This window comes from Atractosteus spatula, chromosome 3, assembly GCF_055471065.1.
Source record: "Atractosteus spatula isolate fAtrSpa1 chromosome 3, fAtrSpa1.hap1, whole genome shotgun sequence".
NCBI classification, from domain to species: domain Eukaryota; kingdom Metazoa; phylum Chordata; class Actinopteri; order Semionotiformes; family Lepisosteidae; genus Atractosteus; species Atractosteus spatula.
The window spans coordinates 55,606,920-55,679,008 of record NC_142708.1 but is presented as its reverse complement, the minus strand read 5'-3'; the positions used below and the strand labels follow the sequence as shown (position 1 = coordinate 55,679,008).

The 72,089-nt window shown below is 36.0% G+C and overlaps 1 protein-coding gene across 1 annotated transcript; it reads left to right on the top strand.

The window, feature by feature from the left end:
• Positions 1–55,437: 55,437 nt before the first annotated feature.
• npffr2a (neuropeptide FF receptor 2a) lies at positions 55,438–67,722 on the top strand. Its single transcript, XM_088910841.1, has 3 exons — positions 55,438–55,769; positions 62,869–62,968; positions 66,870–67,722. The coding sequence occupies exons 1-3, from the start codon at positions 55,439–55,441 to the stop codon at positions 67,720–67,722; spliced, it is 1,284 nt and encodes a 427-aa protein (XP_088766967.1). The 5' UTR covers position 55,438.
• Positions 67,723–72,089: the final 4,367 nt, after the last annotated feature.

Below are 72,089 nucleotides of genomic sequence, written 5' to 3'. Positions count from 1 at the left end.
AAAGACGGTTTTCCAAACTCATACATCAGAAAGACCACCGAAACTAAAATTATTCTGCAGCTAGGATCACACCTTCTCCCTTCCCTTAACGACAGACTACTGTTCTTTTAAATTTTCTCCATTCATTGGAAGTTTCATTTCACACCTCTCTGCACCCATTCTGACTTCACACCTCTTGATTGGCCTCTCTTTCTGTCCCCTGCTCCCGCCTCTCACTCCTCCTCCCTCCCAACCTTTGTTCTCCCGCTACTTTACCTTTGCCTACTGCCCTGTCTCTCTCACACCTGAAGAAGGCTCCACGGCCGAAACGTTGTGTTCTCTTTCTTCTTTTTTTCAGCATGGAATAAACCTATTACTTGTTCCTTTAATATACAACTATACAGTATACTGTACAACTTCAGAATCACACCTGAAGAAGGCTCCATAGCCAAAACATTGTGTCACTTTTCTATTCAGCATGGAATAAACCTTTACCTGTTCCTTTGCATTTCTTTCTGGGTGCACTCTAATTACGTCAAACTCAGCGTGCAAAATCAGCCATTGCCTATTTTCATCTAATACCTCTTACCCTTTATTCTTATTTATTTTGACTCATGTTATTCTCTTCCACCTCCACTGCTTTAATACGACTAAGCCTGCGCTTGGAGAGAGTCCCTGTGCTCTGGAAGACATCATGCCTGGTCCCGGTACCAAAGAAAGGGCGCCCCTCTGTCCTCAACGACTACAGACCAGTTGCACTGACTTCTCACGTCATGAAGACACTGGAGAGGCTGGTCTTATCCCACCTGAGACCCCTGGTTAGCTCATCACTGGACACCCTACAGTTCGCCTACCAGCCCAGTATTGGTGTTGTAGTGTTTCATAGCTGTTCAGGGACGCCAAATATGTAATCATAGTGGCTCTCTGAAGGCACCAGTTCTGTAGGGTTTGGGCATTTACTGAGACAATTATTAATTGTAGCAGTAAATCACAAAATTGATTCTTTTGATGGCTTTAGAATCCAACCATGCGACATAACTCAAACAACGCACACACACAGGTACTAATACACGAGGATACATTTATTAATACATAGAATATGCATGTAAACCTAACAGATCTTATCGAGAAGGTTATCAGAATACAAAAGATATATATTCAATCAGTTACGAAGTGTTACATATATCAAGAGGACATACGTTCAGTATATCATTCATTAAGACCGTTTCGTAAATGAACTTGGTTATAACTTCTACATTAGATACTCAAAACAAGTACATAACTCTTAGGAATTAAATTGATATCAACTGGTTGGGATAACAATTGAATTCTCGAGCTGTAATGCATTGAAGTTGAATACTCATCCAATTTCTGGGGATTCAGATCTCCTGCGGGCACAAAGAAACAGTTGCAGGCTGTTGCTGTCCAATCCGCGCTGTCTGGCTCGGTGCCAGGCTGTGCTGTGCGGCTTGCGACGGTGCGCTGCAGATGCTCACTGACCGGCTAGTTAGTGTTGGCTTTAACTAGCAAAGTTTGTGCACAGGAGAAAAGATGACTGTGGGTCCCAGCAAGTCAGGAAGAGGACTGGTTCGTTCCTGATGAAGAGCTAGTTCTGAATGGTGATTCAGCTGTCCACAGTTCTGACCTGTTCACGAGGCCTGCTGCTGGTTACTCTCTGGCAACCTCCACTCTAGACTCTTAGAACAAAGGAAAGTTCTGGCACTCGGACACACTGGCCGTTCCGTGGTTGTCCGGGCTGAGTCTCGGGATGGTCAGGAGGCGCGCTGCGAGAATGTCCTGCCCTTGGGAGCCTTCTGCTCCTGGGCCGTCCTGCCCTGGAATTCTCCTTTGAATTCCCTTTAGAACAGTCCACAGAATCCTCTCCAGAATCTTACTGAATCTCCCGAATCTGAATCTTGTTGAATCTGAATCTCCAGGCCTGTGTTGCCTGTTTTTACCTGGAGGAACTTCAGCTTGTTGATTGGCTGAAAGTTCCATGGGCATCAGAGTCCCACGTGGGTTACTCAGCCCTACCAGTCCCTGATTGGTTGATCAAGGTGAGATATGAGTCACTTAGTCCTGACACTTAGTAATGCAGTCCAGATGTCCATCCGGCACTCCCTAGACTGATAGGCGCCAGTGGATGACCATTGATCATGATAGCCAGACTTAGCTAAGTGCATCCCCCTTTGGGAGCTGTCCTAGGAAACCTTAAATCATCTTGCATGAATAGTTTCTCTGTGGCTGCACCACAGAGATGAACAGAGAAATGGGGCCTCATTTGGGAAGCTCAGAAACACTTAATTCTGCCTTATTATTAAGCCTCGCCGCTACAGTGTGGAGGATGCGATCATCTACAGTACATGCTGCAAAGGGCCTACTCACACCTGGACAAGGCTGGCAACACTGTAAGGATCATGTTTTTCGACTTCTCCAGTGCCTTCAATACCATCCAGCCCTTACTTCTAAGGAGGAAGCTGGAGGAGATGCAAGTCGATGCCTCCATGACCTCGTGGATCACTGACTACCTGACTGGCAGACCACACACAAGTCTGTGAGACTTCAGAACTGTGTGTCTGAACAGGTAGTGAGTAACACAGGGGCTCCTCAGGGGACAGTTCTTTCTCCATTCCTCTTCACCCTCTATACTTCGGAATTTAAGTACAACTCAAAGTCATGCCACCTGCAGAATGTCTTGGATGACTCTGCAATTGTAGGATGTATCAAGGGTGGGCAGGAGGGGGAGTACAGAGGACTGGTCAGCAGCTTTGTGGAGTGGTGTGGGGAGAACCACTTGGAACTGAATGTAACAAAGACAAAGGAACTGGTGGTAGATTTCAGGAGGAAAAAGGTCAAACCTCCTCCTGTCTTCATCCATGGGAGTGGCGTGGAGATGGTGGACTCGTACAAGTACCTGGGAGTCCACATCGACGATAGACTGGAATGGTCTAAGAACATCGAGGCCATCTATAAGAAGGGACAGAGCCGACTTTACTTCTTGAGGAGGCTCAGGTCCTTCAATGTATGTAATAAGATGCTACATATGTTCTATCAGTCGGTGGTAGCGAGCTCCTTTTTCTACGCAGTGGTATGCTGAGGCCCTGGGATTAGAGCAGTGGATTCAAAAAGGCTGAACAAGCTCATCAGGAGAGCAAGCTCTGTCATTGGGTCTGACCTGGACCTCTTGGAGGTAGTGGCTGAGAGGAGAATGCTGTCCAAAATAGAGGCCATCATGGACAACATCTCCCATCCCCTCTATGACAGGCTTGTAGAAATGAAGAGCACGTTCAGCAATAGACTGATTCATCCACGGTGCGACAGGGAACGCTACAGGAGGTCATTCTTGCCTTCTGCCATAAGACTGTACAATGCATCCACCTTGCGTCTGGGCAGAGGCAACATTGACAGTGACCTGTTTCTGGACTAAACACATCTACACATCTACTGCTACATCTGCTCTCTTTCTTTTCACATTCACAACTGTTTTTTGTGCAATATATGCCAGGGACCCGTGCAATACATTTATATTTATATCTATTTATATCTATATTACATCTATATTTATATTCATATGTGTTATACGATTTTTCTGCATACTGTTCTGTTCTAGTTTGTTCTTTGTGTGTCCGGACTGTGAGTAACTCTTTTAGTGCATCCCTCACTGTAATGATTGTATTGTATGTATTGTACTATTATTATTATTGTATCATTCGTCACACTGTGGCTGTGTTGTCTGTGAAAAGCTGCTGTTGCACTGCAATTTCCCTCACGGGATCAATAAAGTATCTGTCTATCTTTGGATCTTACTGTTACACTTGACTCACCTCTATCCATTGATCCATCCATTTTGTAACTCTTTTATCCAATGTAGAATCAGGAGGAAGCCAGAGCCTATCCCAGCAAGCAGCAGGGGTAAGGCTGGATACACCCTGGACAGGATGCCAGTTTCATTACACACTCACACACAAACATGCATACACTCACACCAGGGACAATTATCCCAGAAGCCAGTTAACCTACCAGTACGTCTTTGGACTGTGGAAGGAAACTGGGGAGCCTGGAGGAAATTCATGCAATGCTAACCATAGTGCCACCATGCTGCCCTCTCCTGTTTCCTACTTTTTTATTTTTTCCTGTTCTTTTTTGTTCGTTGACCCAGTGTTACTTCAATCATTGTTCTTAAATTAATGCGAAAAAACTTGTATTTTATTTCTTGGTCATAGTTCATGTTGAATTTTGAGCACCTTATTTAAACAAACTAGGCAATTTTAACAGTTTCAAATGAGTTTCACTCTTTTTTGTCAGTGTTTCAGAGATTGTTGAAAGCGCATTTAATAATGGTACTGCATGATGGTGTGGAGCTGACACAATCAAAAAGTATACATAAACAGCAAACAATCAGTTTAATGTCAGCTATCATAAGATGGCAACATACTGTACATGGAGAAAATATGATCTGCAATCTCAAAAAAAATATTGTTTTAATATTTACTTTTCCTGATCCAGCGCACCTGTTCAAGGGTTTTACTTAAATTATGTTTTAAAAATGTCAATCATGTTGTTAGTCTAGGCATGAGAAACAAATTAATGTTATAGCCACTTTACATGAAATAATAAAGCTAGACTGATTCCAGTCCACACTGTGTATCCATGAACATTAAATCAGATGACCAATTAAATTAAACAATGTAATTTAATTTAAATTAAAGTGAACTGGTTTAGCTGACAAAGCTGCATGTCCTTGACAGCCATGGTGTTTCTGCTTATCTTTTCAGCTGAACTCTTGATCATTTGCAACAACTTGAGTTATGTGTCTAACCTGTGACTGTTTCCATTATAGAGATAATAGAAAACTTGCAGAATTTAAAGAACTGTCAGAAGTAACAATCACTGGTTTAGGATTATTTTCTTTTATATTAAATTGAAAGAAAAACTGCCATTACATGAAGCAAATTTTAATTACTGCATTATTATCACTCTCTTACAAGTTAATTTGATTTTCTATAGAATTAATTCAAGGGAAATGTGTGGTACTGACATTTTCTCCACCATCTAGACTATATCCCTCAAATGATAGTCGTGAAACTGCAAGCACTATGAATATACTGTAGCCTTTCAAACAATAAATTTAGTCTTTTATTGCATTTCAAAAGACAAGTAGGGTTGCTAATTTTTTTCAAGCTCCCATAGGATCAAACTCTGTTGGAAATGTACTGTTACTGTAAATCAGACTATGGAGAAAGAAATATGCACAAGAATACAGTAGTCTGTAGGTTTACAATATACAATATGGAATAAAATGTATATAGAATAAAAAATAGGTTGAATAAAAAACCTACAGCATTTCATCCGCTGACACACACAACACAAAGTACATGACTGACCCACTGTATATAATATTCACACTCATTTTAGCACAATAATACATAATGACATCAATTAACATTTTTGAGAAAAAAGCAGATTTTGAAGAGTGGCTACAGCTGTTCAATATTCTATGCACTTTACTATGTACAGTGTACAATATGCTGTACATGAGAAGGATTTTCGAATTAATCATCTTTGTAGTAAATAAGTATGAATACTTAATGAACTCATACTTTTTATTTGAAATAATACTACAACAAAATGCTGATTTTGAGTGGTGATTGACTAAAGCTGGTCAATATTACATGCATTCCTATGTACTCCATATGGCTGAGGGAGTTAATGGTATAAATAGTAGTAACATAATAAATAGTAAATTACATATGAATGCATAATGGAATATACTGTAACGTTTTATTTTAAAATAACAATGGTTAAAAAATAATTATGCAGAAAATTAAGTATGAATGCCCTTCTTTCCTTCTCTGTCTCTAATAAGGCATGTCAAGGACTCTGTTATATCTTGTATGTTAGAAACCATGCATGTATAAAATGAAAATTGCATTACTGCCAGGGGAGTGAACACAGTGAATGAATAAGAAAGCTATTGGCATTGCCTCTGGTTGTATGCTGAATTAAAGATAAAATCTTTATAAGGACGTAGAAAATCTTACATGATGAAAACTAATGTCAATTTAAAAATATTGACTAAAGACAGGTTACTTAAATCAGAAGCATGATGAGTTAAAGTACTAGGAAAGCTTGAACACACAATGCTTTCACATCTTTTAGAGTGTTATAAATAATTATTTTACACTGGATACTGATGTAGTGTTTCATAGCCGTTCAGGGAAGCCAAATATGTAACGTTGTGGCTCTCTGAAGGCACCAGTTCTGTAGGGTTTGGGCATTTACTGAGACAATTATCAATTGTAGCAGTAAATCACAAAGTTGATTCTTTTGATGGCTTTAGAATCCAACCATGCGACATAACTCAAACAACGCACACACACAGGTACTAATACACGAGGATACATTTATTAATACATAGAATATGCATATAAACCTAACAGATCTTATCGAGAGGGTTATCAGAATACAAAAGATATATATTCAATCAGTTACGAAGTGTTACACATATCAAGAGGACATACGTTCAGTATATCATTCATTAAGACCGTTTCATAAATGAACTTGGCTATAACTTCTACATTAGATACTCAAAACAAGTACATAACTCTTAGGAATTAAATTGATATCAACTGGTTGGGATAACAATTGAATTCTCGAGCTGTAATGCATTGAAGTTGAATACTCATCCAATCTCTGGGGATTCAGATCTCTTGCGGGCACAAAGAAACAGTTGCAGGCTGTTGCTGTCCAATCCGCGCTGTCTGGCTCGGTGCCAGGTTGTGCTGTGCGGCTTGCGACGGTGCGCTGCTGATGCTCACTGACCGGCTAGTTAGTGTTGGCTTTAACTAGCAAAGTTTGTGCACAGGAGAAAAGATGACTGTGGGTCCCAGCAAATCAGGAAGAGGACCGGTTCGTTCCTGATGAAGCGCTAGTTCTGAATAGTGATTCAGCTGTCCACAGTTCCGACCTGTTCACGAGGCCTGCTGCTGGTTACTCTCTGGCAACCTCCACTCTAGACTCTTAGAACAAAGGAAAGTTCTGGCACTCGGACACACTGGCCGTTCCGTGGTTGTCCGGGCTGAGTCTCGGGATGGTCAGGAGGCGCGCTGCGAGAATGTCCTGCCCTTGGGAGCCTTCTGCTCCTGGGCCGTCCTGCCCTGGAATTCTCCTTTGAATTCCCTTTAGAACAGTCCACAGAATCCTCTCCAGAATCTTACTGAATCTCCCAGGCTCTCATTGAATCTGAATCTCCAGGCCTGTGTTGCCTGTTTTTACCTGGAGGAACTTCAGCTTGTTGATTGGCTGAAAGTTCCATGGGCATCAGAGTCCCACGTGGGTTACTCAGCCCTACCAGTCCCTGATTGGTTGATCAAGGTGAGATATGAGTCACTTAGTCCTGACACTTAGTAATGCAGTCCAGATGTCCATCCGGCACTCCCTAGACTGATAGGCGCCAGTGGATGACCATTGATCATGATAGCCAGACTTAGCTAAGTGCATCCCCCTTTGGGAGCTGTCCTAGGAAACCTTAAATCACCCTGCACTAATGGTCTCTCTGTGGCTGCACCACAGAGATGAACAGAGAAATGGGGCCTCATTTGGGAAGCTCAGAAACACTTAATTCTGCCTTATTATTAAGCCTCGCCGCTACACTGACATTAAAACAATTACTACTTTTTCATATGTACCTGTATATTGATGTGGTTTGAATTGCTGGAACCATTACAAATTGGAACAGTATATTACTAAAGTTTTTTCATAACTTCTAGGAATCAGTCAGACAAAATAAACAGCAATATCAGAACAATTAGTCAAAGTATACACGATATATTTTTTATTAATGCAATGACGAAACTTGCATAATAAACCGACAAGAGTAATAATAATATGTGAGAACAGGTATATCAATTTGCCTTGGTACAAATGGCAGATAATTCATTGAAAGATGACAGATATTAATATCTTTCAGGGTTAAAATGCATCAGCTATAACACTCATTATGGTCAACCTAATAAGTTAAATTGGTCACATATCAATCACATTCATATTCTTAAATACATGTTAAGATTGAGTTACTGTTGTGAAGTGAACTTTATCAAACACGTTGAAATAATAGTTAAATTCTAGAAAGTTCTAATGTGAACACTGAATTTACACTTACAACATGCTAGCTACTGTAGGCAAAATCGACGTGCGGATGGGAAGTCCTGTACAGAGAGAGACTGCTGACTCATTTTATAGCTGTGTCTAATCCAAATATATTCTGTTGCACAGGAAAAAAATAAATGAAGACAGTTCTTTGCTAGCATTGCACTGATCTTTGTTTTCCTACCCTGGAAAGAATCCCAGTTAGATTTGATCTTAATTGGTTTTCCAATGGTTAGCACTCAAGGTCTAACTTGGATCCAGTCTGTGAGTGAGACAAAAATGGGCTGAAAATGTTCATTTATCCTAAAACACTTTAAGCTGCTACTGATATACATCAGTATTCAGGCTTGATGACAAAGGTCCAGTTGTATAAATATCAGTGACATGTTGAAATTATGATTGGTGTGTGAGACACAAAATATTTCTTGTTGCAGAAAATATATTGGGCAGAGTTTTTACAGTACTTACATAAGGACTCACTTTCTCTCATGTTATTGTACGTTTCTCGAAGCTGGCCAGTGTTATGTGGATACTGTAATTGTGTTTAGAAGTTTATGGTCAGTTTCAGTCAACACCGGTTGTCTACATAGGTTCATGCAAAGGTTTTCATATGTGAAAACTGTGTTTTATTCTTGTTAATTTCAAGCCATTATCGTGACTAAATTCAATTATTTTGACTAGACTAGACTAGCATCACATTCTTACAGGTCAGGTTAACATCAGTGTGGTTTAGAATTTCAGTTAATTAACAGGAATTACATTACTTTATTGTAATGTTTTATACTGTTATATTTCTTTATACTGTATAGCCTTTAAACTGTATTCAGAATAAATGCTGCTGAATGGTGGATATGCAATACTGCATGTTTTTTAATTGTATACATGCATGTACAGAAGGCAATGTTATGGGATTAACAGGACTACTGTTCAAAAGAACAAATAAAAGGGAAAAACAGTATTTTATTAATTTATGATAACTGAGGCACTCTGTGTGCAGCAAAGGAATGTTTTCCTATCATTTAGATGCCAGAGATTAACATGAGGTAAAAGCTGCAGTACTCAACATAAAAAAAATTATAGTTAAAGGTATAAATATTCTTGTCTCACAACTCTCCTGACATTGCATCCCAAGCTTGACAGCACAGATACAAATAACACTGCAGCTGGGATAAATATACCGATTTTACCAATTTAATATATTAAATTTGGGAATTTAATGGTGAGAGTGGACAACAATGGACAGTTATGTAATCAAATCCCTACAGAATGTAAGAATGATTATTAACATGGGGTAAGGGGATATTCATGACAAAAAATTATCTGTAAAATGACAGAAAAGCATGACCCCTGTTGCGTTTTCATTTGAGAAGGACAATAAGTGTTTTCTTGCAGAATGAATTATTTGTGATGACTTAGTTCTCCTTTAAGTTATATTTTGGTTAGAATGTCCAGGCCCCTTAGAATTGTGGCCAAAAGTCAGACACAGACAATGCATGATACTGAAGTTTAATGTAGACCATATACTGTACTTCTGTGAGTCTGCTCCCTTTTGTGCTTTATGTTGTGCCTTATGTCTAGCTTCCTTGACATGGCAGAGAATATCATAATTTTGATTAGAGTATAATTAACATTTTATTTAAAAGTTATGCTTTTTTCTTATCTTGAGAAAGCTTAATACCAAAAGAACATCCAAACAGTTTTCAATTAAAAGTCAGCTCCAGTTTACAGTGTAACTATTTGCACTGATTATTAGCATCCTAACTCTCACATAGTCTGAGAAGAATCTTTGAGAGTTAGCATTGAGCTGAGCAAGAAACCCTAGGGACTTCAAAACATCTAAGAAAAGTTTTCTGTACAGACTCCACAGAGTTGTGTTAAACTCAAGGATATCTCCACCAATCCAAATGGCACATAGTGTACAAGTCTTCCATCTATATTTAGTCAGTACATTGTTCCATATATCCAGCCCATATACAGTAATAGCTACAGTATGAAGCTTTTCACCCTTTTAATGTATTATCTTATCATCATTTACCATCTTGAAAAAGTACAGTGAAAGTGCAGAGAAAACTCCATGTTTTGTATTTTATCATTAGTATTAATGTAAATTGGATGTGTGCCTTTTTCTTTTCATAAAGTGGCTATCCAGTGAGGTAGATACTTGCCTGTCTGCTACCCAACAATGAACATAATGATTATGTATTTTTGAAGTTGACATTTGAAGTTACCAAAGTCATTTTATTGATTTGTGTGATAGTATTTAGACAAGATAGACTGTCAACACTCCTACATGTATGCACACTTTGGTTGTGAAAGAGAAAGACTGAAGTGCTGAGCTAACTAGAAAAACTGAGCAATATAACAATTTCAACTAAACATTGCAGCAGTATGTCAAGTGGGTAGCAACAAAACAAGTAAAGGTTTATTCCATGCTGAAAAGTGAAAAAACACAATGTTGCGGCTCCTGAAGAAGGCTCCACAGCCAAAACGTTGTGTTTCTTTTCTACTCTTTTTCCATTGCAGCAGTACGTCTTAACCAGAACAAAAATTTTGCCTACTGCTCTATTTCTGTTGATGACGTTCTTATAATTTTGTAAGATTATTAAGATAGCACTTTCATTTTCTAAGATAAAAGAAATACAGTATGGTACTTAGCATCCCAAAATGCCTGTTTCATCAACCAGCTCATAATTGGTACCATTATACCATCACGTACAGTAACACTGGGAAATACAGGGAAAAAAAGTCAGTGATGTTTTACCTCTTATTTAAGTGTTTCTACCAGTGTAACACATGATAGACATTCATTTTTTTTCTTCTTGAACATCATTGTAGTGAAATTTGGCTATGAAAAACACAATAATCCTAAACAGGTGCAATTCCTAAAAGCTGGTACACAAGATAACGCATTAAATTTCGTAACCATGGTTTGTCATACTTCCCTTATGCAGGGTAATGTGTTATTATTGAAAGTGGCTGTTGAAAAAACAATAATCAAAACATTCAACATGCAGCTGTACTATGTCCTTAGCACTTAATAAAATGATGATGAAATTCTTATACTGTACCAATAAAGAATCCTTGTTCCTTATTTCTCCAGGACACTCGTCTAAGGTGGTACAAAATCAATAATCACAACCATAACATCTTTATCCTTTTATTAAATAGAAAGTAGAAAATATTATTTGGGGCTAATAAGAAATCAAATTATAAATCAAAGCAAAGCAAAGAAGATTGGTTTGTCAAATAAAACTAATAATATGAATCAATAATACAAAAATAACATGTTTTTATAAATATTGAAAGTAAATATTTTTTTAAAATACTTTGAATCTATCATGTTCAATTTATAATATAAAATCAATTTTATAGACCTTATAAATAATATGTTTAGAAATATTGCAGATGTGTATGTAAAAATACACACATACTGTATATACTGTATGTACTGTAATACTTTTCACTTATAATACTAATAATTGGAAGATTTATTTTTTTAATCACCAATGCATTACATTTTCAAGGCCACTGAACCTACACATAACGTAGATCTACTGCTATTAAAAACAAAAAAATGTTACTACACCATAATTGTTTACATGTAATTTCATCCACATTTCAAATTTATGCTTTCTGTCTCAAGCAGTTCCTTTAGGGTCTTTGTATTATTTTTTTTATCATTCCCTTAATCCCTGTTTCTGTCTGTTTTACAGTACAGTATATGTTATTATATCCAACAGTGAATTCTAACACCTCCAGGATTTCTTGCATTCTAAATTTATTTGCATATATTTCAGATATCATGTATGGTTTTACGGCAAAATGTGTATATCTCTGAGAGTTATTTTGCCATAGCACAGAAAGTGTTATGATAATAACTTTAAGTATTCGTATCATTAAAATGAGGATGGGCCAATGACAAGAATAAAAATGATCATTTACACATTTATTCTGATTTTATACAATAAAAAAATTAGATATTATATGAGTATTGTGATGATATGTTGATACCACAGATCAAAACATAACAACAACAGCAATTTAACTAAGGAGCTAGTAGCTACAGGGGGTGATACAGTATCAAAATCTACTTAACTACAGAGAGGTTGATTAGGGACTCAAAGGTATTTAAAATGATGATATAAACCCTAGTGGCACATTACAGAAGAATGCTTATTCAATAAATCAATACAGTATTGTTTTGAGTGCTCATGTGAAGGACAGTAATGTGGCAATTACTTGACCATTACAGTATGTCACTAAATAATTATAGCAATGTTGTATAAAGTAAGAACTACAGTATGCATTTGTAGTCAGAATAATGAACACCCATGATTCCTAGTTGTTACAATACTCCTTTTCTTTAGTACTGTATGTACTGTAGCACCTCTTTCTGAGGACATATCAACTTTTTGAAGAATATCAGAGCAATATCTTTTTCCTTCTTGATCAATGGCTGTTTCCTTTAATCCATAATACATTACCAACAAATTAAATTTTAAAAAGGAAAAAAAATGAAATTTAAAAACTCAGGAATTGATCTGGACACATTTCATTTCTCTAAAGAAGACATACATTAAAAAAACTTTCTTTGATTTACTTCTCAGCATCACATTAAAAAGTGATAACTTTTGTCAAGTGTTGGAATGCAAGATGAAATTAAGGGACTGTGCAGTAGTTACAGGACACTGACTTTCTTGCCCAGGAGAAATGTATTGAAATTTTGAATAATGGGTAACTTAGGATCAACTTATTCTAAGTTACCCATTATTTATCTTCAGATCAATTGCTTTCCACTTAAGAAAATTACCAAAAAAGTTAATCAGGGAGAACACTGTAATTGTTTATATGGCTGTAAATTAAGTAAAAGTGGAATTGTTTTAAGACCTATGACTGTTGTTTTCTAATTTGTTTTGCTCATATGAGATAATGTGCTGCCTTAATAAACTAATAAATCTCTAAATATTATTTATAGGGTCTATACATCCATCAATTTTCTTTATCCAATAGAAGGTTGTGAGGGAGCTGGAGACTATCCTGGCAAACAAGAGATGCAAGGCAGAATACACCCAAACATGCACACATTCACAACAGGACCAATTTTTCCCAAAGCCAATTAACCTACCAGTATGTATTTGGACTATGAGAGGAAACCAGAGCACCATGTCACCCGTGTCACAACTTAATTAATATTATTATTTGAACATTACAGATTCAAACTATTAGGATATGTTTTATATCCAAAGCATATACAGTATTGTCATCAACAGGTGTTGTCATCAACTGAAATGTACACTTCATCTTGTAGAAGGATATAGCTTTGAAATGCTCTTCATGCAAGCAATAGTAAAGTAAACAAATTGTGGAATGGGTAAAGTGAAAACTCTTTGGTCTGACTTGATGGTTATTAGCTGCCTAGTCAACAAGAACCACATTTATCCTCCTTTGGTACTTGGAAAATATGACAGACCATCACCATTCATCATTGAACCAGCAACCCACAGAGACCGACTGTGAAGTGACCCAGAAAGTTAATGCCAGAATTTCTGGAAATTAAGATTATGGTAATAACCTGGCATATTCTTTCAAGTGAAGTGTAGTTATGCATGCTTAGGGAAACAGGTGTACCTACACTGTTGTAAGCAGAAAGCTGAACAGTTAGAGTGGTGGAGGGACACAAAATGGCACAAAGTGCGAGGCAAACAAATGTGAGAAATGGGGCAAAGCTGAAATTGTCTAATGATAAACTGCTGTTGAAGGTTCAGAGAGCATTCTGGGCTCTAGTCCGAAATTGTTCAGAGACTGGGAGGGCAAAAATTGTGGTTTTCATTTAGTGTCATCTTGGGGAAGGGTAGTACCACATTTCTGAATGGTATGTCAATCCATCCACGCTTCATTTCTCAGACATCTTGTGATCTATCACTTTAAAAAAGAAATGAAAGGGACATCATGTTATAATTATTGATGAAAAATCTGATTACTGACTTTCTACTGTACATCTGGTATATTTTAAATACTGTATTTCTGATCTTACATAGGGTTTTTATATTCCCAGCACCCAAGTTAAACTTTTTCTAACTTTCTTATCTATTTGCAGATCAGCAAAAAATACTTTTCCCACTTAGACTATTAGCAACAGTACTGTGCTTTAAAGTGACTCTGCAGTGAAAGATCTGCAGTTTTTATAAGGAAAGATTTAATGTAATAATTCTATATTGTGCTGGGGCTGGTCATACTGCAGTATTAATGTGCACTTGGACAGGGTAAGATCAATACTTTATTAAAAAAAAAGGGAAATCATTTTCAGCAAACTGTTAGTCATTAATAAAAAGAGTTTACTGTATATAATATTGTAACGCATACGGCCACCATTGCAGGTTGTTCGAGCCAGCTTACCAGCGCAGTGACGTCACCGCCCTTCCCTGTGAATAGCAGGGACCGCAGCCGCCAGGCTGAAGGGAGATTTCCCTTTGGCTCAAGAGGCTGGGTCCCTGTTGAGTGATGCCAGAGGCCCAGGTTGGAGTCCCCGACGGTGGGGGGCTGACCTGAGGCGGCAGCGGCAAGGGTGCAAACCAACGTGAACCCCGGAGCGTTACATTGGTGTCAGGAGTGTGTTGGGATGGCCCTTCGCCGAGGATGGCGAATTAAGCGGGGGAGAGCATAACGCATACGCCCACCATTGCAGGTTGTTCGAGCCGGCTTACTAGCGCGGTAACTTCACCGCCCTTCCCTGTGAATAGCAGGGACCGCAGCCGCCGGGCTGATGGGAGATTTCCCTTTAGCTGGGTCCCTGTTGAGTTGCTGGAGGCCCGGGTTGGAGTCCCCGACGGTGGGGGGCTGACCTGAGGTGGTAGCGGCGAGGGCGTATACCCACGTGAACCCCAGAGTGTTACAATATCCTTCAAGTCCATGACCCAAAAAAAGGTTGTTGCTATGTGTAACCATTATTAATTAGAATTAATTATAATAAGTACTTTACATTTAGTATATTAGTATATACAGTACTATAGAATATTGTATATTGCTGAAGAAAGAGACAGGTATTCAGCAAACTGATCTGATGCTAGTCTGCAGCCACTCCTTTGTAGGTTAAAAAAAATGAATGTCTGGTCTTCTGATAGAATGATGACATTAATCTCTTATGACACATGGAGTGTTTTTGTATGGGCTTGAAAATTACACAGGTTGTGTGTTGAAGTAATATTTGCTGGATACAAATGGGAATCTCAATAACAAAGGTAAGAGGCATTCTGCTGATGCAATAATTTGTAACATTTTATATATTAGATATTTATATATACAGTAGTGCAATGTACAACTTACAATACAATAAATACAGTATGCTGTGAGTTTATTGCACTTAGTTCTTATAAATTATTTTTAGAGGTACTACAGAATTGGTATTTTGGTATATTAGTAAAGGAAATATTAGTATTTTGTAAATGATTATGTAGATTTTAACTTGTAGAATTGAAACTTGAAACACATTATCTTTATACACAGTAAATTCTTTATCATTGTTTTCTAAAATTTGTAATGCTTACTTTATTCTTTTCATATTTTTCCAAATTTTGAATCTCCAGTGCTATTTACTTCAGCTTTACCTTTACAATTCTTGTACCATATTCCAATGGACACTTTCCTTCACTGCAAATAGTTTCATAGCCATCTGTTTTTTATATCTTGTTTTTATATACAGTATATATATTTCAACCATTTTTAAACTATCTAAATGTGGAAATGCCAGTAGTTTATCAGCTGTGCTTAAGGCTACATCCCTCATACTGCACAGGAAAACTAGCAGACCCTGAAAATGCCCACCTGTCAGGAACATTTATCATTTGACATACTGTGCGCACAACACTGTTTTAAAGCAGATGTATCATGCATTGGCCAAGGGTCATGGCTCTCACTGACAGTGCTGCAAGCTCATATTACACCCCAGGAAACAATGATTACAGCAAGCCAAGAAAAACCTACTAGTACTGTAACTAGCTCATTCAACATTGGCACCATTTGTGCAACACCATGTGAGGAATCAAAGTCACAGCCAACTAATTACACCAACTAATTACATGCCAAGGATCACACCCGCAACAATGGGTAGTGAGGCGACAGCTTGTGCTTGTGCTTTGAGCTGTATGGTTGAGTCCCTCAGAAGACTCTCTTTTCACCATTTTTCACACTGTGTTCTATGGGGGGAAAGACTGAGTTTGTACTCAGTGGAAGAATGATGAGGCTGTACAGGCTGTATATCTGAAAACAAACTTGAATCCTCATGGCACACCTGTCTCAGGATATCCTAGCTGACTTAAGACCACTCAAACCTGGTAGTACTCAGCCAAGTGTGTGCTACACCCTAGGGAACCTATTTTACATTCTGCTTATCAAGCCAGTGTTGTATGCACCAGTTTTTCTAAAACTAGTTTTGAAAGGATTAATGTTATGTTAGATTTAAGATATGTTTGAGAAATTAGGTCTTAAAATAAATTATTTTAATGTAACAGATTTTGAGTTTTTGTTGCTTTATTTGCAGCTAACACAACAAATGAAGTTTAATAACTTGTGAAATGGTTTCATTTCCAGCTGAAACCAATTAAGGAATGGCAAACTGTGTCACCCCTGTTGTACAGTCAGCATTGGAGAGATTGGAGTGGACAGAACGAGAAAGCAACCATTTTTGGATAGATCAAGCAACTGAATGTAGTTATAGTTGCTTCATATTAGCGAAAAACAAAATGTTTTTGTCCCTTATTTGTATTGTTTATGTTTTGTTTGGTTTATTCATTTGTTTGGTTTTGTTTGTTAACTGAAAAATGAAAATTGCATTCATCTTCTCATGAATGATTTGATTCAAAAAGTGTTAGAGTTCCATTTTATTGTACTAATGTAATAAATTACTACTGTATTGTTAATGCTAATTCTTATATAAATATAAGTTTTTTTACATTTTCCATGACCATTTAAACAATCTAATGGAAGTGTCTCTTTCCTTTCTGTCCCTAACCTATTTTAATTTTACATGCCCTACTGTAGTACTAAACATGTGATACCAAACTAAATATGCAATCAAATGTAGAAAAAATAATTTATGATGCAATGTGAAAATAAGTATCTAAATGCAGATCTATCCTCTTACGTCTGTTTTCCACAAAGTTACAGAACATTTTCATGTTCAAGACTTGGCATAGTTCTGCTAGATACTTGAGATAAAAATATATTTATGCCTTGTTGCCCTAGTGCTAGATGAAATTCAGAAATTAATTGGTTGCATGTGTCATGTTTGCTCATGTTTTCAGAACAAATTAATGAAAAAATGCTTTTTTTTTTGTTTTTTGATAACTCTTTACATTAAGCCCTGCTGCTAACTTCATGAATTTCTGTTAACATGGTTCTAAGCTTTCTATTTTATGGTGGACAGCCATTTACAAATGTCACTTCTGAAGTACAAATGTCACTTGCTGTTTATTATAAAGGAGGACTCATATCACATACCTGTATTATGATAAAAACTTGACAAAATACTTTACTTACTAAATACTAAATGTATAGGAATTCAATTAACAAAACCAGCAATTATTCAGATTTGACTTTCCCTTCATATTTAAGATCTTCATTTTCATTACCAGCAATGACATTAATTTCAAAAAGCATAATCTCATTATTCATCTTTACCTATTTATTAAACGTGTGTTTAAAAAATGCTGATTTCACTCCTACAAAAATTCCTAGTTTGTACATTACAAAACTGCAGTGCAGGTAATCACCTGTCTGTTTCTATGAGCACTTAAAATGAAAAATTATTTATCATGATAACTGTTTTAATTGGACTAGTAGGATCATAGAATTTTACCTTATAAGCTTTACATGCAGACAAGTAAATAAGTGGATCATTGAAAGACAAAGTGGAGTAGATGTTTAATGCATGAATGAGAAGAAAAGGAAAATACATCAAAATACGTGTATGTGATTCTATGTTACTATACGCTTCATAAGGCATGCATAAGAAATACCTGACATACTGTAATACTATTACTGTACCTTTAAGGAGGCAAATCTAAGTTACGCAAATTAAAATTACATTCATACATCAGGAGTATATACAGTAGAAAAGTAAAACTGAAGTAGATGAGTATTCTAAACATATACAGTATGTGCATTTCACATTCCTTGTCTTGCTCCCCATTTTCCATTATACTTTATTTTGATTCAATTTAGAGAAATGTCATGTTAAATTAAGGGAAATGTTTAGAGTGCAAGTTTTGGTGCAGAAACAATTAATCATAAAAATAAGTAAATGCATTCTCATCTGGCAGCCAGCTAGTGCGATGACATCGCATGTCTAAGTCTAATGTCTCTTTAACACTCCCCCTTGTTAAAAATCCTTGTTGGTGCTCCTGAATTTGATTTCTGTAGTATCTTCATCAAAAGTGGCATATTTTAAGAAATAATTCCCACAACTATCTGTAATGAAAACATAAAAAAAGAATCTTAAAGGAAGTCAAGAAGGCAACCTAGTATGGTTTGTGGACAGTTTTTGGAGATCACACAGCTCTTTAAACACAGAAAATTCAAAATTCCGAGTTCCACAGTGGCAAATAAATGCCTCTACCAACATTTGAGCAACATTGTGGGCTTTTCGATTTGGGATGGGAAGTCTCATTTCAATGGGTGAAGTACAGTAATTAGACATGACTGGTGTATGTAGTTCTCCTGGAAATAAGAAAAAAAGATAAATAATAAACTTTGTTAAAAATAAACTTGAATCTCAGATGTATTCCCTAATATTGAAACTATAATAATAAGAGAGAATTTGTGACACATACAGAATATTAAAGATTGTACTTAAAAAGCTGAAGTTCAAATTAGGATGGAATGAAATTACTTACAGTACATGCATTACAGAGGGTACTGTATATGAAATTGTTTTGAATCCATTGCCCATGTATACACTTTTGAATCCCTGAATAGGTAACTACTGTATCTTACATTTGAAGAGATAAGAGAGACACCTGGGAAGTGAAATAATATCATTTCTTGTTTTTGTATTTTTGCAAACTATGCAGTCCAGTGTCCTGAAGTTAGCTTTGCGCGCAAATATATAAAGATGCTGCCTGTCCTTGGTCAATAAGATAAAGGGCATGTATTTGGTAAGCTGGCTATACGTCCAGAACATGAAAAGAACTAACTGTTGTCTAGTCTGCAACTTAGATATGATTAATTGGCATGTCTTACTGTCTTATCATTTGTTTAGAATGTGTCATAGTAACTGGTTTGTTACTATAAAGGTATAAAGGACCATCTTCAGCTACTTATTTTTAAGTCTGGTGGTTGCAAGCCGGACTTCCATATGCATATGAAATAAAGAGACTTCTCCTTCACAGACACCTGAACTTTGTCATTTGTATGACACAACATATTGTAGAATGCTACAAACTACATATTACATACTGCAGACATGTTTACATACATTGCAGTCATCACTCTTTTTTGGCCATATAATTAATCTCTTCAGTTAACAGGCTGTGCTCTATAGACAACAGAAAACTCCTGCCTGTAATACCAATGATGTTGTGAACAGCAAAATATGGGATGTGAAGACGTTCCAATGTCAGTCAACCCTGACAATTGGTATCTTATCAGGATCAAGGATTCTACCTGCTTGGGGAAAGAGCAGAACACTGCATAATCATACCATACACAGCTGTGTCTCTAAAACCAAGGTTTTGCAAAGACATTCCCAACCAATAGCTGATTTAGAAAAACAGTTCACTAAATGTATTAAATCAATGAATATTCTAGAAGCAAGACATTTTAAAAAATAAGTGTTAATTCTGTTATCTAGATTGTCCCCATCCACAATCTTACATACAGAAACATATAGTAAGAATCCCAGTTTCTTAAAAGATACTCATTCCACTGAAATACATTTTTATACTCCAGCTGTGTTAATCCTATTGAAGCTTCTCTATTGAAAGATATCTGTTTAGGGGTGCAAAGTAATGAGCAAAGATTACAGTGAAAAAGAATGAGCAATACAGTACATTACAAAACCCAGGTTCATGTATTGGACTAGTATGACATAATTTACACTGTTCTACAGTGTTGGCTTTTGCTCAGCTTGTTACCAAAAATATATTGCACCACTCAAATGAACACCATGGACAGTCAGAAGAACTTGAGACAATCAAAGTCCACAAAGATATTGAAAAAGTCTGCACAAACTCAAGCTTAACAATGAAACCCAGAATCACCATAAGAACTTACGATGTGCAGGATTTAATTGTGCAAAACAATCATATCTCCCAAGTTAAAGCTTGACATTCTGGGAATATTTAAGGAACCGCTGGATAAAATTTGTGAGATCAATTAGCTTCTACAAACCAAATTGAGAAAGATGGACCAATTAATTTTTGATTAGTAACAAATATTTAGTTTTTGTACACCCCAATCAAACCAAGGAAAGAGAACATGATGCTCAGGATATTGAAAAACTGATAAAGGTAAAAATATAGTAAAAAAACTGTTCTACCTACTTCTTTTCATGGAAGTGCAATATGTGGCTCATAAGTTTCATTTTCTAATTATGTGGGATATGGCAGAGATTTACACTTTTATCAATACACGGCTAAAACAGTATAACAGGTGAGGTACTGAATTAAATGTCTGACATTCATAGGCACTGTTGCTGTGTAATGTCATGGGGTGTCTGACATTAGCATAAGCAGATAGTACTGTGGAAACAAAAAGTTCTGCTTCACAGGAAGCATGACAATGAAATGCCTGTGGATAGAATTAAAAAGCAACTTCAATGCATATTAAATAATATAATGTTTAGTTATCCACATCTGAGTAACATTGTGTGGCCTGGAGAAAGTTATTGTCTCAAGTATGCATCAATAATACATGAAAAGCAATTTATCTGAAGCTTTTATTCACAGCTGTGAACTAACAGTGTGGGGATATTTACAGTACAAGAAAAACATTTTTTATGGCAGGAGCATAAACAAACATGGTTAAATTTACTACTAAAAACATGCTACTAAACACAGAAACCACCCTTTACTATACGTGTCAACTCAGTAAAAGATTATAATAAAAAATATTCCTAGCGAGCAGTTGGCATCCTGTTCAGAACAAGACAAAAAGAAAAACAATAGCCCAAAGAAAGTGATGAAAAACCTATTGCTCCAACACACATTTCACAGTTGATATACTGTATGGTAATATGTTGATATATGATATATGATATATGATATATGATATATGATATATATCCATTTCCTGAATCAGACTGAAAGTGAAGGAAGGGGCCCATAAAAACACCCTTTTCCATTCAGGGCCCTCTGAGCAAGAATAAAGCTCCCAATTTTCACAAGTGTCCCCACACCATAGTTTGCATTATGACTTTACTCTATTTTCCAATATTCACAACAATACAGAAAACGTAGTATTAGTACAAAAAGAATTACATTTATGATAGGAAAGCAATGATTTTAGATTAATTTGACATCGCAGTGTGAGTGCATTGCACTGGGCTCATAATACTGTATACTCTATTTAAAGCAAGGAAAAAATAATGTTAGTAAGCTAAAACTGTATTGTTAGCAGTAGTATCAAACAAGTCAAACACGCTTGGTCTCAGCTTTAGCAAATGTTGATATAATATCATTATATTATAATATCTAAAAAAACTTAAATGGGAAGAGAATGTCTATGTGATCACTGGAGGAAGAAAGATATAAACGAACTGGGGACTACTAGAAAGTATAAGAAACCACACACCAAACCCAACAAAAAACATACACAAACCAGATGAACACATTCCACAAGTTACCTCCTCTATTGCATTTCTGTTGCTCTGTGACATTGTTCTAACTTTGCTTGAAATTCCTTACAAAAAAAGAACAAGAATGTGTATAACATAATGTGTTTTATTTTCATTATGAAAATGAATTGGCTGGATCTAAGGATATTACAACCCCATTAAAACACTCAAGCACTAGACTGGGCAGATTCTTGTGTACCTGTGCGCTAAGCTAAAATGCCATTTTGGAGGAAGCTCATCTTAGACCAAAACCAAAGACTGTATTTACTGTTCATCTCCATTTATTTCTTGGTTTTGACACAGGTCTATGATTTTTATCAATGTTTCCCATTGTAAAATGAATTTATGTTTTAAACTATGAATAGTACAAAATTCAGTTTATCAACAGAACAGAAATGTGGTGTATAGACTTCTTTAAACTGAAGTCTGCTAGTAGGAAGTTTATATTATTTCATTATTATACATCATATACAATCAAAGACCTGTGCTTGTGACTTATTGTCCAGAAAATTATCTTACAATAACTAGGGTTCCCTATAAAATCTAATCAGGTTCACTAAACAGCTAACTCAATTCAAAATTGTAAGCTAATATGTTCAGCTGTTGATGAGGTGATAAAGAGAGGAGATAATATATACTGTAGCACGAAAACAAGATGTTAGGTGCAAAAGCTATAATTTGGTGAAAATCTTGAGGCATACAATGAGTTAAGGCATCAGCAGACAGAGAAAGGCCTATTGAATGAGAAATACACTACAGTAATACCTTGGGAAATCTTCTGCAAAAGCACAGAAGTCAATTTTTAGATGTATCAAGTTTAATAACTTTGTTTTTTCTCTCATTTTACTTTGAAATTCTATCAACCAGCTCAGCTAAGATCACAGCCAATTCGTATGATCGTTGAGATATCACACTCACCTGAAGAAACTGACATTGGGAGTGGTGGCAAAGGAAATTGTCTGGTTTCTGCAGTTCATATCTGCTTTTTCCATGGTTGTTCTTTCAGTTAACATCTGTTGTGGCTAAAATATAGTCTATTTAATATTTACAAAATGAAAACATATATCTTAACTATCACATCTGACATTTCAGGTCCTTCTTATCAATACATGAAATGAAAATCAATCCCTTCTAAAAGATCTTCTCCTTTAATAGTTGGCATTTTTTATCTAAAGAAATCTATGAAAAAGTAATGACAAACTCCTTTGAAAGTCTTCACTTTCTTACTAGTAACTTCTTAAATCAGAGGGTGTGGTGTGAAAAATACATGGAACTTTGCTGACATGATTTTTCACCGATGCTTAACTTTACTACTTTTGTTCAGAATGCAACAAAATATGTTTCAGCATTTTAAACCAGTTAATAAAAATTAGTTTAGGTGAGAATAAATGACACTTGTCATTTAGAAATACCGTATTTAATTCACATTCAGCAGAATAATGAATAAATGATTAAAAAAAAACCTGTAACTATGCTTCATCACATTAAGGCTTCACCTGAACCATTAAAATCAAATTGACTCATTGTTGGGTGTTTCTTGTGTGACACTGGGAAGGGATTTCCCCCCTATTCTCCACTAGATGGCCCTCTAAACTGTTCTCTTTCTAACTACCACATGAGAATGTGTATCTGCACAATGTGGGTTCTTAATCTGGAACCCTATATTACATTTTCATGCGATTTCCCTGGTTTCGCCAGAGAACCACGGCACTGGCTTGAAAGCTACGGAAAACCCCTTTTCCTCTAAAGTTCCCTTAGAGAGATTTCTATACTTGCTTAGCCTCACTGTTCATTCTATTTCACGGGCTGGAAGAACTAATTCTGAGTGACTACACAACAGCTCTCTACCTCATCCAGAGGTATGAAACCTCTTGCCAGTGAAAGGGCAGCCCAGAAAACCCACACTGTTACACTTGTCATTAATAGAGTTATTAAATAGAAGTTTGGGAAGAGGTCAAATTATAATTCTGTACTTCTACTCTTTTATGTAAAAATATTCCACCTGCTATACACCAGCTTGAGCGCAACTTTTCTAACACCACTCCATCCACTCCACTGTCTCTGTCCTAAAAGAAGGGTTTCTCAACTCGCATAGCAGAAAAACAACAGAAACGAAACTCATCCTGAAACTAGGTTCATACCATCCCCCTTTTCTTAATGACCGACTTATTTTCATGTAATCTTCTCTATTCTCATGCAGGTTTCGACTTCACTCCTTTCTTCACCCTTCTGCACTTTGCACTTCCTGAGTGGCCTCTCTGCCTCCTCCCCTCTCCCAGCTTTTGTTCTTCTGTGGTATTTAATCTTTGCTGACTGCCCTGTCTTTCTCAAACCTGAAGAAGGCTTCATAGCCAAAACGTTGTGATTTCTCTTCTCTTTTCAGCATGTAATAAACCTATGACCTGTGTCTTCTATTATATCCTCTTTTGCACATTTTCAAGATATATTAATATTCAAACTCCTTTCTTGGAACATCAATTCACCAGCAGCAGAGATGCTGTTGCATTAACTCTCATTTCTTGTTACAGGTCCTGTTTTGTGCTCTCCAGATTTTATTTTACAAAGGAAAAGCACTGTGCATATTTCCTATCACAGGTTAATGCTCACTCTAGCTGGTCTATTGTTAAATTTTCATCATATCCTCTTACCCATGCTGGTGTTTCTAAGCATCTTCCGGTCCCATTTGCCTTCTGTAAATACAAGAGTGCTAATCTACTAAAAGGAGACAATTACATGGTAACTGAGTCATGTTTCATGATTGGTTTCTAAAACGTTTTTAGGCACAGCAGGTGATGGTTGAAATAATAATCCCTTGCCAAGACCAAAATTCAATTGTGATAACAAGTATATCCATACAGAACTGTCAAGACAGTACAGTTCAGTAATTCCATGAAATCTCATTTTCTAAGTGCCACACATTTGTACATTTCAGTAATCTGTTCTTAGTGATTCAGTACTGTAAGGCAAAAATTATGCCATTTTTAGTTCAATCAAATGACGTAAGAAATGCTGCAAACAAGAGGAAGCCATTTGGCCCATGGTCTCATTCATTTGGTTACTAAATGCACAGCAGGTGAAATGGTCTATAAGGAACTCAGAAGCCAGTTGTTTCTTGACAAAAGCCTGGTACAAGCAGATGGCATGGTACAGTAGCTAGTTCCAAACCCACACATCCCTTTATTAAAAGAAATGCATATTTTCCATTTTAAATGTTTTTTCCACATAGACTCTACTTCTGTCCTCGGGTTTATGTTTTATTGTTAATTTTAAAGACATGTATTGGGATGATTTTATTATTGCCTTTTGAAGAATATGTGGATCTCAGTTCATATGCACATCTTTTTTTTTAAATTCCTTTTGCTTGCAATTTGAGAAAACTTATTAGAATGTTTATCAATAGCCTTTATTTAAAGATTAAGATCAAGATTTTCAACAACCCAAAAATATATTTAAATGTATAATATTATTAAAACTGATGACAAACGTCAAAAGTATGATTGGAAAATTTCAATCATGAAACACAACAATATAAAGATTTCATGGGATATCTTAAGTGCTGTAAAATACATGTACACAATATATTACATTAGCATTAAAAGTACATAAAATCCACACCTGTATCAACAGTATAAACTGAAATTTATGTATTACAGTACATAAGATTTCCATATGTATATTTAAATATAATAACACCCATATGGAAAATGAGCAATAAAACAGCATATTGTATTGACACTACTATATAATACAATGTGAATTATACAGTACATACAAAAAATACACTTTATTAGAACACTGAAGAGCCCTTACTAGAAAATGTAGAAGTATTAATGAAATTAAAGTTTAGGATTTAAAATTGCAATTCTACTGTGCAATGTAGTGAGATTCTATTACTGTATGTTTTCTACTAAAACATTGATGCCTGCAATACAAAAAGACCAGCAGATTCACAACTCTGATTTTTGAGCCTGCAAGAAATGATTATTCACTAGAACAGACTGCCCATTTCCAAGAACCATCTACTGTAACTCTAAATAATGGTTTATTGAAGGGTCAGGTCATTGAATCCAAAGACATTATGTTTTATACCTCTACTGAAATTCCCAAATACCTGCAAATTAGTTTTTGCAACAATTCATCCCATTCTATATTGCCAGTTTCTTTTGCATGCATTATACTAAAGGCTCACTTCATATTAAGCTGGAAAACAACTGTTGTTTCAGTGTGGGCTATTAACAATTTCACATGGACTTTAACAAATTTACTTTCTCCTGAACTAGATAAATGCAAACAGACAGTATTATTCCTAACAGCAACACGATGATCATAACAGTTCTAGCACTGCTACCACTACAAATTATAATATAAAGATAGTATAAATTAATTTGTTATTCAAAAGAATTAATGTATTGCGCTTTCATACATATGTAGCATAAGACAAGTTAAACACTATAAAAATATTTCAGAATAACATGATTATTTCACTGCAATTTTCAGGACTTTACCAATTATCAAGGCCATTATCAAGGCCTTTAGCCTTTAGTATCAAACCATTAATTTCTATGAAGAGGGAACTCTTTACACACACTCATATGCAGTAATTTCTAAATGCATTGTTCCTAATAGTACTATTGAACAGAATTTTGGATCATGCCAAATTCCAATTTCACACCTTTTCTTCCTTGTGCATAAAAACACGATACTGCATGCATCTTTCTAGAAGTCTGAGTCTCATCTCTTTTTAGCCTCCATGCTCTACTGAATAAAAGTGGCTCTATGTTCAACATATTGCCGGCATTTTTCTTTCTTTCTTTTAATGTCACCAAACCTTCCAGAAATCTCCAAGCAACTACAGTTGCTGTCCCTGTGGCAGCTTTGTCCCCTTTCCCCCTCCCTCTTTCTCTTCCTAATCTTCCCCACTCTGTTCTCTTTCATTCCCCCGTTCTCTCTCCATTTCTGGTCGAGCATCAGACCCACTGCACCTACAGCTCCAGCAAATACAGTATCTCGTTTTATCTCTTCCCTTCTTTACCTTCCTTCTTCCACTGTCCAATGTGTACTGCAGTTGCTGACTCCAGCCCATGGGTGCGAGCGCATGGTCTCAGTCTGCACCAGATCTGGGCTTCCTCATTCATCCCCACAATGCTTCTAGCATGGGCCGAGGCATCTCCAGCAATAGAATCTGCCTCCATTTAATCTACCCTTTTTGGTTGGCGTTCTTATGGTTGGTGTCGGCCCTCCACTCTTCCCCTTCCCAAAGCCCCCAGTCACTTATGTAGCTGACATTATTTATTTTTTCAGGGATTGTAGCTAAATTCACTAGCTTGCTTCCATTTTTGGTGTAAAACTACGTTTTCTAGGCCACCATATAGTCTTCCTCTGCCCTCCACAAAAATTCCAGTCTTAATTTAGCCAGTACTACCTACATACTAACTGATAATTCTCTTCCTGCTTCTGTGTCAAACCACTATTTTTGGTTTTGAACTTCATGGTGGGTAGTGGAAGACTAGAAGAGTGGTTTGACATGAAAGCAGGAAGAGAATTATCAGTTAGTACTGTACAGTATTTCTGTAATTACTGTTTGTTTTTCCATTAAAATGCATTTAATGAAATCGTTTTGCAGCTTTCCATGTTTAATGTCTCTGTGTAGGTTTTATTCTGACACAGTAGATTAAGAAATAACCCACTTCCATTAATCTACATCCTTTACATCCACATTTTAGACAACTCTTTGGTCTTAAAGCTAGTTAGTCTTAATGTAATTTGATTCTCCTTAGCCCAGTTTGCAATCCATTACAACTACAGTCAGAAAATTAGTGAGCTACTGTATATAACCAATGAACTGTTGAAAAAACAGGTAGATTTGTATTATATATGCCTAAAAAATATATTCTTTTTATCTTCTAAGGTATAAAGGAGTAGTTTTGTCTTCTAGTTTATAGCAGTAATTCAAGAACCGCAATTGAACATTTTAAAGAGGGTTTGGCATCTTGATTCTCTTGTAATGCCTTGTAAGAACCTTTATGAATTCTTAGTTACTTTAGTTCTAGGGATAAAAAAAAACTTTCTTCACATGGAGCTGCTTCCATGTTTCTGACTGACTGTTTTCAAAAGAGGATTAATGGGAATAGTATTTAAAAAGAGAGAAGAGTGAATTCAATTATACCGTACTTCAGTCAACACTTCCTCTTGTCATGCCTACCTGTATGTGAGCTGTAAGTTTGAAGCATTAGTAAATCACTTTACAATACTGAATAGTTTAAAGCTATTTTATTACACACTGACAGTGAATATGTACTATAGACTGTATATAGCTTTTGTAGGAAGGTTTCCTGAAAGCTGTAAGACTGAAGGCATCAGCTCTCCTGAAACCAATGCAATAAAAAAGAAGGTGCAACATTTCTGTACTTCTCCAATCCCTTTCCGATACTGTTTTTGGCTGAAAACATGTCTGTGTATTCAGGCAGTAATTCTATTAAACAAATAACCAAATTGTAAGCAATATTCTAATTAAGGTCTTGCTAGTGCAGTGTACAACTATAACATATCTTGAATTAAAGTACAGGTATATTCTTTTAGCCATGTGTGATGGGGAATGCAGAATAGTTATACCAGTATACAGTAGATAATGTCAAAGCCATTTAACATTCTGTACCATGTAGCCAATATAGACCAGGGCACACAGATGTCTGAGTTCCACTATGTCTAGAGAGTTATGCAGCTTGCATAGCCTTAGGTCAAGATGGAGCGTTATTGAGGGTCAGTTGATGTGAACGAGCGATTTAAAATGGATGGTTAGGGTTTCATTTGGAGAAGGATGTACTCTTAGGCAGAGAGGTGCTGTTTCAAGATGACCTGTTAGTATATGAAGAATAGTGCCAGTCACACCACTCTAATCATCTGGAGATGAAGAAGCAAGATACTATGAGTGAATTCCACCTTCCCACACATCCAAAGCAACAGCGATTCAGCTACTGTATCTCTTTTTTGGTCTAAAACAACAAATGTTCAGCATTGGAGAGACCAAAAGTAAATTAAATACAAATGGCTTTGTATTTTTATATTTTATTAAGTATTTACTTCCTTTTAATGCTTAGAAGGCAAACTCTGGAATGCACTATCTGGTTTAGAGAAACAGTTCTGTTTATTCTGTTCTGTATAGTTTATTTTGTTGATATCCACATGGCATCCATAAGCTACTTTTCTTTAACTTGCAGTAAGGTTTGCCAGTTTTTCAAGAGACAAAATTATTGTTCTTCAGATTCACATTCTTTACACACATTTTTAAATAACTATATTTGTTTTTGTAATTGAGAGTTTGTATTTTTTTAAAAATATTTGCACATGTATGAATTTGTACTTTTTAGTGCAGAAAATGAGTACTGATACCAAAAATATGTATTGGTGTTTTCCTTATTAGTGCATATACTGTATTAATGTGTGTAACAGATAACAGTATACAGATGCAGCCATTCAAAATGCGCGGGCGATACCGCATTATTTTGCGGTACGCCGTACGCAGTCTACCGCAAGCTACCGGTAAATACCGCGAGTTACCGTAAATTCTCCTATAATATGACAAGCAAAATAATAGTATCCGGAATTTCCGCAAGGTGGAGCTAATAAAGCTCAACCTCTCATGTTTGAGCTGTGGCCATCAAAGTCTTTAACGAAGATATTACTAATAGTATAAATAATGAATGACCTTGGACAAGCTGTAAGTGTAAACTCAAAGTATTGCCCTGGTCAACATTCTTTTTTTCATTGACCGTCTTTGTAAAAGTAACACCACAGCATTTCGCAATCACGCATTTGTTTCCAATCATGCAAAGTACAGTGATTCACCATGCCTTTCACATGCTCATAAAAGAGATTGATTTAGGAACATAAACATATTACCGTATGCAAACTGTACTGTATACAGTATGTATATGTATATTTAATGTCTTAACTGTGCCCGTTTAAGTATTGAATATTCATATCTAATTTTACCACTGAAGGGAAATCTTAGTAGCTGAGCATAAAAAGAATAGGAGCATACTGCAACGCGTGTGAAGGCCATAAACGATATTAATTTTGGAACATAAACATACAGTATATGGCTGGTCTCGGTACTTTAAAGAAAACATACACGAAACATGGTTTCATTATGACCAGAATCGGTCTTGAGATATTTTTAACTTGATTTACAGTATTTGAGAGGTATGTCTTAACACCGATACTACAGTGCTTAAGTACTGCTCACGTATATGTTTCTAGGTTTATATTATGCATTTCATACGGTCAAATTACTTTTGAGCAACTAATAAGAAGCGCGAAACGGTATGCGTTTTAGTTTCGTTTTGTGCTGGGACCAGTGGATTGATTAGAGATATCAAGTACATACAAGTCATTCTTTAAATGTTGTAGTTCGTCTTGAAAAAATGTTACGAGTACATCATCTATCAACAATTACACAGGTTCTGTTTCCATATTGCGGATTTTGGTTACGTAATATTATTTTCTAGATTTCACGTTGTGAATATATGATTTGGGCAAACAGAGCCGCAAAGAAGTACATTATGGGTTGTTGTTTTTTTTTTTGCAGTTTTATCTAGAACAAGCGATGCTTAAACCTTTGTCTGATTCTTGTGAAACTATCCACACGACAGTTACAGTACCTAGGAGTTGACTTCAGTGATGTCACTGATGGGATGTTTCTAAAAATCCATCCTCTGTAAAACGTCTTCTCTAGTTGTCCTGCATATGTATTCGCTAATGAAGCTGTGTGTTCTGAGCCTGGATCTCTACATTTCTGTATGAACCAGCTTAGAGGGCTAAAGACAGCTTGTGTTTAAATTGAGTGTAAGGCAATTTATGCTTCTAAAGTCATGGTCAGCATTTATTATTGTACTGTGCTGTAAACTTGTTCTGTGCCAAGTCACATTATTTTATAGCGTTTTTATAGCATTATCAAATCCGGTGGCGCTGTGTGTTAGTTTCCTGACTCCCATGTCACATGGTCTGTGATTGAAACCTGTAAAACCGGTTTAATTCGTCACAGCCAGCACTCCGGTTGTAAAGCAGAAGCAGGCGAGATTTCCAGCGAAAAACACCTCCCCCTTCTTCAGGTGTGAGGGACTTCTGCTCAGAATGAAACGCTAAAATGTAATGTAGGCTCTGAATGGGTTCAATTATGATTTGGGCTTGATTAAGGTCGCTGCCTTTCATCTAAAACCCTACTTGAATCCTTCTAAACTAAAAATCAGTGTTAGTGAGTTCTAAATAAAGAGGTATCCAGGTAACAGTGAAACGGGCGGACAGTCTGGGGAGATCGCCCGTTTTCCATGTAAATAGTTCCCTGGTTCCGCACCCCTTGGTGTTTCTCTCGCTCTCTCTCGGGTCACCTGATCATTAGCTCGAAAGATTTGAGTGCTTTGTGTATATTCTAATGGTAGTGGGGGCAGGGTGTGTGGGAACAGGTTTGGTTGAAATTGCATTGGAGATCTATGTTCTTCACACCTGAAACATTTTCTCTGAAAGCATTTTCTTCGCAGTTTAACCGATCTTGTTACAGCATGTTACAGTTTACTATTATTAACCATATTAATTTTAAGTGCTTAATGTAAAATCTTGTAAAAATATATTTTCATTGTTCAAATATACATTAAGTCTGACTATCATATAATAAGTTAAATACAAAACTAAAGAAAAAATAGGGTTAAATATAATTCAAAATATTTTGCTAACAATGTTAACTGTTTATGAATAATACAATGTATTAACTAAGGAGTAGGATGGCACAGTTGTTAGTATGTTTTTTGTTTTGTTTCTTTTTCATAAATACAACAGTAGTACCTGATGTCTCAGTGGCTTTCAAAATTAAATTATGCATGCAAACCTGTGAACTAGAAAGATAACTAAGATATCCATCCATTTATAATGGTGGCAAAGTTGTTAGCATTGCTATCTTGCAGCACTGGGGTCCTAGGTTCAATTCCTGTCATCCTGTGTGTGTGGGGTTTACATGTTCTCTCTGGGTTACATGGTTTTTCTCCATATGTGTGATATGACTCCCTCTCGCACTCCAAAACATACTGGTAAGTTAATTGGTTTATGGGAAAACTGGCCCTGGTGTGTGTGTTTGTGTCTGTCTGTCCTGTGATGGACTGGCGCTATGTCCAGGGTGTATTCTGCCTTGTGTCCGTCGCTTACTGGGATAGGCTCCAAATCCTCTGTACTGGATAAAGAGATTAGAAATGGAAGTAAAGGCACTGTGTGGATGGAACTATACACAGTGTTAGAAACCCACTATGAAATGGCAGCATCTCACTGAGAATAAAATATTTTATAGTGCTGGCTTAAGGAAACAGCCTTTCCACCTCTCTTGCACATCAGTATCCATACCTAGTTATTTAAACAAATTGCCTCTAATTATAAACATCTTAATATGCTGGCTCTGTGGATCCGCATCAGCTATGTTTGCCCATTCCTTCAATTCATGTGCATCCAACACACAGTTCAATGCCAGCAACTACACATAATCTAAAATACAATCCTTATTTCAGTATCTATAGTCTGTTAACTTCATCATCTTCATCAAAAGTATGCCTAACCCCATTAGGAAGTGTTCTTGTTATAAGTGTATTCCTCAGCTTTCCCCAAATTATCTTCTTCTTGCCAACATCTCTAGTCTTTTATCCTGCAATAACTCAGCCAACACTTAAATCTCCAAAAGCTGCTTGTGTTAATTTCTTTAAATCACAAATATCATGTGTAAATACTGGCCATGTAATACTCTGCATTGTGGAATAATAGTTTATTTTAAAGGGAACTAGAGAAACTAAGAACTAGAGAAATCAAGAAAGGCTTTTTTTCTAGAATTAATAAATGCACATCCTGTTCACTGGGGAAATTAAATCCACACTGAGCAATCTTCAATATGTTCAGAATATGACAGCAAGAATCCTATCAGGGATGCATTACACCTGTTTTCAAGTCCTTGCACTGGTAACCTATCAGATTTCGAGTCAACTTCAAAATCCTTATCCTCCTTATATACTGTCCTACAACTGTTATTATTGATCTCCGAATTATTGTACTTGACATGACTTCATTCAGCCTTTCCTGAACGTCTATGACAGGCAGAGAGAGTGCTGTTTCTGGTGCGATCTTTTGCAGCTGACATTTCATTGTTTTAAACGAACAAGAAATTAGATTGCTCATAAATCACTTATTCTATATAAACACAGCGTAATTGCCCTCCGAAAATCCTCTTTTTCTTGTTCGTTTTAGAGACCTTGATCGAAACTGATTTTAGATGTCAGAAAGGATTTATTTTCTCTGTATTTCCTACATTGCTTTGTCGAGATTTTAACTTTATATCTAACTTTATATCTAGGCTCAGATTTCAACTATAAATCGTACAGTAATTAATAGCAGTAAATACTGATGTTTATACATAAAAAAGTCATGCCTTGGAGTATAGACCCCCAAAGGAATGCCATAGACTCAAACTGCAAAATAAACACATACAGAAAGAAAGTATTTGTATTGTAATTGCAAATCCTGGTACTGTATGAGTGATTGGTATGACTTTCCTCATTACAAATCTCTTATTAGAATTTAAATTTCTCTGTAACTCCAGGTCAGAACAGAGAAAATGTAACTGCCTTAAGGAGTTTACGATTATGAAAAATAGAAGGATAAGCATGATACGTATGTCTTCTGTCATTTTCTAAGTCATGTTACTGAGCACCAAATCTTATTGAGAATATGAATCCATTTAAGGTTTATACCATTAAAGTAACGGTTTATTCCATGCTGAAAATGTTTGTACCAGACTTTTTTGAGGCCTGTTTAATTGTGTCTGAAGTCTGATGTTGTAAATTTTATTGTTAAAAAGATCCATGAAAATGTCACTACTAAAGTTAGCTGGTACTGTTGGTATTGTAAGTGGCAAGTAGAGCTCATATTTTAGATTTTGTGTAGTTGCTAGCGTTGAACTGTGTGTTGGATGCACATGAATTGAAGGAATGGGCAAACATAGCTGATGCGGATCCACAGAGCCAGCATATTAAGATGTTTATAATTAGAGGCAATTTGTTTAAATAACTAGGTATGGATACTGATGTGCAAGAGAGGTGGAAAGGCTGTTTCCTTAAGCCAGCAGTATAAAATGTTTTATTCTCAGTGAGATGCTGCCATTTCATAGTGGGTTTCTAACACCGTGTATAGTTCCATCCACACAGTGCCTTTACTTCCATCCATTTCTAATCTCTTTATCCAGTACAGAGGATTTGGAGCCTATCCCAGTAAGCGACGGACACAAGGCAGAATACACCCTGGACATAGCGCCAGTCCATCACAGGACAGACAGACACAAACACACACACACCAGGGCCAGTTTAAATCTAACCTCAGAACCTTTCTTTTCAGAAGACTTAGTGTCTGTATCTGCTTCATTTTCTAATTTTGGTAGCACCTCTAACCGCTTGTCTTTCTTATATGCATTTACTTTGTAATCTGTGGTCCTTTTATCTGTTTTTACATCTACTGTATTGCTTTGAGATGCCACCTTTAATGGTGATATATCAAATAAAGTTTTTTATTATTGTTATAGGGAAACATGATCAGATTTTCCCTGGTTCAGAAAAAAAGATCTAAAGTATACTAGTTTGTCACTCTTCTCATTCCCTTTGCTAAATGACTTTTCATACTAATCTGATCAATCTAACTGCCAGTTTTCTGTGCTTTCTCTATCCTGCTAGATTTGCAATTATTCTGAAAATTTTCATCTTGAAATAACTCATTTCTAAATACCTTTTTCACTGTTAACATCTTGCAGCAACTCTGCGACAAAATAAACACTCTGACAGTTCATCCTGCTACCAACATTAAATAAAACAAATCTTAAGATTTCTATATTTATGTCTTTATTTAGTGGTTTCATTAGTGACAAAGGCTAAACTTTCTTGGAAAAATGTCTTTTATGTGTTGTGGAAAAAACTGACTTGCTTTAACAAAATATGTTTACAAATCCTTTCACCTGGCATTTTCGTAGTTAGAAATTATGGAACGCTCTGTTAAAAGCAAGGGAGTTTTTATGTCCGTTGCAGTTCTTTTGCAACATGAATATAATTATATCGTTATTAATTTCTTGAGATACGCGATTCCATACTATATTCCCTTTTAATCAAATTCTAAAAGTATGCTTGTTGACTCCGGTATCGCGTTAGTTAAAGACTTCGATGCTTAAAATGTTTAGGGAGAAATGGAATACTGGTGTGTATGTTTTCTTTAAAGTACCGAGACCAGCCATATACTGTATGTTTAAGTTCCAAAATTAATATCGTTTATGGACTTCACACGCGTTGCAGTATGCTCCTATTCTTTTTATGCTCAGGCACTAAGTAAAAGGAGATGCTTCATATTGCTTGACTAATTTTAAAAACTAAGTTATAAATGCAGACGCTCCCTCGGTGCGCTGCTCTGGTGCGCCGGCTCTTACACAGTGCCTGTCTGCCGTAAGCGTTACAATATACATACCCAACACTGCTTGTACCCATCTGTCATGCAAATAAAACACCTTGAATTGAATTGAATTGAGGGGAGAGGGGGGGAATACTAAAGCCAATACTGGCTCAATACCCTCGATGGGCTTTGACGTGCTAATGCGTTGGTTTAACAGTCCGGGTGTGGCAGGCTTCCAATGTCAACTCGACTCGATTGGAAGACAATGAACGTATTTTGTGATATTTAGAAATATAAATTTGTTTGGTGCGAGTGAGGTTTTATTTAATCTCTGACCAAGGGAAACGTTTCATTTTTTCAAAGAAATGTTTGTTAAAAAATAAAGTCATAGTTCTATGGGATTCAATCACAGACCATGTGACATGGGAGTCAGGAAACTAACACACAGCACCACCGGATTTAATAACGCAATAAAAACGCTATAAAATAATGTGACTAGGCACAGAAAAAGTTTACAGCACAGTACAATAATAAATGCTGACCATGACTTTAGAAGCATAAATTACCTTACACTCAATTTAAACACAAGCTGTCTTTTTGTATGAACCTCTAAGCTGGTTCATACAGAAAATGTAGAAATGCATTAGCCTGATTATGATTAAAAAACACATAATTAAACACGCGTTTGCGATTTAAATCAGAACACGATTTAAATCAATATAAATGTTTATATTGTAACGCATACTGTCCAGCCTCCATTTCTCTATAAAAATTTACTCTGTTGCACACACACACACACTAGAAGCAGGAACCGCTGTCAGAAGGGAAGATATGTTCAAAATATTGCAAATATCGATCATGTTGCGATATTTTGAAATATAAAAGTCAATTGATTGTCCATAATATCGCTATTCTATTTTTTCGAAGAAATGTTTGTTAAAAGAAAAGTCCAGCACCAGCTGGATTCAAACACACAACCTGCCAGTTGGTAGTCACGCACCTAGACCAGTAGGCTACAAGACAGCTCGCATGAACAGGCAGGCGAAACAGCCCTACACAGCCCTGTCGCAGTACACGGATATAATCATACCGTTATTAAATTCTTTAGATACGCGATTCCATATTATATTCCCTTTTAATCAAATTCTAAAAGTATGCTTGTTGACTCCGGTATCACGTTAGTTAAAGACTTCGAAGCTTAAAATGTTTAGGGAGAAATGGAATACTGGTGTGTATTTTTTTCTTTAAAGTACCAAGACCAGCTATATACTGTATGTTTATGTTCCAAAATTAATATCGTTTATGACCTTCAGATGCGTTATGCTCCTCTTCTTTTTATGCTCAGCTACTAAAATTTCCCTTTAGTGGTAAAATTCCATCTAAATATTCAAAACTAAGCGGATTGAAATGTGCACAGTAAAGACATTGAATGATTAAATCTTTTCACTACCAACCAATGCACCACGAGTGCCCCTGTCGGTCATTTTGGCCAGCCAATCACTTACCGCGGTGCCCTACGGTGCCCTGCGGGTTGGTTACTGCACCGCGGGTTTTTACCGCTCATTTTGAATGGCTGCATCTGTATAATTTACATTATGTTATTTTCCCTGCATTTCCTAATTCAGCAACATGACAAAATCTCTAAATTTCTGATACTAGTCCCTACAATAAAAAATATATAACTGGGAGTAAAGATAGTAGATGCAAAATATGATTCGTGCTGTTACACTGTAATATCTTTGAAACTTTGACTGTGAAAGAAGATGATATACAGCAAAATGTGATAAATGAAAGTAATGTCAATATCTATCTTGCACAGGGACAATATTTTTTTCCAGTTTCTGGGAGAGGTGTGGTACTTTCCTAATTTTCCATATTCCAGAGGAACAGAGCCAATGATAACCTCTAGGAGAGTTATCACCTGCTTTCAACAGGTACAGTATGAATCTGAAACCTTGGGGTGAACTGTATCTAAACTGAACATGTGGCTAGACCCCTTATGGTCCTCCACAGTGACTGTCTACTCTATGCCCCTTATTTTAAGCATCCTATTGAGGTATCCTATCTTCAGTGAAGAGTTGTTGAATTTTCATATTAGAAGTCAGAAAGACACAGAACATTTCTGAGTACTACTCAGTACTGTAAATATGACATAGTCAAAAAAAACAATGAACTTCTCAGAATGAGTCACAATAGCACAATGCCTTACTGAATTCCATAATTTAGAACGCACATGATCACTTCAGTTTAAATTGTTATAATTATCTTAGCCAGACATTCCACTTAAGCACTTAATTGGTTTGAATGTTCCACATTCAATAAGTGAGTAAAGCTTTAAAATCATAAATAATGTAAAAATGTACATGTGGGATTTAGCTTTCTTTCTCAAACCTTCATTCTTTTCTTTTTAGTTTTTTTCACAATATTTCGCAGGAATACAATCTTTCCCCCATTCTGAAAATGAAGACCAGACCACAGCAGAAGTAAATCATATTTAGTGCACTCACTACCTTTTGCCGGCTGTCCAAATGTTGATGAATGTGGTTTTATAAACTATTCACCTGTGGATTTACAATAAATATATGTTTCATATCTAAAAACATGGTCATATATAAATATGATCTTTAATACACATTTATGCTTCTCTATTAGTGTGCTGTTCATACTGTATCCCCTCTCAATTTCTTCTGCTAGGGTGGCATTCCAGTTCTTCCTCAGAATGGCCTTTTAGGATAAAAAAATCTGCAACCCTTGTGTTTTAAATAGTGCCCGATTTTTCTGTTACAACAAAGCATACTGTATTATAACTCCTTATAGCAACTGCCCATGGTTATATCCCTTATAGGACATACTGTTTATGTGTGTTTGAAGGTTTGGGTGTAGAAAAGAACATCCTTTTGATTTTAAATTATTTAACATTTTAGGTTTCTCATGGATGAAGAGTGACAAGAGTTTGCAAAGGTTAACGATAGTCCAGACTATGATTTAAGTACCAGAACCCTGAAATATTCTGACTAAAAAATGGGTCTGAGGTTTTGATTATTGTGATTCCAAAAAATTACTTATTGCCTGTTTCTCTTTTCATCATGTGTAACTTTTAGATTTGATTTTTATGACTGTTTAGTGCTTTATTTCAACTGGCATTTATATTTGATTTAACCAGAAGAGTCAGTTCAGAAAAATAAACCTTTACAATGGTAATTTGGAGAATACCCATTTATACAGCTGGACATGTACAGGAGCGAAATGAGTGAGGTACTGTATGTTGCTCAAGGGTAGAGCAGTAGCATCCCACACAGGATTTAAACTTCTAACCTTTCATTTTGGAGTTCATTAATGAACAGTGCCAGGGGATTTTACTGAGCTACTGTAGCAGTTCGGGCTTCAGTTAAACATCTTATCTGAAGGAAGGCACTTCCAACAGCACAGTGTTCATGGTCACAATACAGGAGCAATGGCTTCGAAATGTAGGTCTAGTGGGAAGAGCGCTACCTTCTTGTCCCCCAACTCCACTTACAGCAGTAAACTGATTTTCCTTAGAGGTCTTGCATCCCACTATCATCCAGGCAGGCACTGCACTTCTTAGCTTTTAAGATCAGATAATGTCAAGCTAAAAGTTGGTAGCACTGCTTACATTTTGTGAAGGTACTTTTTGTAAAGCTCAATACATTTATTTCAAGTTATCCATCATTTATTAAAAATCTTCTTATTCTTACTAAGGCTTGCGACAACCTGGAGTCTAGCCTGAAAGTGAGGCAAGTCTAAACCCTGGTAGTCACTAATTACAACACATCAATTAGCATAGCCACCATGCATTTGAAAGGAAAGAGAAAAGCAAGCGGAACAAAGTGCAAAACACAGGGAGAACGGAAATAACACAATGAAGGCGCCTGAATCAATGACATGACCTGTGAGTGAGAGATTAGCACTAACCGCCTTCCTACAGTACGTATTCACGCCATGGGGAGTCAGTGTTAAAAATATTATAACTGACGTTTTCGGCATGCTCGTATTTGAATTATGCAGTTACTGATTTACAAATAGATGGCAACCATTGACAAGGTTAATATAATCGTATATATGCATGCATTTATTTGCTAAATCCCAATTAAGTTTTGATGTAGATTAAAATATTTTATAAATTGATAGCTCGAGTGCATAACGAGGAATTAAGAGAGGTAGACAGTCATTTTCCTAACAAAAACAGACGGGTTTAAATGCTATTAGTTGTAAACAACAACTCATAAAACCAATAACTTAGAGAATAATAATCTTAAACTTTATGACTGCGGTATAAAAAAATTAAAATAATGAACGATAGAATAAGAATCCACAACAGGACAGTTTACCGTCACAGCTGCACAATCGATGAACTGACTTAAATCTAATGAAAGCAGGAAAATCAGAATCTTTACTTATAAATTAAAAGAATATATAATGGAAATAGTACAAGATAGTACAAGATAAAAACTATGGAATATGTGAAAGCAAAGTGACTTGTTAAATTGTAAATATTCATGAGATTTGGGGAAAAAAAGTTTGAAGGTACAATCTAAATACTAGAATGCAAGTTCAACTGAGAACAACTTAAAGCAAGATGCTCCTTGCATGATTTAGTCATTAATCACATTTATTAAAACGAAGTTTAACTTTCATTTTACTATTGCCTTTTTTTGGCTTACAGTGCCCTCTTCCGTCGAAGAGAAATATGAAAAACGGCTAAATCTGTACTCCAAGCAAATACTAGTAAAGTAGGCATAAATCAGTAGGGGAAAATACGTACTGTATTACAGTATAATGGCAATCAAAAATCAAAAGAAGAGAAAAAAATTAAAAAAATGTTTTAGAAAAAAATAACTCGCATTCTTGCCGTTTATAACACTTTTATTATTTGTACTGTATGTAACTACTGTAGCTGCAAATCTGATGTAGACAACAATCAATATTATGTGATAAATTATATTCAATAAATAGCATTTTAGCAATACTTAAAAATATAAATATTTAAGAGTTACTATGTGATACATGTGAATAACTGTAACTTTATCAGCATATCTCACCACATGCCAGTGCTTACAATTCTTGATTTATTTGCAGAATTAATCAACCAATTTTAGTCTGTGGTCCAGCCCCTAGCAGTGACGCTACACTGTGCATCACGCCTTAGAGTGTCTTTTTCTTTCTCCTGGCAGCAGTTAGCACTTTTCATTTTCGCCGAAGAGAGTGTCGGACCTTGACCCCTTTCCTTTGTCACGACCGTCAGGCTGAAAATCCATCATTCTTACAACAATCCTGCTACAGATTTATCATACAGCTTTTAAATACAACTTTTCGTATTTTTAAATGTTGTTTGACTCCCCAGAGCCTTAAAGAGTAAAGTACGGTGTTCGTTCGAGGTAAGAAAAAAATAATTTTACTATTTAAATAAAATGGAGATAAAGGCTGTGTCTGATATGATTGTGGTGATCACAATGAACAGCGTTCTGTACTTCATTACGCGTTTAACGGCAGATGTCATAAGTTTTCTCCTTGATAAAACTGAAATGTAGAAACTTCAGAATTATCATTATTATTTTATTTTTATTTTATTTTTATTATTATCACTGTTATTTAGTGTTGTTATCATCAATAAGTATATTTCTACAATACGGTTAATCTTTATCAGATCACTCTACTGACACTGACACTTTGAACTCAGTTCTCATTCATGCAATTTTCTATGCGCTGTTGTGCATTTCACGTACAGTATAAGAATCATGCAAGTGATATACTGTATAGGCGTTTATTAAGGAAACACCTCTAGCCCTTTACCATTTTACCATTGAATATCTAATTTATTTTATTTTACATTTCATTATTTTAGATGTTATTATAGGTATACTTGCGTGTTCTAATACTCTGTTTTGGATCTAAAAATCTAAAGTTTGACCCTCAAAGCATTAAAACAAACAAAAAAAAAACGTTTTTCAGAGGATTAGCATATTCTTTGAAAAACATTTTGTTTATAAAGCAGTACTCTGATTAATCGGATAATTATAATCGCTGATAATTAATACTCTGATTAAGCAAATAGTGTTTGTGTGTTTCATATATAGACCAGCGCATTTTCAGTTGATGTTTCAGTTTTCTGCAAGATAAAGTCGATCGGATCGCCGTACTCTTTGGGTTCCTATGATGCTGTGATTATTTTACAGCATAAAACATGGTTACACATTTTATCTTGAATGCTGTTTATCAAAAGTCTGAATAAGCAGTAACTGTATCATAGGTGTTTCATCCTGTTGATCTGACTGAAAGTTGGCAAAGTGTTTTGCTGCACTAATCTGTATAAAATACTCGAAGTGAGCAAGTGGACACCTCATCAAGTAATTGAAAAAGTATGTACTGTATACTGTTTTAATGATCTTTTAAGGATTTTGGTTTATATTAAACTAAGGTTGCTGCTGGAAGCGGTGTTAGTGGGGCCAGCAGGGGGCGCTCACCCTGCGGTCAGTGTGGGTCTTAATGTCCCAGTATAGTGACAGGGACACTATACTATACACTATCCTCACTCTCTGTGGTCATTAAAAATCCCAGGGCATTTTTCGAAGAGAGTAGGGGTGTAACCCCGGCATCCTGGCCAAAATTCCCATTGGCCCTTACCAATCATGGCCTCCTCTATGAATTGGCTTCATTACTCTCCTCCCCACGAATAGCTGATGTGTGGTGAGCGTTCTGGCGCACTATGGCTGCCATCGCAGGTGGATGCTGCACATTGGTGGTGGTGGAGGGGAGTCCCCATTACCTGTAAAGCGCTTTGAGTGGAGTGTCCAGAAAAGCGCTATATAAGTGTAAGCAATTATTATTATGTAAACCCAGTCTTTGAATTTGGAGACTGCAGTGATTGACATTAGTTTGCTTTGACAAAATAAGGATGATTACTTTCAATAAATAAATATAAAGTTAGAATTTGTACTGTATGCTACAACAGGTCTGTCATGTTTATCTAAACACTAACCATTCTTTCTGTATGTACTGTATCATCTGTATTTCAAAGTCTTGCATTGTATAATTGTGACTTGATTATAGGGCTGGGCGATATGGCCAAAAACATTATCACGATAAAAGTTTTCATATCAGTCGATATCGATAATTATCACAATAAATGTCAAATCATTATTTCTTTCAAGTTTAAAGGCAGATTTTTTCTCCTGAGTGAAAGTTGAAGAAACCAGAGAGTTAACTGGTCAATTAAACAACTCTTTATTTTAAGAACACAACAAACACTTGCCAAACAGCAGAAACATTAAACAAATCTGAGGTAGAGAATATTCAAGTCTTTTTTATGTCAAAATATGCATGAGTAAAATTTACAAAATAAATATCTTAATAGAAAAAATAAATACTGCAGTGTGATAAAACACACATAGAAGATGGCTCAGACAGACTGCAAAGTTTAAAGTGCTCTGTTTTATGTCTGATCGTAAAAAGCAAAAATATCTCCAAATTACCGAAGTTGAATGACCTTTTCTGTCGACGATGTCATCGTCCTTCGAGCTGGTCGTTGGCAGCACTACATTTGCTTCAGTGTCGCTCAGTTCTCCACTCAGCCACCACCGTGCGGGTAAACAACACCACGTTAGCTGCCCGGTCTGCAACACTCACGCGCACTCGCGCAGATGGGCACATGCGCAAAGCATAAACATATATTTCGAACATTTATCGAACTTTTGTTAAAATTATATCAAGGAAAATTATATCGCGATAATTATCGTTATCAAATTATCGCCCAGCACTACTTGATTATATATGTTTCTATTTGTGAAATGCATTACCCACTGTGGACTGGCATCCTGTTCAGGAAATATTCTGCCCTGTGACTGTTGCTTGCTGAGATAAGACAATATCTACAAATGTATGTAAAATAGATGGATGGCTTATCCACTCTTCAATGGCACATCTGGAAATATAATTACAATGTTTTCCACAGTTATTTTTTGTCTTATTTTAAATACAGGATATTATCAGATGCCATATGCCAGATTACTCAGAAGGAGCATTTGAATTCTAGACTGGATTATGGTGCTCTCAATATCCAGATATTTTACCACTGTAATAAACAGTGCCTCAGTGATTGAGTCAGACTACTACAACGTGCCTTTTACACACTTCCAATTTCCTGCTGAGCTGCTCATTTCTGAAACTCTCATTTCTGAAATGTCCCCGTTGTGATCATTGTGAATCCAATCCAGTGACAAAGTTCTTCATTTTGATTAACATTGTAAGATCTTTCATGTTTTACAGTTTATGGTAGCAGAGCTTACAAAAAATTTTAAAATGTGTTGAATAAATTATGATTTACAATTTGAATGGCATAAAACCCTTTGTGGTCTATAGAAAAAGTTTAAATCTGAATCAGGGGTTCAGTCTTGGCAAGCCTGTGAAGAGATGTCAAAAACTTCAGACTCAAGGTGAACACAGAATTTGTTTCTCAAAGAGGCAGATGTGAATTGTGAAAAAATTGAATCTCGAGCATATTCGAGGTACCCACCCAACAACGTTTAACTTGTCAAGAATAGAAAAAAAAACCTGCTTCTTGAAATTTTACCACATATTTTTTTTAGATTATTGATCTCTTAGTTCGTTATTTAATCTCTTGAAGCTGAATTATTATTCTTTGAATGTATCTTCTCATCCTTGAAGAATGTACAGTGGAAACTGTTATGTACTAAAGAAATATCTTCATACCTTTTATAAAACAATCATTTGACAATCTAATAACATAAAAATATTCAATGTTGGTACATTCAAGAAAGAGTCACAGTGTTGTCAGTATTTCTAAGTTCTGCTGCATGTAAATATTTATATTTACAACTGTTATTTGTACTTGTACCAGATCAGATACTTAAGTGAAAAGCTGTTCTTGGTCTTGGAGCTGAATATAGCTCATGACAGAAAGGGACATTATTACTAATATTACTACTAGAAGATATAAAGAAAACACAAATTTAACAACACATATTCATATAGACAGTGATATATTGTTTTAATTTAAGCAGGTAATTAATGAATTTACTCAAAGCAGCAAACACTGTTCTATTTCAAGTTCCAGATTTTGGATTTTTTTTTCAGACTCAATGGTCTCACTAGAAAGTCTTCATGAGCCTGGCTGGACCATGAACCTGTCACTACTGAGCCTTTAGTGAGAGACTGGATGCTGAAAGGAACACTCTCTTTTGCTTATTTCTTATATTGTGATTACCTCTTTATATATTTTTAAGTATATTTACACACAATTTGAGATGATAATCGGTTGCACTATGTCCAGTTGGGGGAGTGAGGATGACCTGATAAGTCTACTTAATGAACTGGATGGAGGGAGGTGGGATTGTCAGAGTGAATGTAAACCCTGGCAGTATGTATAAAGGAATCACTGGATTGTCAGTCTTTTAAAGATGAAAGTAGTTTCCTGCCAGGATGCTTACAGCACTATGTCTGTTTTCCTGGCAGCAATTGAAAAACACCATCATTTTACAGACACATTGTTCAATACATTTTTTGACTGATTTTTAATAGGCATTGACTATCTCTGTAAGAAAATAATTTAAGCCAGGCAATATATATATATACACATATTTATTATCAAAATTGGCAGAGGAATACCCTTTATTTTGCTACATCCTGTTGTTTGTAATTAATTTTTCTCTTGGTGAATTTTCTGCTTTGGTTAATTTCTTAACCTACTGAAGACATACAGTACCGTAGTTCCGTCCAACTTTGTGAAGATAACATTGAGTTTCACACTGAATATTATTACTGCTGCTTGTTGGAAAAGACAAAGACATAAATGTCATAAGTACAATTTTCAGTGATTATAAACTTCTATGTCTTCTTTAAACCTTAAAGTAAACACTTATTTAAATCCTCTAAGTCAAGAAGATTTCACTGAGCAGTTAAACATCTTTAAACAGTTAAACATTTTAAACATCTGCTTTCAACTCCAAATAGATGTGTATCATGCAAGTAGGATTTTTATTCCCAGTATCAGTAATAAATAGTGGAAAATGACTGACTAAAGAGAGATAAATTCATTTTAAAGTTAAATGGTGCTTCGAAGCATTGATTTTATCCATTATTCACTGTCAGTATCTCAAATATATAATATTCATTAATACAATTACTAATTTGGTTTTCCAGTATAACAGCCTAGAGAAATCTGCATCTTCTTATTACATAAAACTTGTCCAGGGCTGTTGTGCTTTGACAAGCTCCATAAAATGGAATTTCTTATACCATTGAAAATACTTTCATATGACTTTCATAGTTGCCTATGCATGTCATACTGTACATGTATTACATATAGATTTAAAGTGAATACAACTCTTTTAAAAATGTAACAGTTCCCTTCACCTGAAATGATTTGGCCTAGGTCAGTGATTGTGCTTGACACAGGTTACAGACTATGATGTACTGTATGTGTTGTAAATGCAGGCAAGTTAAACTTATTGACTATAGTGTTACGTCCCAGTGTGTAGTCCATGTGTGTTTTTGTTATGTTCCACACTTCTGACTTTGATTGTTCTCCCTCCCCCATTGGTCCATCATTACACCATTGTTTACCTATTACATCATCTTCAATTAACTCTCGACCAATTAGAACTCATCTTATTCGGTTTATAACATGGAGGTTTTCAGAAGGAAGGAGCCTATCGTTTGACTTTGGTCCTGCTTGGTTTTGCTTTGCTTCATTTCGGTTTTGGTTTTTGCTTCGGCTTTGTTGGTTTGTTGTTTTGCTTTGTGTGTGTGTATTTTCGTATAGCTTCGGCTTTTGTTGGTTTCTTCATCTCTTTGTACTTTCATTTGTTTGTGTTTATCCTTGTTTTGCCATTACCTTGCCCAAACTTGTTATATGTTCAACCTTTGTGTTCTTTTGTACCCTGTTCCTGTCGACTACTCTCATTTTCCCTTATTTGTATTCCTAGTTCACTTGTGTTTTTGTGTGAACTTTTGTGTATAGGGGTAGTTTGTTGGGTACGTTCTGCACACATAGTTGATTTTTGTATTAGTCACACTAGTTTAGTATGGGTGAGTGCCATTTGTCTTGTATGGTTTTGGGTTGTTAGTGGAGGTTAGCTGGGGTGTTTGAAGACGCCGAAGACCGTGTGTTTCGGGTTTTCTTTTGTAGTTAGGTCAGCTTTCCCTCACTTTCTTAGCCAGCTCCATTTTGTTATTTTCTTTTCTTTGGCACCACTCTAGTTCCCTTACCCCGTGTGTTATTGTGTCCTACTTTCATACCAGTCACTTATTCACCTTAAAATAATCACTTTTGCACCAACCCTTGTTGACATGCTTCCTAGTCCCTCACCAGAACCCACCTGCATCTAAAAAAATTATCCTAAATGTTACACCCCTTTACCCCTAGACACTTGGGGTCATAACAATAGTGTTAAAACTAAACTGTACTCTTGGAATAATTTTAATCGTGTTTACACATTGAGTCAGATTTTCCCTAAAATTCCCATCTCATTAATTTGCTATGGGATGGGAAATTTGCCTACAGTTTGCAATCTAGGAAAATGTAGGTCATTATTTCTATTTAATGTTTTATCACTTCTTCGATATAGTAAAGAGAAACGATGTTTAAGTAAAGGATAATAAAAGATAAAATCAATCAAATAGACCTACATTACAGATCATGCAGAGGGCAATTGGAAATCTGGGACTTCTGATCACAGATCCAACTGCAGAAGGCTGACAGATTAACTCAGAAGAGGAGCTTCTTTTGCATTGCAGTTTTAGATTTGTGAATAGATATGCTCAGTTACAGTCATGGAGGAAAAAATTGATTAAAAAGACTTAATTATTATTCCCAGTTTTCTTAGATATGACAGCAATGCCACGCAGGGTTTTTCCATTCAGAAATGGAGTACTGTTTAATAATTTCTTTCTGTTTTTTAAGATAAAAGTATGTAGCTCATGTGGTAGTGTTTTGCTACATGTTTTTACTATTTATTTTTATAAGAACATAAAACGACTATTTTAAATAACTGACTCCATTTATGTATAATATTACATTTGCACATAAGGTAAGGTGTAATGTATGTTAATTTTAATATAAACTGTTTTATGACTCTGATTTATTTAATATTATTGTTAGTGACATACTGTATACAAACTTTCTTTTATCATTCTACTCACCGGGCCAAAATGGCTACCACATGCTACCTTAGAGGGCAATCATTTTAGTGGACTGTTTATTTTCTCTTCAATATTTTTCATTTCTGTTTACAAGTTAAAAGTCAATTTAAAAATCAGCAGTATACCACTTTTATTATCCATTGAGTTGTAATCATATTTTCCTGTTTACATTCTAATATGTTGTTTACTCTTGAAACTCAAAACGTATTGTCATGAAGAGTATTATAACACTCCAAGTGCTGTTGATTTTTCTCAATATTACAGGTTTAGCTCGCATTCCAGTTTATGGATGTTTTATACATCCCAGCAAAGGTTGAAGCTGCAGCTGTTCTTCCCCTTCTTTCAGGTGTGACTTTGTTTACTTCAATAATTGAGAGATTTGAAGTGGAATTGAAGCCAACAGGAATGTGGTTATAAGTTAAGAAGTGATTAGCCTGCGAGTTCTGAATACTCATTCTATTTTCTCTCATTTCCGCTTTTTGCTTCAGGCACTTTTTCTGCCATATGTCTCAGGAAATACCTATGCCTCATGAAAAATACTGCTGGTGTTTTCTACAGATTGCAGAATGACCTTGCTTTTTACAAACCAACAAGTAATTTCTGGAACTGTTCATAATTCCAATTTTCTTTTCCAAATAATTTGGAAAAATAGTTAAACATGGTTGGTATTTCTTATTTCCCCATTTAGTCTAAGTGGTTGTTTTCATATGCTTGTGTATGGTGATTGTAATAATTCACCCTGTAGAGCACGACCAATAGATTCATTCCAGTCATTTAGCTATTAAGATTTGCATCTTGTGCAAGAATTATGTGTAAATGACATTTTAATGTTTTAATATATATTTGTTCTAAATATCTATGTTTTTGAAAATTGCAGCATACAAATGTTCTTGTAACTGCTCTGCAAACTTTTCATGTGCGGGTCTCCTGTCATTCAAATTTATGTGACATCCCTAAACCTGAGACCCTTTCTGAAAACTGAAATTGCTCTTTTTTCTTTGCTTGAAAATACTTTCTCCAGTGATTAACAACATACAGTTTTAACCCGTGGAATCCCTCACTTTGTATGAGAACAATGAACCACTGAACCAGCAGTACACAAAATAACAAGAACATGTGTAAAGGCACAATATCAGCTCAAAATAGTTAATTAAATTTTCAGTGGGAGATGGAAGTAACTGTATACATGGACATTTCCATTGGACAGTGACAGATAACTGATGGCTTAAAAAAAACAAGTAGTTGTATTAGCTAAAAAGAGCAGACCTGCCACTTAGTTATAGTTTTGATGTGCAACTAATTATACTGTAGCTTACATATACAGCTAGCAGGTGTACTTTAAAGAGTAATTATAATACAAAAACAACAACAACACTTCCAAAAGATTGACAGTGGAATCTGGCATTCTGGTAAGAGAACCATAAAATCTGGATTTTCTTAAAAAATAAACATAAAGCTATTTTCTGCCTTTCATAACCTATATGAGTCAATCTCTCATATTAACTGTTCTACCACTAGTGTTGTTTTATTGTGGGATGTCTGAATTTTCTTCACAGGTGCCATTTCTGGCAATTCTAAAACATACTCATATTGTGCTAAGCAAAACCAGGTCTTCTGCAATACTGAGCACTTTCTTATACGTTACATAGGAAAGCAATTAGGGAACATGCCTTCAGGGCACCTTTGAACAGTGTTGTAAATACAAAACTTACATGATGCTTTAATGTTGAATAGAAAATTACCAAATTCTGGTTATTAATGTGTAGTATAAGCTACAAAAAGTGAATCTGAAGTTATTCAGTTCACTGTTTATGCAGGCTAGTCCTACTTACGTTTGGTGATGATTTGTCAAACACTTTGAAGGAAAATGTAATGATCTGAATCTGCAAAATGGCTAATTTACATGGCATTTCTGCTCAAAAACACATAAATGTCCAGAAGAACTGATTAGTATATGTCAAATGTAGTTGGTTATAGGTGTCCAAGCTCAGTTGAAATGGAAATAGAATTTAACCAAATGCCAGCAACAAGCTGTTGTTTTATTTCCCTTTCTGTGTTTTACTAAAAATCTTTGCAGGAAGGTGACAAGAAAATTGTCAGTTTCATATTATCCTAGCCTTTTGCATAAATCGAAAACATTAAAAAGCTCTCCACCTTTTGTATTTGCCAGCAATGGTTTATTAATAAATTAGTGAACCCAATATTAGCTTTGCAGTGTCAAAAAACAACAACAAAACAATTGTATTGTTAAGAGTAATTTGTCTTTATGAACCTAAATGTGTTGTGGCAGAATTACAGTACGTCACGTTATATTTTAAGACTCTCCTCTCCACTAAATATGATATCTGCCATTTTGGTCTTGACTTAAGAACAGTGTACATCAACTGAAAACTTGCACAGTTTTACATTTACATTTGTGCAACAGTGAAGCAAGAGTAAGCTGTAATGTGTAGTATGTGCTAGGAATGAGCAAACTCTTAGCTAATTCATTTAGTTATGGTTCTTGCATATGGGCTCAGTTGGATAATTCCCTGCAGAAAAGCCATTGCAGTGTCAACTAATTTATGAAATGGACTCAATGAGTATCCGAAATACAGGGAAAGGAAACATAAACAGGAGAAAATAAGGCAATTCATGGAATTAACATTGCAGTGCTATACATTTCCTTAACCTCTAAAAGTACCTCTGAGCACTAATAACAGACATTATAATAAATGAAAGTTTGTGTGCTACCTACTGTAGGAGCTGTTTAAATATTATATGTACCATAGGACTAGCTTCCACATGAAAGGGTCAGCCAAAGAAGAAAGAAATCTGTACTAAAATACTTTTGCCTATAGCCTTGTGGCGTCTTCTTACCCTCCTTTTTCAAAATTAATATTATTCAGTACTAGTTTCATTATTAGACTTCTTTTTAAACTGGATTTTCACTGAGATCTTTAAGTGATTTACAACTGAGAAGTAAAATACCCTAGAGTACTCTGAAGATGATAACATGTTCTGCAAATTCTAGAGAAATTAAAATAAAACATCACCTATTTAAAATAAAAATGAAAGGTATTTTAATAATACTTTCCTTAAATTAGGCTTAATGTATCCTGTGGAAGAAAGGCCATAAATCTTTCTTCAAAGAAAGAAATTCATAGATGAAATGAATTACAAAATATTGTGTAGCCTTTTAAAGAGTATTGTGCAAGCATAAAAAATTAAAGAAAACATAATCAGAATTTCTCTCATTTGGTAGAACAAAGAAGAAAAAATATTATATGAATATATTATTATTATTATTATTATTATTATTATTATTATTATTATTAGGACATATAATAAGGACTTATAAAAGCTCCAGGTTTCTGGTTTGATCTTGAATTACCATATATTTTGTGTGTCAGTATTATTTGTACATAAGAGCATTCAATACCATAGTGCCCTTAAAGCTTGTCATCAAGCTCCAGGACCTGGGATTGAACACCTCCCTCTGTAATTGGATCCTGGACTTCTTGACTGAACGTCCGCAGGTGGTGACGGTGGGCACCAACATATCTTCTACCCTGACTCTAAACACTGGAGCCCCCCAAGGCTGCGTGCTTAGCCCTGTCCTCTACTCCTTATTTACCCATAACTCATAACTCAAACTCCATCATTAAGTTTGCGGACGATACAACAGTCATTGGCCTGATCACAGATGGTGAGGAGTCTGTATACAAGGAGGAGGTTGAAACCCTTGCAGCATGGTGCCTGGAGAACAACCTCTTTCTTAACATCAGTAAGACAAAGGAGATGATTGTGGACTTTAGGAAACATCAGGGAGGAGACCACACACCTATTTACATCAATGGGACAGCAGTGGAGAGGGTCAGCAGTTTTAAGTTCCTGGGAGTTAACATCTCAGAGGACTTAACCTGGACCCACCACACCAACATCGTGGTCAAGACAGCAAGGCAGCGCCTGTTCTTTCTCTGCAGGCTAAAGAAGTTCGGCATGCCGTCACATATCCTGGCCAACTTCTACAGGTGCACTATTGAGAGCATCCTGACTGGTTGCATCACTGCCTGGTATGGGAGCTGCCCCGCACGGGATCGCAAAGTACTGCAGAGGGTGGTGAAGTCAGCGCAGCTCATCACCAGCTGTGAGCTACCAAGCATCCAGGATATCTACTCAGCTAGATGTCTGAAGAAGGCCAGGTCCATTCTCAAGGACCCCAGTCATCCCAGTCACAAACTGTTTTCCCTCCTACCGTCCGGTAAACGGTACCAAAGCATTCGGTCCAAGTCCAACAGACTACGGAACAGCTTCTACCTCCAGGCAATAAGACTGCTAAATAGCCACCCTGCAGCTCCTTTAGCAAATCACCTGTAATGGCTACAGTTTTCACTGTATTCAGCATAACTGCACTACATGTATATATTGCACACACCATGGACACATAACAGCTCTACTCATATTGAGTTTTATTCAATTTAAAAAAATGTAACCTCAATTTTGTGATTTTTGTGTTTTTGTGAATTTTGTGATTTTTGTGATTTTTGTGAGCTCGCAGAAAAAGACATTTCATTGCCAGCAACTACTGCTGCACGCCGTATTGTTGTGCATTTGATAAATAAACTTTGACTTGACTTGAGTCCACGGATGCAATGAAAACACAGAGTAGCTTTTATGTGAATCTAGGAATAATTTTAGTGTAGTTCTATATTTTTGCAGTGGGTGTGTTTCAAGAGAGAGATTTAGTCAGCAATTTAAAATTAAATATTTTAAAAAAGCGGAACAGATTAGAAATGGGAGCTCTGAAAGAAGCTAGCTGCACTGAATCCCAAACTTTCTGCAGCTGATACACCTGACTGTACTGTCATAATCTTATATCCAAGTATTGTCCAAGTTACTAAAGAAAACCATTTTAACCTTCATTTGCTTTATTAAAATATACAATTTTCCAGTTATGTAGGTCATGTACCAAATTGGATCAGATCTGACAAACAGGAAGACGTGGTGAATCAGTGTGACCATGTTCACTTTGGAGGCGGTAGTGTGATGATCTTGTAGTGCATCTGGAACACCATCATGAATTTTAACATTTTGGACAGTAGTATATGATGGAAATTTATGGAATACACAAATAGCATGCACCAAGATAAATACTGTACCACTTTTTATGCTGTATTGCCTGTATAAATACACAATATAAGACCTTATATTAAAAACACTTTAGGTGTTTAACTCTCCATTGCTTCCTATGGAAATTTAAGCAAATCGGGTGTTTTGAAAATAGGACCCAGAGTGCATATTGCTATTTGTCTGAAACAATCAGTGTTTATCTGTGATTTTCTTAAAATAATTTCTGCCTGAATACATGGGGGGGGTCAAAGTTACTGATTGGAACCTTATTTCAGGGTGACTAAATCCAATTACAAAAATCATGACTGATAACAAATAAACATGTATCACCTTGTTTTACTGTATCTTGTGTATATAGAAGATGCATTTTCTTGTGGAATTATTTTCTGTAAACAAATTCATTCAATCTAGTCATCTACTTCTGAAAATATGCCATATATAGGTATGCGTCATTGCACAATCAATTATATAAAGAGCTTGGATCTTCCTGACTAACCAATAGAAACTCCATCCACCCACTAAGTTTTAAAAAGGAGGTTTGAAATTGTCTTAAGGGAATAACTAGATTTACACCTACATACAAGAGATTCCTATGCCATCAACCCTTCTAGCCTTATACAGTAGGGCTTATACAAGAGCCTTATACAGTAAACAAACCCTTGGAATAGTTTACCTATATTAATGAGCTACATATCACTCCAGATCTTTCTTTCAATAGTCACAAATTCTTAATCTTAGTCCTTGTAAATTCTTCATTCTCATACTTATTAAACCCTTCCTGACACCAAAACTACAAGCCTTGCTGTTGTTGTTGCTACACCTGTATCTAAACTCCTTACATTTAATTCTAAACTTTCACTTTCTTCCATTCCTGCAAAATCCTAAACACACCTGCTAGCAGAGCCAATCACACATGTTCTATTCTATCTGTGGAATTTCCTTCACATTGAATGACAATTACTCAATTAAGACAGGTGTGTCTAATTTTCACTCAAATAGTGTGTATTATTCTCTCTAGACCAGAATTTCCAAAACTAATTCTCACAGGTGACCAAGCACACAGTGCTGCAGGAGGTGCAGTCCTTCAGTTGAGATACAGTATACAGTATATCCTACAGTATGTCGTGACAACTTGGTCATTAAAGATTCATAGCACTGTTCAGAAAAGTAGGAGGAGACCTATCTAAACAACCCCCCTTGACTTAATTAGTGTAACAGTTCCCCTTAGCACGTAGCAGGAGGAACCTGCACATAAACCATCTCTTAATATGGGAGATCAGGTGGCGAACTGATCAATCCTGATGATAAAATACCGTCCAAACCCTGTACTTTCTGTACCAGTGCATTCCTAACTCTTACTTCAAAATGAAATACAGTAACAGTCAATCCTGTTTAGGCCAGGCTTCTCTACCTGTCTTCTTTCTTACCCACTGGTAAGAAAGTTGGCAAGGCAACAACTGAGGCTGTTACTTATAGCAGTAAGTCTTTGTTTCAGTTTTGGAATATTTTCACACCTTTGAATTTGCCACAAGAAAATCCCACCCTGAGATCTAAGGTCTTACCATAAAAGAGACTGTGGATGTCTGAGAAGATAATGTCTGTCTACTCTTAGTGTTCTTTTATAGGGAATCAGCATCTGGTGGTGCATTCAAGTCCTTAATATCCTTGTGAAAAAGTCATAATTTCTTGTTTTGGGAGTGTCTCAGCATTGCCCTTTGGCAGCTCAACCCCAATTCTATACTCCCTTTCTGTCTGCTTTGTTACTGGCTTTTAATATGGAGCATAATGGCTGACCTACAGTACTTCACCTAGAGTGGTGATCCTTCAGAATGGAAAGTAATGTACTGTATAACTATAATTATTCAATCAAGTCTGTCTATTGCACTGCTATTGAAATGAGCAATTAGGAAAATAATATGTTTCCCTTTTTTCTCTTGATTACCTTAGAAATGAAAACCTAAACTAATTTGAATTATTTATAGTTATGTTATTGCTTTACATTCATTAATTACTTTGAACTTTGAAAGTTATTTTAGGAGAAGGTAAAGGAGGTCAAAACTATAATCCTACTAGTGATATTCTGCCTAAATCCTTTCACTTGTGTAATTGTGTCATTATGTGAAGTGAATACATTTCTTCCAGAGACTGTTATTATAAAGAACAAGTTAATATTGGATGTTGATGACAATATATTACATCAGTTTTCAAATTTCATGCATTGTTTTCTGTAAATAGTGAATGTTCCCATGTGTTTTAAGTTTAATATGTTCTATATTGGTAACCAGTATGCACAGTATTATGTCAACTTGTTAAAACCTATTTAAATTGTTAACTTATGATTGATGTTGGTGTTAAACTATTTTGAAGTGAGAACATAGTATGAACTCAATTTAATCTCTTCATCACTTATTTTGTACTTGGCGATAACACATTGGAGTCTGAAATTGTACTGGATTTCCTTCTAAAATTTGTAAGATGCAAGAAAGAATGATACTGCATATGTTATACCACTTATAAAAGAAAAAACGTGGTTTGTGTTTAGTTTTGTTTTTAAGTTCCTGTTTTTAATATACAGGTTACTTTTATTGGTATTTAACTGAACAATCTGTACGAATATTCTTGTCATACAAACAGTGCCAGTTATCAATGTAGATCAACTTTATTCTGTTCATTAAGAATAAAAAAAAATAAATGAAAGGGTTAAGTAAATAAAACATTCATCTTTTGTTTTTCAGGTCCAAAATGAATACAAAGTTGGATCCAAATATATCATATATTGACAGACAGAGTTGGCATTTTGAGAACAATTCCCAGGAATACTTTTATCCTCCATACAATACTACCTATGTTGGATTTTACCTTCATCAGCCTCCCGTGGCAGCTGTTTTCATCGTCTCCTACCTTCTTATTTTCCTGGTGTGCATGGTTGGGAATGGAATTGTTTGCTTCATTGTGCTCAGAAGTAAACACATGCGAACTGTCACCAATCTCTTCATCCTGAATCTTGCCGTCAGTGATCTGCTAGTTGGAATATTTTGTATGCCAACAACCCTGTTGGATAATATCATTACTGGTAAGTAGACTGAATAGGACACTCCTAATGCCATGGAGAAAATAAAAAAAAACGTTTTAAATGGAATTTCAGATGGCAGTGGTGTTTTACTTAATCCTTCAAATGATATTCATTGGTTAAACATATATTATTTTTTTCATGCCTTGTGTTTGGCAAATACCATTTTATAGTTAACCCTTCTTGACATCATGTCTCCATGGAGAACTATAGACAGAAACATGTACAGTATAAACCCTCCAAGCTAGATCCATTGCTTTTCTGTAATTCAGAAGAAGCACTGACAGCAGTACCACAGCATTAGAAGTCATCTCTTTGCAGTAAAATGATAATACCCCACCTGACAGTTTTTCATTTAATCTGGGCAGAACCCTAATGCAACATCCCAGGAGATAGTAAGCGGATTCCAAACCTTCAATGAAAAATTGCCAACAAATTTGATCAAAATAATGATAATGTTAACATGTGCCTAACTGGAACAACTTTGTTATAGCTGTAACTAACAGGAAAAATACTAACAAATAATCCCTACAAAGCATAGTACAGTTTGGATGTATGGGTGTAATGGAATGTAACAGAAGACGCTTAATACTGTAGTTAATCCCATGCTATTGCACAAATGAATGTAATCGTATTAACGAATACACACATTTTTAACCATGTGCTCAGTAAACAAATACAACTATGATGCTTATGTAATGCCACAGCCAGTTAGAGCCATGAGGGTGGTGATTTGTCAGAACCCAGGTGCAAAAGACTGGAGAGTGACAGAACACCCGATGAGACCTGACTGATTGAGAGCTCGAGTTCTTTGGGACAGAGAGAAAATGAACAAGAAACAGGAGGTGATAATAGAATAATTGATTATTACTAAATCAGCTCAGGCCAGCCAGTAATGAGAAGGAAAACTGAACAATGTAAACAGAACTGGCTGGCAGAGCGAGGATGGCCCCAGCCGGACAGCAGGAAAAGAAACCAAGTGAGGTGCGATGGTCTGGGAGATGCTGGCTCTCTGCATCCCTAGTGACCAACGAGACAAGCTGGCATAGCAAAGTGCCAGCCCCGAGTTAGACATCTCATCCCAGCCTGCTGACGAGAATCTGAGACCCTCGGCTCTGGGAAGGAACTGGCTGCCAAGCCCTCAGAAAGAGGAGGGCTGCACAAGCTGGGAGGCAGCCTTCCAAGTAACCAGAGATGCAGGCTGGCAAGCCCTGGCAATCCCAGAGGCCGATGCGCTGGACAGGGAAAAGAAGAAGAACCTCCTCAGGGCACAGCTATGTCTTGCCCTGTAGACTTAACAGACAGGAGGGGTCTCACCGAACTGACGAGGTAGGACATCCCCATTCAGTGTTCTTTTCAGGGGACCCAGGAGCCAGTGATTCACAGTGCATGTCCTTATGGGGGGGGGTCTCCTCCGAGACCAGGCTAGGCGTGCACTGTCAGCTTGGTCTCCCAGGTTCAAATCTCTGATGGTGCCACCTGGGTGCGAACGGAACCGGATACCCTGGCACCCTTTGGACCAACTAGGGGAGACATCTGTAACAGACAGGAGGTAATGGACCTGTCCTAACTTCCCTCTCAACTCCCAGATCCCTGGGTCAGCAGTGCCCTAGGGGGCAGTCCCAGTCAGGCCCGGGAATAGGAATCCTCAGGGAGCTGAGAGATGTTCTCCTGACAACGCGGAAACAGGATGCCTGGCAACCCAGGAAGGAAAAGAAGGCTCTGCTAGGACACTGGAAGTAAACTGCATAAAAACAAAGGAGCAACAGAGAAGAAACTAAAATATTAGGTCAGGACTCTACAAAGCTAGGATGGGGCTGCTGAGTAGCAGGGATAAAGGCTTCACAGGCTGCACTTGGGGTCCTGGACAATGGATGCTGCCTCCTGAAAGTGGGATGGAATAACAGGAGAAGGAGGGCAGCAGAAAGTCTAGGGTGGAGGCCAGAAGCCACCATGCAGTCAAGTATGGGAGTTGTAGTGCAAAGTGGAGTGGTCCTGGGCTAGAGAGAGAATAGACTGAAATGGAGTGCTGCAGTGAAGAGTGCAGTCTGGAAGAAGACTGGAGTCAGTGCAGACTGGAACAGAGCTCTGCAGTGCAGAGTGATGTCCTGGAAGACTGGAATGGGAGTTAGAGCAGACTGTAATAGAACGCTACAGGGCGGAGTCCTGAACTGGAATCAGAGCAGACTGCTTGAGTGGCAAAAAATGAGGGTGGTCAGTGTCCAGCCCAGAGATCTCAATGCAGGTGAATCAGCCCATCGACAGGAATTGGACAGCCATGGCTTTGGAGCAGAATCCAGTGCTGAGATCCCAGAAAAACAGGAGGACACTCAGGTATCTTGGTCTTGGAACAGAATTCTGTTCCGAACAGGAATTCAACTTTGGAGAGGAATCCTGCTGTTGAAAACCAAAGGCAAGGGGTGCAAACAGGCTAGCACTCCAAGGTGAGATTACCACCCTAATTAGCTACTAAAGGATCTGCCCGACGAACGGAAAATGATGAAGTGGAGCTGTTTTCATTTACTGTAGTCCTATATTACCAACATTAGTCTTGTACAACCTATAGCCTTAATATTTACAGAAATATTTTGATATGATAAAATCTATGTTTCACATCAATAACTCACTCGACAAATATAACATTATTTTTATATATTTAAATAGTGGCAGGCTTGTTGATTTCTTGAGTAATGTGAGTATTGGTCTAGGGATAACAGACCATATCTTTAAAAGCAGACCTCCTTTTCACTGGTCTGTCACAATCTGATGCACATACTTTGTTTTCAGTCCACAGTGTTTGCAGCACAAAAAATTCTAGGAAAAAATAACCCATGTATCAGCAGAATGACTAGCTTGTTGTCTGCGTGAAACAAGTTTGGAGGCTATTCAGAGATAGGTTTGACATCAGAGAAGCATCTGTATTTGTTGCTAGAGAAGAAGTGCAGTGGCACAGATGGCACAGAATTGTATTCACTGCTGAATGTCATTTTGCTCTTGACAAAGCTAATGGAAGACAACATGTTGAGATAATGTGGTGAGCATTTCAGGGTAATGCAGGGCATACAGGGTGATGAAAGTATAATGATGTGTGAAGTAGTTTCCTTTAACATAAAAGCACCTTTGATGCAGATATTGTATGTAGACAACATCCAGGTTTTCTATGCTTTCAAACCAATCCAGCAGTTTTGATTTTCCAGTAGGACAAAGCAATCCATTGCACTTCAAGACAACACTGTCAAGATCTGTGCATAAATGGCATATTCTTCTGAGAGATGTAGTATATCCATTAGAGTTATTTGCTAGTGCCATCAACAGAAGATAATCTTGACTTTTCAGCCTTTGTTGTTTTGTATTTGTGGAAATACTGATTTCCTCTTTGTGGCATCCACCATCCTAAATCTCAAATTTCTTTAGTGATGCAATATTTTGGAATTGTGTAAAAAAATCCCATCCATTTAAGGAGCAATTTAGTCCCAAGCAGGATCTTTTATTTGTCACAAATTCCCTCTTTTTTTTTTCCCTTTCCACGGTGTTTGTGACAAAGTTACAGGATAAGTTCTATTCTTTGTATCTCTAGAATGCAGGACTCTGAAACTCACAGATTTGTAAATATATGTAAATACTAGTAGAAAATATATATCTGGTTATGGCTCAGTAGTACCTGGCTACAGGGGGTTAGAAATATATACACAAGCACAGTAAGTTTGTGTGATTACCCGATAAGTTGAGTTTTGTAATTTATTTACCCCTTTCTTCAATTATTTACACTCCCTTTATTTTAATGTTACAGAAATGTTTTTCATAATAAGTATTTAATTGTATTCTGTAATTAATAAAGAGCTTTTCCAAGTTTGGTTTAAACAATATTTGTGCATCTGCATAGTAACTTAAGAAATCCACTGAGGCATAATTGACAGACTGAATGCAGAGAGTACTTAACAGAAAGCTGAGATCAAATTGGCAAGAAATTGGCGAAACGTGGATGAAAGCACTTAAGCCTGTAAATAATAATTATTTTTACTAATATAGAAATTCAGATTAATTTTACATGAATTATCCCTTATATTTTTTAAAATATTGTCTTAACCACTTTATTGGCTCTCATATTTGAGACTAACATTAGAGGAATATACAGTACAGTATTACACCTTAACAGAGCTAAATTATCTTGAAATTATCCATATTTTTAGGAGTCTTTTGAATATAATTACAAAATTACATTTTTTTACCATATAGATGTTTAACTCAGTTTTGCTGTTTTTACTCTATACTGTATATCTGTATTTGCCATGGTAGTAAGCACTGCTGCTCTTGGGTGCTGGGTTTGGTTCCAGCTTGGGGAGCCTTCTGTATGATGTTTGCACATTCTCCCAGTGGTTGCGTGGGTTTTTGCTTTGTTTCTGTGCCCTGTGGTAGACTGGCGTTGCTGTCCAGGGTGTTTCCTAGCTTGTGCCTATTGTCTGCCAGGTCAGACGTGTAGCTTGACCTGTACTGGACTAAGATGTTATTGAAAATGGTAAGAAGAATCTTTCTGTATTCGATAAACTTTGGTTGGTGTTAACTAGCATTTGAATGTTTATTAATATTACTAAATGTAGATGTAGATACGGCTGACCTCTCATCAAAGAACTAAAATAAAAAAAATAAAGGTGTTTAATTATTTGGCAGACACTGTTCAGACTTCAGGACCAAGTAGATAGTAATATTATACTTAATTAAAATGGCACATGTCATAATGAATGATAACAATGCACTAAAAATGGTTTTAAAATTTTTAATTGCACAAAATATGGTGGATAAAAATGGGGTTCTTATGAAACCAAAATAAAGCCTTATCGAACTCCCCCATTAAAATTTCCTTCTCATTTAACTTGCATTATCCAGTGAATACCAGCCTTTGAAGTAACAACTTGTGTGATCTTTAGTTATACATTCCAAAACACTGAAGTACTTCAAAGCAGTTAATAAAAGGTTTTCCATGCTTCTTTTACTATATTCATGCTTTTGGAAAAGGTTCCTTGGCTGACCTCGTTTTTGAAATCTTATATAGCTAAAAACCAAAATATTCCCCTGTTTCACCCCCATTATTCACTTAAACTTTCAGCGACTGGAACTTGAACCATTTAATGGCATTTACAATGACTTTTCAGGCTTCTGCACAGCTTATCTGTAAAGCACAGTACCTTCTCATGATACGGGAGTTATTTCCTCACAGATGAGGAGACAAATTGTTTTAGAAACCCATTGAAAACAAAGAATCCTTTAGAATGTTCAGTGACAAAATCAAAATCAGTTCTAGAATTAATAGTAATATACATATTCAATAGACTACGAAATAACTAAGAATGATTGATTACATTATTAAAGATAATGGTTGCATTTAGATTTCCTCCATCCCACATATCTGAAGCATTGTAGTGAGTGCACCATAAAGACATAGTGTACGTAGTGGACTAGGGACTTGCTTTTCTGTGACACTATGTACAATGGGTCAGAAAAAACTTTTTGAAGACTATGTAGATAGAATTTTATTTTTTTTGGCAAAATGTGCATGTTCTGGAGCTCACTATAACTATTAGAAAGGGAATTCCATTGTCATTTCAATGTGGAAAAGATAGTGGTGAATTCGCATTTGCTTTAAGGTGTTCATGATATAATTAAAAATAAGAGAACTGTCATAATGTGATGTCTGTGATTTTGTAACTTATTTTATTGAATGCCAAATTTTAACTCTGTAATTATGGGGCAGAAAGGGAATCTTCATTATCTAAACAATCAGAACCTGAAGTCTACAGCGTATGCAGACATTTTCTTCCATATTTCACCAAAATACGAGTGTTACAGCTAGGATAAACCAAATAGTCAAAGCATGCAAAACACAATGTATAAATAAAAGTAAGGAAGAATCCCCAATCCCCAAATAAAATTAGGTCAAATCCTAATCTCAATAACTTCCACCTACAAAGTATGAATATCGAACATTTTTCGTACTGGCATGATACCATTTAGTGTCCACTCTCGCCTTTGACCCTTCAGTGCTACTCTCTGTGGTTCCCTTGTTCATCTGCCTTCTTAAAGGAAACTAAACTCCAGCAATCCCTCCAATTTAGCAAGCCATGAGCGTGCTCCAGTCCACTATCACCCCTACATGGCTTCATGCTTTTCCAAACCACTTTGGCAATGAAACAAATAAAAAGAGTAGTCACTGTTAATATATAAAAAAATTATGAAATTGTGCTCACTAAATATAAACACTTATCATATACTGTATTTACAACTACATTTGTGATGCTTGCAATTCTTAACCTGAGCTGTCATTATATTTAATTTATAAAGTGATATCTAGATAAAAGCACACCTCTGAAGTTTTCTTTTTTTTTCATAAATAATTATGACAAAATATACAGAAATGTCCTAGGGCACAGAATATTATTAGCGTAGACTGACTTACATGTTAAATGTAAATTGTGACTGTTCTCTAACATAATAAAATTAACTAGTTTATTTTCTGACATATACAGTATGTTGCGGTGCCAAATTTCAATTTGGCAAGAACAATTTCATTATTTTGTTCTTTTCACTCAGCAGTTTTCCTTTATTCAGAAACAATTTCCTGCTGAAACTTTGTAATCTTATTTTAAGAAACAGTACAAAAAGTAGTCTTTTGGTTTTATGAATATGTAAAGTGGAATATACTATGTTAATGGCAAGGAATATCTGCCACTTGGTCAATTAGAACTGATTGATACAATAAATGAGTTTGATTAGCTACTACAGAAGCTCATATTGGCCCGTAGTTAACCATGAATTATTGTGATCACAATTGTGTAAATTTTGATCAATGTGAATTAAATGACATGTTAAAATAGATTGTTAAATGACATGTCTGTTTTCCTCTGTCCATACCTAAGATGTATTAATAACAGTCAAAGTTAATACAGAAAACACAAGATGTTTATACAGCAGTTATCTTTCTAGATTAATTACCCTGAAGAAGCTGCACAAGTTAGAAAAGGCATCTTCTGATTTTTTTTTTCATTTTCTCTGAACCGATACGATAAGTGCCTGTTACAGTACATATGTGTCTTTTTGTTTTTAACAGGATGGCCATTTGGAAGTCTGGTGTGCAAAATGAGTGGGATGGTCCAAGGAATATCAGTTTCTGCATCTGTCTTTACTTTAGTTGCAATTGCTGTTGACAGGTAATTTATATTTTAAAATACCAAGATGCATATATCAAGTGTTTCATAACACCTCGTGACTTGCAAACAACTAGTTCACAAAAGCATAGCAGCATTGATTGACAGAGAGATTGAATGTGGCATTTCTTAATGCAATTTGAAAAAGTTGTGAAAAATAATTATAATGTACTCAGGTACAACTGATAAAGAAAATTACGTTCTACGTTTCCGTCAATTAGATATTCAACTTGTTATTTAAAAATAAAGAAATTGTGCTTATGCCACAGTTGTAGGAGGCCATGAATATTGTTGCAATTTGGTCACTTGATTCATCCTCACAGCAAAAATTGCCTTGAGGATAACAAAAAGCATGAACATGAATTTCTCTTGCTGCCTACTATCATTCTCACATGAGACATAAAGCATCAATCCTTTTACCCCTGCGACACTTCAGTGACAGCTCTGATCAATAACTGTTGAATTGAAGGAAAAAAAACAGCTTTATCATTTTAATGGTATACACAAATCAGTATTGTATTATAACAAAATTCCACATATATAAATAGAAAAGAAATATTATATATAATTCAATTATAAAAGGAAATTAGAAGCTGCAATGTACTGTAAGAAAGAGTCCATTATTGTAACAAAGGAGCTAGAAAAATTATTCTAGCTATGCATTTGTAACAATAATAAGTATATATAATATTTTTTTTAATATTTCAATTATTGTATAAAATGTGTTCAAATACATTTGAATGGAATTTGACTTTTTGTTATATACCTTTTGCCAATGTTTACTCTATCCAGTTTTTGTGAAGTGTTGCAGATTCCCTTGATTTGTTTTGCTTTATCTAATAAAATGATTTAGGTCCTATTATATACTACATACCTCCTGCTCTTAAATAACTTAATACATAGTTCCTATAGTTACTCATCTTATTTAAAATATTGTAGAAGTATCTGGCATTGTTGAAAATCCCAAGGGTGTGTTTGTGTCCATGGGAGGTTTCTGGTAGTGGTAGTGGTAGGTTCCTCGTTAATCATGAGTAGCTACAGGGGACTGCACAGTTTGCGTTTGGGGCAGTGACTACTGGGGCAATCAAAGAGATAAGAATTTACCTCTTCACAAACCCCCAGTAATTATTGTTCTAACACCTCAGTTCAGGTCAGCTCACTTTATTGCCATATGCACAAGTGCATAGAAATACTTATTTGGATGTATGTTCCAATTTAAAGACATTAAGGAAACACCAAAAAAACAAACACATAACAGAAGTCATAACAGCAAGTTAAATAGCATACAACTTAAAAAAAACATCAGTGTGAACCAGTGGTAGGGGTAGAGTTACGTAATTTGACAGATTGTGGGAAGAAACTGGCAAAGAAGCTGTGTTTCAGTGGAACTTATGGTCAGTCTTCCTGGTCCCCATTTGACCAATACAATAAATAATCTTTAAAGATTTATGAACAAAGTGTTTTAACTCATCCTGTGTTTTAACAGGGATGCCATTCAATTTCACTAGTTAGGTTCATACTGTACATGACCCAAAATCATGGAATCAATGGAAATTTGAGCTGAGGACATTTGCCAAGTCTGTAGTGGATCCAGAAAAAGTTATTTCACTCTTGGATCATTTGACACAGGGATTTCTGGCTCATCCCAAGTCACTGGGCAGCTGTCAGTCTAGACTGCTACACTTGCCTCTGGAGTCTGGGTCTTTGAACAATTGATCCTAAAATTCAAATAACCTAAATGAAGGTCTCCTCTATTTATCTTCTCTTATATATCATGGAGGGATTGGGGGCTTGTGGTGATTTTGACAAAAATTATCTGGCACTGAAGGAAAAAAGGTGTTTTAAGAAGTAATCAAATCAGCAACTGATTCTCTTTGAGCGTTCAAACCCATTTTATAGGAGAAAAGAGAGATACCATAGGTAAGATAGGTTCCGTCTAACACTTGTACTAAATGTGTTTAATGTGAAGAGTGTTAGCTTTGTTGTAGGATAGTCCCTTCAGTACCTGTGGACACAAGTAATAGTGTAATAGCATTTGTCTGGGATTAGCATGCTAGACTAAGTGACAAGTGTTGCAGCACCCCCTGTGTTGATTTGTGTTTGGACCAATTTAGCCCAATAGTCTCAGTGATTTCCTTTAAATGGTGAGGCAGAGAAACTGTTCCTCCGTTTAGGTAGATTTTATTAAAACAGTGTCTCTTATACTGAGCTTCAGTCCAATGGCTCAGGTCCTCTGATAGAGAAGCACTACAGAGACATGTGCCTCCAGCATCTAGGCACCTTAACATCTGAATCTTTCTTCAATACCAGTGCCTCTAGGTCCATTTTTATAGCCAAATCATCTGTGCTCCCTTTTCCTTATGGCCCCAGGGGCTCCACAATAACCCCAAAGTATCCTTGTATCCAGACAGCTCTTTGATAGCTTTGTGTCATTCGAGCACCGGCTCAGCAAAAGACTTTGGGTCAGACTGGCCAGCACTCTGCATTAATTCTGCTGACAGGATGTATAAGTATTGATCTAATACTAATTTTCACACAACCTATTTTGGGGGTCCCAAGCATATCTATATCACTATTGTTACCCCTGGTGTCAAACATTTGAACAAGCCCCAGCAAATATCTGATGTCAGTGCCTGGTGTGTATTAGAAGCCTTGAGTTGGGCAATACTATATGCCTGCAGGTTCTGCTTGGCTAGGTTCTGTTAGCTTCCTGTTTTGAGACAATGGACTGAAAGAGAACTTTAACAAATGTAGGCCGTGGTTATATATACAGTATATTAAAAAGATAAACCACTAGGGGTGCTATCCAGAAGCCTCCACTTGTGAAATGTTTGCCCTCTCTAAAGTAGATATCAATAGTTGTCTCTAAATGTTTAAATAAAGCTGTCCTTTCATGGTTTTTTTAGAACAATATTTGCTCATGAAGATAATAAGAATGTCAGCAAACTCACAGAGAATGAAGTTTGTCTTATCTTGTAATTGCACTAGTTTAATTCATCCTGAGATTAAAATTGTTATATTTGCACTAGCATACAGCCTTCTCAAGACATCTTTACAAGAAAACAAAAAGGAGCTTTCACAGTGCTGTTTGATTCTATGAATCAAGACACCTATGTATTTATTGGAACTCCTATTTACGTGATCTCTTTGTCACATGTGGAAACTGGAGGATAATTATCTTGTGAACATTTCTTTAGGGCTTTGAGGCCCCCTGGTGACTTTAGGTGGAATTACAGTGTTCTGTGCATTAACCTTGTCACAAAAAGGTACTACACTAAAAGGAGAATATGGTTTTAAAAAAGTAACATACCCTGTACAATAAATGTTATGGGATATATCTTGATATTATTTTAAGATCTGTGCTTTATTTAGTGGGTTGAAAGTAACTACACTAAAAATGATGGTTTAATACTCCTGGTTTAATCGGTTTGAAACGGATGAAAGACCTTATGTACAGTTAATATATGTAATGTACAGGGTGAATAAAATTTTGGATTAAAATCTTTGGAAAGAGGGAGTCCAAGGTACAGAGATTGTTCTACAGGTTATTCCACACTTACTAGACAAATTATTGTTGATAGATTATATCTAAAAACACTCTCATGAACACAGAATGTGTCTGATTTAACAATATTTTTTTTAAAATAAAACTATTCTAAATCAGAAGCACCCTATTGTTGACCAATTTTAACAAGAAATATGTGAAAGAAATGTAAGGAAAATGTCAAGCAGAAATCCATCAACAAGTGTACTATTCATTGGAACATTACTATAAAATTCATTGATATGGTAGCTGTATCTTTGTATTTGGAACATTTGTATTGCTAAAAAAGCATCTTGATTTGCAATGTAGCTTGCAAAATGTCACTATTAGTAAATTGTATGTTTTTTGCTTTATTTTCAGGTTTCGTTGCATTGTTTACCCTTTCAAGCAGAAACTGACAATTTCAACTTCAACACTGATTATTGTAATTATCTGGGTCTTGGCCATCTCAATCATGTGTCCATCTGGAGTCATGCTGCAAGTAACTACAGAGCAAAATGTGAGAGTACTTTTGGGTGAAGGCAATAAGACAAACCCGTTCTACTGGTGTAGAGAAAATTGGCCCAATCAAGAAATGAGAAAAATCTACACAACTGTTTTATTTGCCAACATTTACCTTGCTCCTCTTTCCCTTATTGTGATTATGTATGCCAGAATTGGCATTACTCTTTTCAAAACTGCAGTTCCCTTGGGTGAAAAACCAGGCCACGAAAACCGTCAAACAGTATCGAAGAAGAAACAAAGAGTAATCAAGATGTTGCTCATTGTTGCTTTGCTGTTTATTCTGTCTTGGTTACCCTTATGGACTTTAATGATGCTGAGTGACTATGCAAATCTTACTGAATACCAGTACCGAGTGATCAATATTTACATCTATCCTTTCGCACATTGGCTTGCTTTCTTCAACAGCAGTGTTAACCCCATCATCTATGGGTTCTTCAATGAAAATTTCCGAAGAGGATTTCAGGCAGCTTTCAAATTCCAGCTGTGTTCGGCCAACATTGAACGCAGAGACACGTACTCACACAAAGTTCAAGGAAATGCTGTGCTGCCAGCAGGCATCCAGGTTAATAAAGATCCTATCTCAACGAACACAAACAGCATTGACAACCACAGCTCTAAGAGAAACAACAATCAAAATGAGCAGGACTTGATAATGGAAGACCTCGAAAAGGTATCAAATGACAATGGCATTCAAAGAGAGTCTCTATAAAAAGGGATCTTCAACGTTATATTAGAAAGAAATCTGAGAGGAATATATTTATTTTATTTTCAATATACTGAATTCTTATTTAGTTTTATTTGACAAATTTGGATCGAATTATTATTCATCAAAAAGAAAAAAAGCTGAAGGAAGTTTTAAAGATGATTCACATTATTACACAAAAACGTGATTAATCCAGCATTATTTTGGGCTCATTTTCATCAACCAAAATTAATTTATATCCATTCAACTCTTCAAAGGCATTAATTTTCAGAATGCTTTATTTGCAACTTCGATATCATATGATATGCTTCAAAAGATGTACTGTACACAGCCACTGGTTTCTGGGTTAAATTATTAGCCTACACTTCATTCTCCTCCAGTGCTTCAGTATATACTGATGGAAAAAAGAAACGCAACACGTCTTCCTCCACACTCTGGCCTTCCCATCTGCTTGGAACAGGTTGAAGAGTGACTCATCCGTGAAGAGGACCTGATGCCACGAGTCCATCACAGCCTCTGTCTGGCCCAAGTCAGTCGGGTGTGACATCTAGGATGTTTGAGCAGAGGGCCTCTGACAGGTCGCCTTGCTCTAAGGCCAGCAGCATGGAGCCTAAATTTCCTGTCGCTGATGCGGGCATTGTGTCTGCCGGCAGTTTCAGCAGCAATACGGGTGGCAGATCTGAAATGATCTCTCAGCTGGAGCAGTCTGATGTGTTGGTCCTGCTCTGGTGTGGTCACCTGAGGGCGACCGGACGGGTCATCTGTCCTGCCAATCTGCTGAAACCTTCTGTGCAGTCGGGACACAGTGGAGCGGCTTACTCCATAGTGTCTGGCAACACTGGCACATGACATGATTGGTTGCAGCATGCCAATGGCCCTCTCCCTTGCTTCTGGTGTCATTTGAAGCATTATGGAATACACAGAAAACTGACTAAATGTGGCCTCTTTCTTGCAGTGACCTAAGCTTTGAATTATAGCCTTTTTAAAGGTGACCTGATCAGGCATTGTTCCATCTGGACCTTGTTGGGTAAAAGTGCACCTAACGAGCTTTCGTGTGATTGGCAAGTTGCAATGCTTCACTGCAAAAGCTATAGTGCTGGTCAGAGGGCTTAAAACAAAGTGACAACTTTTTGTTAAAGTACATAAGCTATAACTAAAGTATTCTCATTCCAGAAAATGTTGTTTCTTTTTTCCATCAGTATATTAGAGGTTGGAAGAAGTAGAAAATCTAAAGTGGCATTTAATATGAGAAAAATAAAAAAAAAAGACTTCATCATTACTGTTAACTGATTCACTCATACTGTTTATAGTAGTATACTATACATATTTCATCTATAGCTGTGCAGCTTCTTTTTATTCAAAAACAATAGAAAATGACCAATCACAGGGTTTATGAAAGAAGATCAATCACTGGGGTTTAGTTAGAGGTAACTTGCAGTACTGTACAATCAAAACTACTATTGTTCTCCTGGTTATTTAAATTCACTTTACCAATGCAATTTTGAAGCATAGTTTATCATGATAAGCATCATATGAATTCTATTTTAGTAAAAGAAGAGAGACTTTCTCAGTAATTGACATAAACAAACGTTTGGTTCTAAAAATATACTGAGAGCCAAAAGTAACAACTGAATATTAAAACCAATAGATTTAATGTTTGTCAATAAATATATATACATACAGTAACATACAAACGTATTTTGTATAGTATGTACATAGTGTGTACATAGCAAAGTAGTGGGATCTATAATATTGTATGATCCTTAATATGATCCTTAATATTTTTTCATTACATAATGTTTACATTGTGATGAGCAAAATACTATATAAAGTAGTATTATGTGCATTTGTAGTTTGCGTAATATATAGAAAAACACAGTATAACTAAAACAGCAATTCTCTTGCATGCATTTTACTATTGTTCATTATGCCTATAGGAATAAGAATCAAATAATTCAAATCAGACCAGTCTTAATTATAGGAAAGATAATAGAAAAGGCTTCAGTGATTTTTTTAAATTGTATTAAAACTCTTTACATCCAGAGAATTTGCTTTAAACGTCTGTGCACAATAATAACAATGTTTTCATGTTTCCTCTATATTCTCCTTATCCTCAGATTAATAATTATAGGACAGGTATAAAACATAGAAAACAGAGAACTGAAAAACTCTGTGGGTGGATGGGTTGAGTTCCATGACAACTCATAATACATGTTGAATGCAGAGTGTCACAACCACATAAGAAAAGAGAACAAGGATTTTCAATTCTTTATCTGACAAACACATGCATTTTATCTATAATTTATGCTTTTATTTTTTTGAATTTACAAGTTTATTTAAGAACCATGCAGAAAGAATGGATATTTCATGTAAATACTTCCACGTTTGATGTCGACAATAAAAGCATGATATATTTTTACTTCACCAAAAAGCTATATGCATTTTCCTTAGAGCATGCAGTCATTTAGGAACATACAGAAATAATTAATTTTTTAAGATAAAACAAAAAATAAATTAAAGTTGGTATTTTCTAACTAAATATGCATATCTGCTTTAAGTAATGGAATATCTCTGTTGGTGACTGCATTAAATAAAGTAAAACTAACACAGAAAGCCACAAAATGATCAAGTAAAATTAGCATTTTTTGGTGCCTCGTTATTTTTATCTGTTCATTTCTATAAATATGAATTTCATACAACATACAAATGTGACCAAATGTTTGCTTTTCATCTGACGTTATGTCAAGTATGTAAACCATTTAATTTTTATTTGACAGATTCATGCAACTGTATTATTTTGTTGTGATTTCATAATCTTGTCCATGGGAGTGTCCCAGTTTTGAAAATTGACAGGTATTTCCTTGCAGCTCAATTGTTGGGAAATGACTTGGTGAAATTATTGTTTGCCATGAGATTTTGAGCATGCTGACAATGTGTCAGTATCGGACCACACATTTATTTAATTCAGATATGTCTCTGACTTTTGAAAGCATGCTTATTTTTATCACTATTATTTAGAAGAATGAATAAGATCACATAGAAATCAGAATACCAATTGTGCAGCAACAAATTATTATACATTAACAGCATCCTTATTGATGAGTGATGGATATGAGCATGCTTTTACCAACCTTGTCTTTTTATGTCTTCAGGACAAAAAGAAACCTTAGCCAACAATGTATAATACTTTTGCATTGATTTTTTTCTCTTTCAAACTAAAACCATCTCAAGATTCTTGGTGTGATTTTTCTCTGAGCCCCTTTCAACACTGCAGAATCTTTTCAGAGGAATGTTCTACTGCATCAGTTTCCTTCCTTTAAAAAAAACGTTTTGTTTCCAATGGAAATCAATATCTATCCACTGAATTATAGATATCTGTCTTAAAAAAAGAAAAATATCTTCCTTTTTCTTGTAAACAGTTTCATCTTTAAACCTTCAAGGAGTGGTGGGGAAATCAAATAGTTCCTCATTAAGGTTTCAGTAAGGATAACAGCAGAATAGAATACAGCTCTGTGTTTCCAAATATAGGTTTAGGTACATGGTTCCTTGACCAGTTTATTAGTTTTATATACTTAAGGATCCAATCTTTTGGTTTGTGCACTAAACTACAGCTTGTAATTTACCATTAAGAAAACAGTAATCCCTACAAATGAAATTACTACCTAGGACAACAAGGCAACACAGCCCTGCAAAATGTTCATTTGGAAAAGGGGTCATGAAAACAAATTTACATTTTTTTCAGTAATTGTAGATGTCTTAATTTTTACAATCATGTAAAAAATTGACATTATGGACATACAAGATCATATTCCTTACAAATAAGTAGTTGATATACAATGGATCTGTGTTTGAACAGTGAAAAATGCCACCTATTCCTGTAATTACAGATACATTTTTAAGTCTTATTTTCAGTGCATTTACAGTAAATTATTCAAATCTATCTAAAATGCCCTGCCCAAATTAGATAATATCCCTTCTAACTTCCAGTCTATTCCATTGATGTTAAAGCTACACTAGGTGTATTTCGAAATATGTGACAACTCTTACAAGATGTTAGTCCTCTCTACTCTAATCTGCTCTAATCGTTTTTAGAATAGGTTCTTTCTCTAAAAAGTTGGTGGCCTATGCTACATTAGCCATGTCTGTTGTTGTTTTCTCTGAGGTAACATCAACACATACAGTACAGTACACTAACATATACAGTACATGAAGAAAATACCTTGTCAGCTACTAGTTTTAGTACATATCACCTGCCGAGCTATTCCTGTGGAGAGCCTGGGTTGCTAGTTAAGAACAGACTGATTCTACAATAGTATAGCATAACTAACTCCAGGTATAAATAAAATGAAAAATGGTGAAGCAAGAGCTGCTGA

Bases quoted from the DNA above. Each gene is read 5' to 3' on its own strand.
- npffr2a (XM_088910841.1), top strand. From the start codon at position 55,439: ATGAATACAAAGTTGGATCCAAATATATCATATATTGACAGACAGAGT. The intron at 55,770-62,868 runs GTAAGTAGACTG...TGTTTTTAACAG, and splicing joins GTTGGATAATATCATTACTG to GATGGCCATTTGGAAGTCTG. The intron at 62,969-66,869 runs GTAATTTATATT...CTTTATTTTCAG, and splicing joins GTTGCAATTGCTGTTGACAG to GTTTCGTTGCATTGTTTACC.